Here is a 70,257-nt window from a genome sequence, read left to right as displayed (position 1 = left end):
GGATATAACGGACTTGCGAGGCATTACTAGAGTTCATAAATGGGACACAGGTGGCGTTGTGGTTGGCAGTTAGAATCTGTGCGGCCAGATGAGCTCCCGTTGCTCTTCCCAGCTTCTGGCAACCTAGCAGTTTGAAAGCACACCAGTGCAAGTAGATAAATAGGTACTGCTGTGGTGGGGAAGTAAACAGCGTTTGTGTGTGCTCTGGTTTCCGTCACGGTGCTCTGTTGCTCCAGTAGCAGCTTAGTCATGCTGGCCACATAACCTGGAAAGTGTCTCTGGACAAACGCCGTCTCCCTCAGTCTGAAAGTGAGATGAGCGCTTCAACCCCATACTCGCCTTTGACTGGACTTAACCATCCAGGGGTTCTTTACCTTTATCTACCTTTTCCTGACTACAAGGCCATTCCCACAAACCCCTCACCCCTGCCCCACAGATAGGGTTCTGGCCCACTGGCCCCCAAAGGTTCCCTGCCCCTCACAAATGAAAACTGTAAAATAAGAAGGCAATGTTGGCATTACTGTTTTGTATTAGATAAATGACACTTGGTTATGAGCCAGGTTACTATAGTTTTCCTTGTGGAAAGTAATTTAGTAATATGGGAGAAGGGAATTGGGAATTGGGACTGGTCCATATTTGAGTTGCTGCCATCAGGCCATTATTTCATTCAGTGAGGATTAGTCTGTACATTAGTTGTCACACATCAGTTTTCTGTTGGCTTCTTACTTGGTTTTAAGTATTCCGTATTATGTTGTTAGATTGTGCATCTGTTGAATATATTGTCAGGTCCTTTATCGCTGCACGCTCTCCCACTTGCTCTGTTTGTAATAGGATACAAGCAGGGCATATGTTTCTCTGCAAAGTAGCTCTGGGCATCTTGTGGCCACAAGCGGCACTTGATTTTTATTACCATGCTTCTGAATAGCATTGGAATCCAAACTTGTGTGTTGCCTCGGCATGTGTATTATATCAGTGATGCATAACTTTTTAATTGAAGCTACCCACAGTTTAGGAGTCACCAGTGCGGTGACCGCAGGCATACATGTACTCACAGAGGACTTTGCTCAGAATTCCCTGCCCTTGCTGATAAAATGAGTCTTGAAAGAAGGGTGATTTTTTAGCCAGAGAGTACGGTTGAGGGTGTGTGGTTGCCCAGAACAATTTCTCCCGTTTGCAAATTGCCCCATGCGTCCAAAAAGGTTGGCAATCTATGGTTTAGAAACAGTTCTCTAAAACAGAGAGGTCTCAAAAACATTATTACTGTTAACAGGCCAGCATCGGAATATTCAAGTCCAGGTCGACCACTGAGCTGCTTTGTGGATGAGAACACACCGCTTACGGGAATAAATGGCGCGACGTGTGGACAGGCATCAGATCCCAGGCTAGCAGAGAGAAGAGTGAGGTCTCAGAGGCACAGGAATTACATGAGCAGGACCCATCTACATACGCCTCCAGATTTACCGGAAGGATATGGTACGCATTTCTAAAACTGCACAACTGTCTGTCTGTCTGTTTTTCAAAGGCTATGTACTTCAAACGACTATTATTCTGAAGATCTAATGAGAGGGATTTCCCCCTTCACGCTTTCATGATACTGGTCCCAGTCCAGCTCTGGTGACTTAATTACTGTATGGATGTAGTATAGTGCTGGAGCTTTACTGTGTGAGAGAAAAATCATGTTTATTCCTATTCTGATCGTTGCTTCTTTTACTTGAACCACGGAGTGGTGAAATTCACTAGTCCAGATCTCAGGCTTCTAATTTAATCAGTCTCACTGCAAGACGAGGGAAGAACAGAAAACTTTTTGAATGGAATAGGTCAGTGTTTTTCAACCACTGTTCCGCGGCACACTAGTGTGCCGCGAGATGTTGCCTGGTGTGCCGTGGGAAAAATTGAAAAATTCAAAAGATTTAAAAATAAAGTATTTTATAATTTTTCATATTTCTGTTTACTTACTATTTCATAATAAAGTAATTATAAAATACTTTCTTTGTGTTTATTTGATTCCTATTCAAGAGAATTACTTTATATATAGTCAATTTTTTTAACATTTTCTAATTTTTTTAACATTTTCTAATGGTGGTGTGCCGTGTGATTTTTTTCATGAAACAAGTGTGCCTTTGCCCAAAAAAGGATGAAAAACACTGGAATAGGTGATATTACAGAGAGAGAGAGAGAGAGAACAACATTTTGTGTATGTTTCTTTCTCAAAGGCTTAAAGATGTTATTTTTTAAAAAAACAAAACAACAAATTTATGTTTATTGTCCAGAAAAGCACACTCCAGTTATATCTCGTGCCAATGTACATGTGTAGGAAAATCTGTGTTATAACTGAAATGCATTCCCAAATTAAGCACGTCTGAGGGACTGGTAATAAAGATTAAAATGTTTTATCTGAATTCAGCTTCTGGTAGCTTTGCTCACAGAACATAAAACATTCTCTGGCCGCAGTGGTTTCTGAATCGTAATTATGTAACAATAGCAACAGTTTTAAAGCTTTCCTGCGCCTAAATTATGCTTGGTGTAAAACTTGGTATTTTGGGTGAAAAGACTTGAGAACTTGGTCTGATCACAAATTCCTAGGCTCAGAAGCACCCAGTTTTTAAATTCTTAGTTTATGACTACCCAGGTGAGCCACTATTTTGCACCTGGCTCTGGTTGGTATACCTCTCCGATCCCTTGTATAGACATTGTAGAGGAAATAAAATGGGCAGGTGTTAATGAAACATCCAGGAAGACATGTTAATGAACAGAGTCTTTGCTGCAGATGGTGATAGAGGCATATGGCACAGAGTATCAATAGATGATATGAGGGAACTGGGAATGGCCTTAGAGAACAGCATTAAATGCTAACCACTTCCATGTTACGTCCTACCATTAATGCCATTGCATGAAAGGCAGTGCAGAAATACAAGAAACAAAGCTTTTCTCACTCTTTGAGAGAAAGTTTTGGTGTTGCATTTTTCATTGTATCCTTGAAGGCTAATAAACACCTTTAAAAGACCTAGCTGTCTGAGGATTCTAAGAGACATATCCTATAGTACAAAGCAATGGGTTGGAACTGACCAAAGTGTGTTACTTTGGGCCTATTGAAACTAATGGAACAAGTTAGCAATGGCTAATTCAGTCTGGATCCAGTCCAGGGTATTTTATGGTATGGCCATAAGTATGCAAATTTCTAACTTTCTGCTTAATATGATCCTCTATCGTTACACCAGTTTAGGTAAAGTTTAGGTTTTCGGGTGGCGCTGTGGTCTAAACCACTAAGCCTCTTGGGCTTGCCGATCGGAAGGTTGGTGCTTTGAATACATGTGATGGGGTGAGCTCCCATTGCTCTGTCCCAACTCCTGCCAACCTAGCAGTTCAAAAGCATACCAGTGCAAGCAGATAAATAGGTACCGCTGTGGTGGGAAGGTAAACTGCATTTCCGTGTCCTGTTGTGCCAGAAGCAGTTTAGTCTTGCTGGCCACATGACCCGGAAATCTATCTGTGGAGAAACACCGGCTCCCTCGGCCTGAAAGTGAGATGAGCGACGCACCCCATAGTCATCTTTGACTGGACTTAACTGTCCAGGGGTCCTTTATCTTTAACTTTTAACTCCATATGTGTTAAAAATTCTCAGGAAAAAATAACTCGTGCATTATTATACTACCCTTGACTTCCAAAGAAATTCTTCAGAATTTTCAGTTCATAAAATATTTCAAAATCCTTTGAGACCCACTTTAAGTTGCAGTTCACTTCTGTTGCTATGGCTCAGTGTTTCCACGTAATCTTCCTCTCTGTGTATATGTCTCCTGCCCTATGATCTAATCATAAGGCAAATACATGAAAACGTAACCTCTAAAGTGAGAGTTTCAACCCCACCCCAAGCTGCTCCAGAGGATTAGGGGAAACCCCCAGAATAGAATAGAGGGGTACAGGGGAAAGAGGGGGAAATGTCCTGCTGGTTTGGCAGAAACGCGTTTTGCTAAGGGAACAATTTTGTTGGATCCAGCCCAGAATACAATAGCCAACTGGGAAAATATATTGTTTAAAAATTAAGCTACCTCTACTCTTGCTTTGCTCTGGCTGTTAAAGCTAGACCAAGCACGAAAGTCTTTTTAACTGTTCTTCACAAAGACATTCAGGTTTTGACAAATCTCGAGGGGAAGGGAATTTATAGAGTTATTTCAAGTCTGTGAACTTGTTAACCTTTTGCATGGGATTTTCATTAGTAAACGAAGCAATCTTTTGTTTCCACATTGGCACGTCTGAATGAACAGAGCAAAGGACAACTCAGCAAGGGCAGGTGTATTTCCTACATACTCAGACTGGTGTAAGCACATGGCATGATCCACGTGTACCGAGGTAAGCGGATAACCTGTCCTTTGATGCTGTAAGTTAAATAAAGTTGCTGTACAAATCAAATTAGTAATATATACATTGGCTATAATAGCCTGTTGGCAGGAGGTATGTTATCTATGAACCTGTGCAAGCCCAGATTTTGGAAGTGGTATCAGAAAATTCAGACTCCTAAGAAGCTCTGATATAATTTATAGCAAGAGAAACAGAAAGCTTATAGCCCCAGACTCTGAAGCAATGTAGTGTTTGCAGTGCTTAGTGAATTCACAGAGATCTGAGAGGGACAGAGTAAGACCTTTCACTGATCAGATTTTTGTGCCTTCCATCCTTTCCCTTTCTGTGTCAAGTAAGTAGTTTAAAACAGACCTGTGCGGAACTTTTGCATATTTTTATCAACTTGCCTCAGAATTCTAAGGGAGGTTTTTTGGGCACAGAATATTCAAATATTTTTTAACAGTGTGCACAGCGCTGGCTGGTCGCTGAAATGTTGATTACGCATTTTTTCTTTTAATATTAATTGACACAGGCATAAAATAATTTTGGTAAATCACCTGCTGCGTACATATTTAGAGCTAACTTGTTCAGTTCCTTGCAGCGCTAGCATGATGTAGTGATCCGAGTGTTTGACTTGGACCAATGAGATCCGAGTTCAAATCCCCACTCGACCATGTATCTCATTAAGAGACCTTGGTCCAGTCCCTGTCTCTCATCCCACCCTTCTTTACAGGGTGCTAGTGAGGGCAAAGTTTTGGGGGAGAGCCATGTAGGCTATCTTGAGCTCCTTGGAAGGAAGATGGGATATGAATGATATAAACATTGCTACAGGTTAGGATGTTTAATCTCTCTAGTAGATTGGGAGCTCCTGTCCAGTGAAAGCTGTGTTATACGGAGCTTTAGTGATGGAGTGCCTGAAATCACTAGCCCCAGATCCCCCTGCCTGATTTGAGGCAATTTCTTCCCTTTCCACAGCAGCTCTGTTCAGGCTCCCTACTCCCCAGGAGAGCATTTGTGGGGGGGGGGGGGGACAGGAGGAGGGAAAGAGAGACTGAGGGCTCAGCTGCTACACAGCTGCAAATAAAATGTTTTAAGTGTGTTTTAAGTGCAACATACAATGTGACACTAGATAGCGATGGTGAGCCTTAAGGAAAATTCAATGTATTTTTTAAAATGCTTTGCTTTAAAAAAAAAAAAAAAACAACACCCCATTTTCAGAATGATTTTTATGTGTTTGTAGATTCCACCTGATTGTGTGATTGCCTTCTTTCTAGTCATGCAATAACTGGACACAACCCTACTGGGATTATGATTTTTTACGACATCTAGTGGCTAGTTTTCTTAGTTGGCGAAAATTGTCTGTGGCACGCATGCATAAATCTTCATGGAAAACACCGGTATTGACAAATGTGTCTGTCCACCTTCCACTGTTTCTAAAAAAACAGAACTATTCCGATGTCCTTTAAAAACTGGCATTAAGAACATGCAGCTCCTGTAGGAAAAAGGATTTTGTTTTCATTTTAAGTCAGTATCCCATTAATTACCAATGTAGTTATTTTCTTTTTAAAGCAAAAAACATAGGTTGCTCGATAACAGTTTTGCCAAGACCAGTGTAGCGGGATGTTTTTCTGAGAGTACGTTTTTCTTTTCCTTTGGTGGGCTTGCTCCTTGAGAGTAGACATTCCAGCTGTATAGATCAAGTTTCCGAAACAATGCATACTCCCAGGCTTCATGGAATTGTAATGTTACTTTTACACTGGTTTGGCTCAGAGGCCAAATACTGAGGGGGGTTTTTCTCTCTCTCCCATTTTTATGTTTGTTTTTGCAGGGATCTTAGCAACATCAATTGTGAAGAGCTTGGTCCTTTGCCTCCTGGATGGGAGATCCGGAATACAGCAACAGGCAGAGTTTATTTTGTTGACCATAACAACAGAACAACGCAATTCACAGATCCACGGCTATCGGCTAACTTGCACCTGGTTCTAAAGTGAGTTCATGATGTCACCAGCACATGCAGATTAATGTTTTGGAGCACGACAGTGGTTCTCTGGGAATGTGCAATAGGTTGATTCTGCCACCTTGGATAATATAACTCCTTCGTGTTGACTTAAGATCTCTTGAGACTTTGTAGTCCTGGGGAGAAGCAATCTGAAATATATATTATTGAGGGAATATGTGGAAGAATAATTATACAAGGTATTACAGAAGCTTAGTGATTTGCATTGTCTGCCTTTAATATTTTAAACCAATACAAAATAAGCGCTTTGAAATATTCTTGGCAGCAAGATTTTTTGGTTTGACTTTGAAAGAACTGATTCAGTTGCCCTTGAGGAAGAGTTTTAATCTGAAACGCATAGGGCAATAAAATGGGCTTGTCGTCACCATCTGAGCTCTTCTTTCCATTCACTTCTGCATTTAATGCCTTCCTTGCTTTACTCTGTTAGCCATGTTTCCAAAAGCAGAAGAGACTATATAAATCAAAATTGCCATTGTCTAGACAGAACGATCCATTTGTTCAGACACTCCTGGAATTTTATTTCATTGTTCTTCGCTTTAACACCTTTTAAATGCTATTTTAGGAAACACCTGCACAGCATTAAGTAAATACTCCACAAAAGCTGGGTGGTTAGAATGTGACTGGGCATAAGAATCCGCAGGGCTAGACTAGTGATGAGACTCTGGAACCACTTTTTTATAGGAAGGGAGGCTGTGGAAGGTAAAAAAGTAAAAGTTAAATTGTCTTCAGTATATCTGAAAACGCTTAGTGTACCTTATGTGCAAATATGTACATAGTTTTGGAAGCTATTTCTTACAGAATCAAATCTGTTTGGAAATTTTGGGGGGTGGGGATTTTACTCAGACCCATTAAAATTAATGACCACGACTAACTTAGGCCCACTGATTTTAATGGGTCTACTCTGAGTAAACATTAGTTAATTAAAATCTCAGGGCTGTGGTCATCTCTTGGCTAGAATGTCAAGCGAATTCAAATATAACGTGTGATATTTGAGGAGTCTGTGTTACCTACTGAAGAAGAATGTAATTTAAAAAAATATATATTACTATTCTAAGACATCTATAAAATTGTGATCCTTATAGATTTCCAAGATAGCTGTGACAACCTTCAGGTTGTCTTTCAGTAGGATAAACCTCAAGCTGTAAAATCACAGATCTTTTTTGCACTTCTCAGCCTATTGCTACAACATTTAAGCTTTTTCATTCATACATCTGTCTTTCATTATGAAAGGATTTCAGAAATCCAACCAATAGTACAATAGTGTCATCAGCAAAGTCCTCAGTCTGATAAATTTTCTCCAGTGTGTGTTACTGTCTGCTACAGTAAGGCGAGATATGTGAAGATGATTTCTCCCTTCTTTTCACTAAAGAGGAGATAATTTTTGTGGTTTCGATATATCCAAAGCTTTAGATTAGTTAAAAAAAACAAATGTATGTCTCAGTGAAATTATACATGGCTTCAGTTGCCTGTCCAACCTCAAAGTATGTAAGTTTAGCATGTAGTGATAAATTTAGGGAACTCTAAATTTAAGAATTGTGGAGTGGAAGAACAGAAACTTCAGAGCTCAGTGTAAAAAAAAAAAGCCAATTTTTAAATTATTCAGCATAAAGTGGACTGGGTGTAAATAATTTGTTGCTGACATACTGAGTGCTTTCAGGGTCTGCTGTCCAGGCAGACGGATGGATAACTGAGCAAAAGGCATGACTCGTTATCATGGCAAGTGTAAGTCAATCCCACTGTACCCCAACCCAAGAGCCTAGCTGGAAACAGATCTTCATGGTGGATGTGGACCAATTAGCCAAGCCCCAAAAACCAACATTGTCTTACCAGTTGCAGTTTATTTTGGAGCAGAACAAATTGCAATTCCCGGTTTGGACATAATGTTAAGCAAGGAGTTGTGGTTCACTTCCTACACTCACAACTAGGACAGAGTGAAGCAGGAGCAACCTGGGCATTCCCAGTAAACCGTTAACAAGAGCTTCATTTGCATGTCAGAATGAATCACAGTTAAGTGCTATGCAGAGCTCAGGTGGTACTAAGGGCTGCTGGGAAAAAGGAACACACAATGGTTGTCTCCCCCCCCCCCCCCAAAGATTTTGTTGCGCTAATATGACTTTTTCAACTTTTCTTGTAGGCAACATAGCTACTTTTACTTTTCAGTAAGGATGCCAAGGCCCGCTGTTCATAGCAAAATTTTACATCTTTTCTGAGTTTACATGCAGCCCAGACCCGTGTGTTGAAGAATTTTGCAGAACTGCAGATTAAGCTGAACCATTTAACCTGGAGATTGCCTTCCTTGCAGCCACTTCAACGCTCCTTTCCCTGCGCAGAACATACTGCGCAGCAAAATTTGGCATGACAAATCTCCAGGAACATTTCCGTAGAAAATATTTTTTATAAAGCTTCCCCCCCACTTCCCCAGTTGCAACCTGAACTTCACTTCAATACATTTTTTTTTAGAACAGCTAATAAAAAATAGCCATTTATTTGTGTCTGTTGAGGGCATGTCAATCTGTTTCCCTTTTCACCTTACCAATCTGCCTACAATCCTATGGTCCCGACTAGCCCAGGTACAATCTTTGTCAAATGTTCTGTACAAGCATTTTTGTAAGCGAATTCTTCTTTAAAATGTAAGGTTGTATCAAATTTAAATTGGCTGTGCCTCGACCTAACCCTGAACATTCACATGAACATCGATAAAACATGCAAAACAAATATGAAAGAGCTTTTGAGCAGCGGGTTGTCAATATGGTGCTGCAATCTGCTTAGCAGAAATGTTCAAAACCCCTCAAAGCTGGTTGAAAACGATCAAGACAGGCAGATGGATATGTTCTTAGTCTCCTTTAGGAAACATTAGTGGAAAAGCAGGGCACTCGCATAGAAACCATTGTTACACTTGCCTCAGAATGTTGGTTGAAAGGCATATTAATTTGTTGGGGGGGGGGGAAATAATGGGAAGTCTTGAATTACTGACAGCAGCTGCCATTCTTTTCAGTCGTCAGAACCAACTCAAGGATCAACAGCAGCAGCAGCAGCAGGTAGTCTCGCTTTGCCAGCTTCCAGATGAGGCCGAGTGCCTGACTGTGCCCAGGTATAAGCGGGACCTTGTGCAGAAACTCAAGATTCTGAGACAGGAGCTATCCCAGCAGCAGCCCCAAGCTGGACACTGCCGTATAGAAGTCTCCAGGGAAGAAATTTTTGAGGTAACTTTCGGTAGAGTTATCTTAGGTGTTAAATAATGCGGGGGAACATCCTGCCGCCAGGATGGTTCTTGCTTTTTTTGGCAATGTAAATGGACAAAGATTATGTGGAAACGTCGTCTGAACTACAGCACATTTTTTGAGATTTCATGGTGAGCAATGTGATAAAGTGAGGAGGCTGAATCTTATTCGTTGTGTATATCCGACATGTATCGTCAGGCATCATTTTACTGAATCTAAGCTTCAGTCCTATACATGCTTTCTTGGACGCACAATCTATAATTTAAAGCAGGGGTCAGCAAACTTTTTCAGCAGGGGGCCGGTCCACTGTCCCTCAGACCTTGTGGGGGGCTGGACTATTTTGGGGGTGGGTATGAATGAATTCCTATGCCCCACAAATAACCCAGAGATGCATTTTAAATAAAAGCACACATTCTACTCATGTAAAAACATGCTGATTACCAGACCATCCATGGGCCAGATTCAGAAGGCGATTGGGCCAGATCCGGCCCTCGGGCCTGAGTTTGCCTACCCATGATTTATAGCAAGCGCCTGTGTTTTACATCGGGCTGCGCAAACTTGAGAGGGTTTCGGTGTACTGATGTATGAACTGCCCCCTTTTCTTGTGGCTGTAAGGAATAAACGTCCAGCCATGATGGACCAGGATTGCTTCTTGTGCTCTCATTCAGCAGGAATTGTGAAAACCTTCTCACCACAAATGTATTATGCCAAACTACTTTTCAAGTACACCCAGAATAATCTCAAAACATTAGCAATTCATGTAAGCTGCGCAAGAAAATGGGCAAGATACCCCTGCAGGTTAAAAGGCATTTTTAAGTGCATGTAGCAATGACAAAAGATGCCCGCTTATATATTATGATGCCACCTGCTGTAAGTTTTGGATACTCCGATTTGTTCTTTCTTTAGAATCATGAGCAGAGGAACATCAGAGTAAGGACTATGATAATATTGTTAAATGTATTATCTGGTGTAATTCCAGGAGTCTTACAGACAAGTCATGAAGATGAGGCCCAAAGACCTGTGGAAGAGATTAATGATAAAATTTCGTGGGGAAGAAGGCCTTGACTATGGAGGAGTTGCCAGGTAAATAATAATGTGCTATCTAAAATGCCTTAGGACTGTCTCCTAAACCAGGATCAAGCAGCATCCAGAGTTGCTGTTGAAATAAATTCTGATACTTGGAGATTGATCTGAAGGCACTGACAACAGCAGAGCTCAGCAATATATGGCAAGTCTGGGGAAAGAGGGAAAAACAGGCATGCTGGTTCTCTCCCCACCCCCTATCCTGACTCCCCAAGTTCATTCATCTTTAGCAGTAGCCTGTATTCAAATCCCACCCCTTAGTTTGATTGCCATCTTATACTGAATGAATGCATTAGTATATATTTACTCTTAGAAAATGAGCCACAATTTTTCTTACTCTCAGAAGAACCTCTCTATGGTCGGAAGTAATTTATGGTCCTACTGACCTTGAGACTCAAGGCATGTTATCTGCCAACACTCAACATACTACAAATGGTAAAATTTGATTAATAATGGGGAAATCCATTGTTGCATGTAAGGGTTTAACGGATTATGTTAGAGCTTTGTCAACTCTGTTGAGCATATCCGTTTCAAGGTAACAGGCTGGATAGAACTGTTCTGTGAATGGTGGTCTTCTTCCACTCCCGGAATGGAATCTTGGCTCCAATATGTTGTGATTTTTCGCCATCTAGTTAGTATAGATTAGATCATTAGAGAACAGAAGGTTTGCAATTTTTAATTTTTTTTCCAAGCTTTGCAATGTTAAGAATTGCATTCTGTGTTAATAATTTCTTGCAAGAAGGAAGGTCGTGTAGGCTTCAAACAAACAAGGAAATGGGAATGACCTTTCCCTGCTTGCTGCATACCATGAAATCTTTTCTGCTGTGTGTTTGGACTAAACATTCAGTTGCCGCAATTCCAAGTAACAGAATAGGGCTGGGGAGTGCAACACTACATTTTCAGAATCAGCAATGCAAGTAGGCTCTGACCTCTGATTGTGAAACAATATAGTGTGGAGTGTTTTTAGTGTGCTGTGGCTTTTCTGTTCACAAAAGGGACTGTGCGAAAGAGCACAAGCTACAGCCTGGAACATGAGAGGGAAGGGAAACAAATCACCCAAGCACCAACCCCTCCTTTTTCTTCAGCACTGCCACCAAGTGGATGTCTTTAGTAGGAGGGAACTAGTTTTACAGTTTGAATCCATAAGCTCAAACATATGCATCCTGCTATACCTCTTCTATAATGCTTCCCTAACTAAGCCAATACTCATCAATTTGCATCCCTTAATTGAGCTTCTGTATCCCTTCATAGTTCTTTAGTCCTCTCCTGCAGTATCCAACTCTGCTCTCTTAACATTTTTCAGGGTTTTGTCCCTTTTCTCACTTGCAGCTTCTCAACTCCCGCTCTTGAAGTTTCCGACCTTTTGACCAACTAGGCTGTTTCCTAGCTTGACTTACGCACAATATTTTCACTTCTCCACCAAATATGTTAGCGAATCAGGAGGAGAGGAGTGTTTCAGTTGTGTTTCTATCCCCCCTTAATTGCCAGGATAAATCTTTGACCCTTCTGTGCAGATGTCAGCAAGATACCCCTTGGCACTTTTAACTCGCCTTGAACTTTTGATTCCCATTTGCACAAAACCCTTTAAAGCCAAAAGTAACCATTTTGCAGCCCACGTTTTCCAACCAGAAGCCCACCACAAAATGACATAAAATTCTATTCCTTCACACACTATTCCTTTTCAGTGCCCACAAAGCCCTCTTCAGCCAAGGCCTTCCCTTATCAGCCCCACACCTGATGTCTGGTTTAGGGCAGGTGGGAATGGTTTGCCCAAAACTGCCTCACAGCATGTAGGGTAACGGGGATGAAGGTTGGCAATTAATTTAAGATTTCAGGTGCATTTCTTATCACATTGTTGGAACAGAATTCTTTTTTTTTTACATCCAGATACGTTAAGATTGCCACTCAGGGGTAGCTTTTAATCTTCAATATCTGCCCTCAACTTCGCTGCTCAGAGGTCCCCAGCAGATGTTTTTATTGGGTTCCTTGTAACATCACCAGTGGGTCTTTTCTCTCTTTCCTCCCCCTAACTCCACTGGCAGACCACAGGATATGAGCCTCCCTCTCCTTAAATTCCAAAGCACCTGCGTTTACCTCCAGCTTTCTTTATGGACAACTAATAGTTGAACAAATGCTTGTAGTTCAGTTACTTATCAATTCCAAAGACCAGAAGCAGAGGAGTGTTCTCTCGGGTGATCTAAGGAGTCTGCCATCAATTCCATTTGGCATAAGCTGGCCTGTTGGCAATGAGCTTTAGTGACCCATGCCAGGAAAATAAATCTCAGAAGCACTGTGAAATTCTGTGAATTTTTTTTGCTGTTAGCTAAACCAATATTTACCAACTGGAGCAAATTTATTTAGCACTTTAAATTTTAAGCTTTTAAAGTAATAGTCCTTCAGGTAATGGGTATATTTCAGCATACTGTTAATATCTGTTCAGTACAGTGCAGTAAGCTGCATTCAGTGTGACTATCACAATCTGAAGACGTGTGCATGCACACAAAAGCTTATAGCCAGAATAAACTTAGTTGGTCTCTAAGGTGCTACTGGACAATTTTTTTATTTACACTATGCTGAAACAGTAGAAGGTCTACATTCAGTTAATTTAAAGCCTTCCAAAAGAACTGTGAATTAGAATGTCAATTAAGCTCTTAAGTTTCACATTTAACAATATATAGCTACTCCAACATTGTTTATGATTGGAACAATGATCTTAAAAACTTTCTTTACATATTTTTTTATTCTTTTTCCTTCTTGTACATTTGCGAATCTGTGTGTTTTGTTAATAAATGAAAGACGACAATGGCTCCCTTTATCTAAAAAACGATTGTCTTTTCGCCCCTGCTTGAATCATACCATAACCTTCAAGTGTCCCGATTCCCCTGGCACATTCCTGGAATTTCAGAATCTGATTTGATACTGGGATATCCCATTTTCCCCCTCCAGCACCGCCATGGAGCTGAGGGAGGAAAATGAACCGGTGCTTGCAATTGCAGTGGTCCTGCAAGGGTATCTTATACAGTGGTACCTTGGGTTACATACGCTTCAGGTTACAGACGCTTCAGGTTACAGACTCCGCTAACCCAGAAATAGTACCTTGGGTTAAGAACTTTGTTTCAGGATGAGAACAGAAATCGCGCAGCGGCGACAGCGGGAGGCCCCATTAGCTAAAGTGGTGCTTCAGGTTAAGAACAGTTTCAGGTTAAGAATGGACCTCCAGAACGAATTAAGTTCTTAACCTGAGGTACCACTGTAGTAGGAAGCAAGCTAAGGTGTGGTGTGGCACACCCGGACCTCTTCTCGCTGCCTTCTCAGGCCCGGCCCTGCTGGAGTGGATGTGCGCAACCCTCTTGTTGGCCCCTCTGCTGCCGCCACTGTCATGGCGGCCTGAGGTGCTGCGCAGGCAGAGGAAGCGAGCAGAGAGGTAAGGGAGCAAGCAACTGCCAGGTAGCGGCTGCGGCAGGGGAGGCGGCCAGCTGACTCGTGCAGCAGCATGGCACAGAAAGGCATGTGTCTTTTGGCACTGTGCTGCGGCTTGCGTGGGAACACGGCACCAAAAGACACGCATCCCGATTTTCATCTCAGGAACATCAGAGGGTTGGTCCCCCAGACGTTCGGACATTTCCGGGATTTCAAAGGTGGAATTGATGCCAGGGTGGTGGTTCCCAAAATGTGTTGCTTTGTCCTGGATCTTAGGCAAGTCAATCGGAAAATAGTGGGTATCTTGGCCTTTTTTCTTTTAATTTTTTTTTAAATAAAAGCTCAATGACTTTCGGGGTGTCCTGGTTTTTACTTTTTGAAATATGGCAATCCTATTACCACTGGTCTAGCTCTCCAGGGTTTTGGACCAGGGCTCTCCAGTCACCAGAGACACTTGGGATTGAACTAGAGAACTTTTGCATGCAAAACAGGGGCTCTAGTTACCACCATGCCAAACTTTGGGGTTTGTCTAAAAAAAAAAAAGCTCCACAACTTTGGGGTTTCCTTTAAAAAAAGCAAGCTCAACAATTCTGGGGATGTCCTGGTTTTTACTTTTTGAACTATGGCAACCCTATTGGAGGGTAAGTCACGTTCTATAAAAGTTTTTCTTTGTCACTGCTTTCTTCCCTGTGTGCTTCTTTGTTTTACATCTTCTTATTCTGGTGCAGGACGCGGGTGGCGCTGTGGGAAAAGCCTCAGCGCCTAGGGCTTGCCGATCGAAAGGTTGGCGGTTCGAATCCCCGCGGCGGGGTGCGCTCCCGTTGTTCGGTCCCAGCGCCTGCCAACCTAGCAGTTCGAAAGCACCCCTGGGTGCAAGTAGATAAATAGGGACCGCTTACTAGCGGGAAGGTAAACGGCGTTTCCGTGTGCGGCTCTGGCTCGCCAGAGCAGCGATGTCACGCTGGCCACATGACCCGGAAGTGTCTCCGGACAGCGCTGGCCCCCGGCCTCTTAAGTGAGATGGGCGCACAACCCCAGAGTCTGTCAAGACTGGCCCGTATGGGCAGGGGTACCTTTACCTTTACCTATTCTGGTGCAAGGTACGGAAACAGTTGCTTCCTTTCTTTTTGCCCCCTCAAACCCCCCCTCCCCAAATTCAAGCCCATCTTCAACACCCTGTTAATAAAGGGCACACAACCAATTACTGTGCATAGCTAGTGCACTTAGACAGCACACAGCTTTTGACATATGCAACTAAAGAGATTGGACAGGTCTGCAAGATGCATAGTTGAGAGAAACCGAAACAAGAAATTCAGAAAATGTGCTTATGAGACAGTTGTGAATAAATGCTTTTCCCATTACCACATTCTGTTGTCATTGATTAAGAAATTATTTATCACTGAAGACCAGTGCTTTTCGGCATCAGTTTAACAGTGTTTGACCCTTAAAATGTTTTCTTTTCTTCAGGGAATGGCTCTATTTGCTCTCCCATGAAATGCTGAATCCGTATTATGGCCTCTTCCAGTATTCGCGTGATGACATCTATACACTACAGATAAACCCAGATTCTGCTGTTAACCCGGTATGGAAATGTACCCCATGTTTGTGGCCAGCAGTTCCTTTTTAATAGTTTTGGTGTGCTGGCATTATGCAAATCTGAATTACTTTAGTGACGTTCAACTTCTTTTTTAGAACAGGTAGAAACTGCTTTGGGAGTTCCCTTTTTGTTTTTGCTTTGAAGTGCAGGGTATAATCATGAAAATTAATGAATGCTGCAGGTTTGTTAAACCTTAGACAAGAAATAAAGGTGTTAAGTTGTAGCAGGAAACTTTGAGGTCAAATATAAGAGGGAAGTGTTCCTAAGAATAGCTGTTCAGAGGAAGTGTTTTCAAGTTTATACAACACTAGGGGCTGCACCCTTGCTCACAAGCCAGTATTGTGATGCAACACAACAAATCCTGTAAGAGGGGCTGTACAGTCTCTCTCTCTCTCTCTCTCTCTCTCTCTCTCTCTCTCTCTCTCTCTCTCTCTCTCACACACACACACACACACACACACACACACACACACACTATCTTGATGGAAGTGAAGCAGGCACCTTAACATATTTTAAGCTTTGTATTTTATTTTTTGGACTCTTCATTGTAACTTTTAAGTAAATCTTTCTGCATACTAAAGAAAAGGTTCTTGTTGAAAAATCTGAATGCTTTATCAGTTTTGGAATCAAGCCAAGAACCCCGGCATGAGTACATTTTTTCCTTCAATTCTAGGAACACTTATCCTACTTCCATTTTGTTGGACGGATCATGGGGATGGCTGTGTTTCATGGACATTATATTGATGGGGGCTTCACATTGCCTTTTTACAAGCAGTTGCTAGGAAAGCCAATTACGTTGGATGACATGGAATTGGTTGACCCAGATCTTCACAACAGCTTAGTATGGATACTGTATGTACTGATCTATTTGAAATGATGCTTATAATTTATAATGGTTGTATTCTGCTTTAATTCATTTGCTATAAATGGGCAGGCTGTGAATATAATTTTTGCTGGGGGGGGGGGGAAACTATAGGTGAGCCATGGGAATTTAAGTCTTCTAATCCAAATCATTATTAGAAAACTGGGACAGATGTAATGTGACACATTTGGTAGCCCCATTGGGGAAGCCTGCCAACTTTAGGCAATCTGAGCCACGATGGGGTGACTTAAGGTATGTGTGTGTATTTTGCATAGGACTGGCTAGGGAACCACAATATAGGCTACAATTGGCCATAGTCTTCTATAGAATGTTCTTCTTAGTCGTGTGCTGACACATAGGGTCTGTTCTCCCTTGTTACTTCTGAGCATTCCACAAGCTTTGTAACCAGAGGGGATTTTTATCATGGAATAAAACAATTTTGGGGTACTTTCATGTTAAAGAAGACATCACACACATACACACACACCCTCCAGAGTATTGGATTCATAGAGGTAGTATAAGCAAATTATTTTTTGTTTGTTTGTTTTAACGGCAGGTTATAGGATGTACGGTTAGGTATGCCTGAGACATTTAGGATTCATATAATTTTGCTTTCTCTACTTCAGTGAGAACGATACTACCGGAGTCTTGGACCATACATTTTGTGTGGAACATAATGCATACGGTGAAATTATACAACATGAACTGAAACCTAATGGCAAAAGCATTCCTGTCACAGAGGAGAGTAAAAAGGAATACGTCAGGTATCAAAAACTATAGTCTTTGTTGTTGTTTAGTCGCTTAGTCGTGTCCGACTCTTCGTGACCCCATGGACCAGAGCACGCCAGGCATAGTCTTAAAAAACCCCAAAAGGTTTCTGTTACAGTGCTCTGTGTAGAGGGTAATATGGTATGCTTAAATTAATAGAGTGACTTTGTCATGTTAATGGCTGCTTAACTTTGGCCCTACAGATGTTGCTGAACTATAACTCCCTTTATCTCTGACTACGCTGGTTGGGGTTGATGGGAGTTTTAGTCCAACTGTTCCAACAACATTTGCACGGCCTCTAGCCTGTCTATGTAGATGCTTGGTTGAATAGTTTGTAGTAATGTTTGCAGCTTGGGATCAAGCATCTAAGTTGTTGAGTGGGAAGACACTCCTTTGCAAATAGGACTTATAATTTATTGCAGGCTTTATGTAAACTGGCGGTTTTTACGAGGGATTGAAGCTCAGTTTCTGGCTCTGCAGAAGGGATTTAATGAAGTAATCCCACAACATCTGCTGAAGACATTTGATGAGAAGGAGCTAGAGGTCAGTACATTAATGATATGCTAGGTCATCAAGTGTAACAAGAAAAAAAACATTCTTCTTAAATTTTGCAATAATGCAAAGTTGATCCCCAATGCTTCTAGGGATGGAGGATTTGCAGTAATTTTAACCATGGTTAACATACCAAATCACCAAAGGGTTGGGATTCCTTATTTCTTTACGTTTTGTAGACAGGCTTCTTAGTAATACTCTTCTCTTGCTAGTTAATGACTTTAAAATGCTATTTTTGATAGAATACATCACATACTTTGGAGGGCTATTTTTATTACCCTTAGCATTATTTTGAGTGTTTTACAATTCCTTTAAGAAACAGATTCTTAATATTGTATCATAAGCGCTGGATGATAGAAGTTGAAATAGTAAAATTTTGTAATTCTTAATGGTTGGGCAGAAAAAAACCTAAGTTGTGCGGTGTGAGTCAAAGGATATCTTGGAAACTAAAATGTACCTCTGTAGGAAAGTATTTTCTGGTAACCATAGATAAACATATTCTATTTTCTGTAGAGAACATATTGGGGAGGGTGTCTGAACCACCCTACTATTAGTCCCATTTGCTGAAGATAGCACAGAACATGCAAGACACCCATGGGAACTCTTTCATTGCGCTCTTCTTCTTCGGCGATCACTCGTAGCCGAGTAAGATTGTCTTCCATGAACACGGTCTTAACAGTGAGTCTGTAAGTGACTGTGGAGGCCAGTTATGGATCCACACGTCCTTCCACAGTGGGGACATAGGTTTCCGGGCAGGAGTTGATCACGGTGAGGATTTGCCAAGCATGCCTTCCTCTTAGCTCATTCCTCCCTTTTGTCCTGAGTTCGAGCATCTTCAAAAGTCCATGACACCTTTGATAAAGGCTGTTCTCCAGCTGGAGCGCTCGCAGGCCAGTGTTTTCCAGTTGTTGGTGTTTATACTACATTTTTAAAGATTTGTCTTGAGAGAGTCTTTAAATCTCTTTTGTTCACCACCAGCGTTACACTTTCCATTTTTAAGTTTGGAATAGAGTAGTTGCTTTGGAAGACAATAATTGGACAGGAGAGACGCACAAATCCACACCTCTCGTTTTTACTGTCCTGTGCATGTGTGCCAGCCAAGCAGGGCATGTGAGAGAGGCAAACACACGTGAGACTTTTATATGCTTTGCTCCTGGTTGGGGCAGGAGGGGAATTCACGGTGCATGAGAGATGGGGTGATAATGGCACATGGACACACCCATTTCCCCTATACAAAACCCATGAAGACCTTATTCTTGGCTAGGCTGCCTTTCTCCCTTTACTGCCCTTGCTCTCAACCACTCATCTCAACCCTTTTAAATGTTGCACGCTATAAATACCCCCCCTCCCACCCTCTTTCCGGGAAGGGATGATGGAGATGCATGGCTGTAGGGTTAGAAAGTTGTAGGGGAATAGAATGTGTGGGAGAAGGAAAAATCAGCCCAAGAAACCTGCATATAAGCCAAAAGGGGCCTGGATAGCGAGGGCTTGCTGTGGATCAGGATCTGTTCGCTGCTCACCTTCAGTGAAATCTGTTTCTTATTTCTAAGACTTCTATAATGCACAGATAAAGCTGACTATATTGTTTGCTATTCCACTTCGAAAGCTAGGGTTATGTACTTTGAAAGCTTAAACTGACTTGTCATTTTCTACTTGCCAACATTTCATATAACAAGAGGTTTTTTAAAAAGAAAAGTTTTGTCATTTAGAGGGATAACTTTCTATTTGTAGCAGATTTGCGGGGGTGGGGGTGAGGTGTATTGACTGCATGCAGTCCTCCACTGACTGATATTTGTACCGTTATGAACAGCTCATCATTTGTGGCCTTGGGAAGATAGATGTTAATGACTGGAAGGCCAACACCAGGTTAAAACACTGCACGCCAGACAGCAACATTGTGAAGTGGTTTTGGAAAGCCGTGGAGCTCTTTGATGAAGAAAGGAGAGCCCGATTACTGCAGTTTGTGACTGGGTCATCCAGAGTACCTCTGCAGGGTTTCAAAGCATTACAAGGTTAAAAAAAAAAAGCACAAAAGCAAATTTATTTTGAATCACTGTCCACAGTCCCATTCCTTTTTTCAGTTACTGCTTTTTCAATCTTGTAACATTTGTGATATATTCAGAGTACATGATAAAATGCATAGCCATGACTTTCCGTCAAAAGTCTTAAATCTGTAGGCTTGTGTGTGTTTTTGTCTGGTATGCCCGATGCACTGGTTTTCCAAATGCATCTACTAGTCCAACTACTGCAGCATTTTATCATAAATATATTGATAACTGTTGTTCCTGGCTCTGTTTTATTTTCTGGCTGTTATAAGACTTGGCAGCACATGATACTCAATTCAGAAGGCCTGTTAAGATAGCCTACTTTACAGCCCTTGTAACATGGCAAGGTAAAGGTAAAGGGACCCCTGACCATTAGGTCCAGTCGTGGCCGACTCTGGATTGCGGCGCTCATCTCGCTTTATTGGCCGAGGGAGCCGGCGTACATGTGGCCATCATGACTAAGCTGCTTCTGGCGAACCAGACCAAGCATGGAAACGCCATTTTCCTTCCCGCCAGAGCGGTACCTATTTATCTACTTGCACTTTGACGTGCTTTCGAACTGCTAGGTTGGCAGGAGCAGGGACCAAGCAACGGGAGCTCATCCCGTCGCGGGGATTTGAACCGCCGACCTTTTGATCGGCAGGTCCTAGGCTCTGTGGTTTAACCCACAGTGCCACCCTTGTAACATGGTAAGGGGCAGTCAAAAGCCCTTTGCGTGTCTGTGTATCAGAGCCATCGTTTTCACTTACTGAAAGGAATGGAAGGTTGGGGGTATATGTTTTCTAATATTCACTTTTCTAATACGTTCTAGAAAGCCTTAAATCGGCACGTATCAAATTGGAGATGTACAGGTCACACTCCATGGATGCTGCTTTCTCTGCCACCTTCCAAAGCTTGCTTCTCTGCCCAGTCTTTTGCATGTTTTGGTTGTGCTCCAAAGTACTGGATGGTAATGCCCAATTTCTGATCCATTTGCAGGTGCTGCTGGTCCAAGACTATTCACAATTCACCAGATTGATGCTAGCACAAATAACCTGCCCAAAGCTCACACTTGGTAAGCTTTATAGATGCATTACTATGCTCATTCTTTTCTACATGGAGACTATTGAATTTGCAACTAATTAGAGAAGAAATTCATTAATAACCCAGCTTCAGAAATGGGTTATTATGAGTAATCTACCTGCATATAATTAGCATATCATCAAAACCATTAGAAGAAAGAAATAAGGATTTATGATTTTTCTTTCTGCACGTCGTAGCCTAGTCATCAGTAGATTCTCTGTGCTACGTTTTTGTGGGAAACTGTTTTTTCCAGCAGTCTTTATCCATTCATTACTTACAACACCATGTGTGTTTTTAATTCTTTGTCAAAACGGATCAACATGGGCATAGTTCTATTTAGAAGACAGTGTTAGCGGTGTGGGAGGTAACTGTTCTTTTAACTGTAGCAACCTGCTTGAAGTATATTACTTATTACTGCCATTCAGCATAAATTCAGTGTGTATATATTATTGAAAGCCTATTAAAGCTTTTGTTCTCTGCATGCAGCTTCAATCGAATAGACATTCCTCCTTATGAAAGCTATGAGAAGCTCTATGAAAAGCTGCTAACCGCCATTGAAGAAACATGTGGGTTTGCTGTGGAATGAACATTTGCAGACTTACCTGGGACTGTATTTATACTCCGTCAAGCAGAAAATCCTCTCCTCAGCCATGACACAGTTAAATGCTTGAAATATAGGAAACTTCTTCCCCCCACTCCCTTTTCTACTTTAGGACGATATGAGGGAAAGGACAATTTTTGGAGTTCTTCATTCAAGAAAATGTCCTGTGGCTCCTGCCAAGGAATCAATCAGCTGCTATTAAAAACAAGTATCTTGAATATACAGAATGCTGACTTTTCCTTCCTTTCAACAGCAGTATTCTTCTCTCAAAAAGACGACTACTATTTTTGTAAAAGGTGATCTGATCTATTTGCTTACCTGATTTCTATTCTCACAGGTCCAAGATATAGCTGTTGGTACAAGTCACGTTCCAGCCTACTTAAGTAAACATGTGATACTGAACAGCATCTATACCTGCTATTTTTTTAAATAAAATATTTTGATTATTCTAATTTTTTCATATAATTGGCTAAGCAAATCATAACCCTTTTAAATTAAGGCCACTTAACGTATACAAACTGTGTTTTCTTATAGTGAATGATTTAATTCTGTTATGAGTTAAACTTCAATGTTACTTGTGTAAGGATTTTTATATTTCTCAAGCATGAATTACAGGTTTTGGCTCCTGTTTTTCTCTTGTCCAGTTTCTTTAGCAGAATCCTAGTCGGAGTTAACTTGCACTGTATTTGGTACAGTACTTTGTGGTAAACGTGGAAACCCCCCTTTTTTAAAGCATCTAGCATTTTTTAAAATGAGCGTTTTTGTAAAAAGTCAATACTTGAGGTTTTTTTTTTAATTTGCTTTCCATTTTAAATGGAATTTGCTGCATTTTGTAAACTCCTAAATGTATGTTGATGATATCAACAGCCTTCTGCCAGGTCGTCAGTTCATTTTTCAAAACTCTCTGTGGATGTCATACCAACCAAAGTTTTTCTGTTCAGATACAGTGAATCTGCATTGTATATTTGTTGTTGCAAAACAATATTATCAGGTTAAAACGTCTTTATTTTAAATGGCTTGTGACATATGGGTTTGTGCTAGCTACAACTAAGGGAAAAAATAGTGATGCAATGGACTTAAAAGCAGAGCTTCTGTACATTTTCTGATGTGCTCCAATAAATAACTGACTGGAGCACCCCAGAAATCATCCTTGCATTGAGGGTAAATATATGCAAAATAGTTAAAATAAAGGGGACACGTTTAGATGAAATATATTGCACTGTTAATCGGCAGTCATGCAAGGAATTATATATCAATAACTAAAGTGGTTGAGCTTGTAACTTGGGGATAGCTCATAAGTACACTTCTCTTTGCAATAGTGTGTTTAGTTGCTGTGAAAAGTGCAGCTTCTCTTGTTGAAATCATTGCTGGCTGTTTCTGGTATGCTGGCAAGCACAGATATTTCTTCATAGTTTTATGTACCCAACTGTGTGGAGAGGAAAGCGGAACTTGCATGTGCAAACTAGCTCTCGCTGAACAACATTGAGAACGTCTAGCGAACTGTCAGCACAGTTGTTCGGTTGCTCATCTTCTTGTGCAAAAGCAAGGAATGACAAAACAACAGCAAGGCATATGGTAGTAATTCATCACAAGTAACCATCTAAAACCACCCACGTTTTCTGTGCAAATGATCAGTCAAGAGTGCCACGTATATGGAGGCAACAGATTGAAAACTATTAGCGCAGCCCTGCTTATCTTGAAGGTTTTGTTGGAGATGGCCTTTTTCCTTGTCTAAAATTGGGATAAGAGAAAGCAAGTTAAGTCAAAGGACATTCGCTAGATGTAGATGTGTGTAGCCTGCTCTGACTTTAATCCGGCAGGTTGTACGTTAACAACCAGTCTTGTAGGCTCAAGATGTAGAAGTGGGAGAGGCGAGAATGAACGGTCATTTCCATTTGTCGCATTGGTTCCGAAACAGCCTCACTCCTACGTCGTATTGAATTATGAAGCAATTACACAAATTAGCCATAGTAAAAATAAATAAAAAATGGTGACAGGTGGTCTGTTTATGATTAGATTGTCCAGCATTTGGAATAGCTAGGTCTGACTTCGTCTTCCTTTGCTCATGGACTGCAGCAGAACTGTAAGTCTACATTGATTGCTCCGAGTAGACTTAAGGCGGATTTTGGAATGCAAGCCTAAGCCCCAGTTAGGGAATCTGCTCTGGTTCTAGGCTGGCAGATACGATCCTTTCTATCGGAGCAGATCCATCTGCTTCCACTGTTCTTTCAGGTTTCAGGAATAGGATTGCGTTGATTTCTCTCTACTGTTGTCTTAAATTAAAAGCTGGTAGAATACTGGTTTCCATATCCACAGCCATGCACGGCTACTGTTCTGCATATCTTTCAGGAGTTGTCATTCTGCCTGTGCACAGGTTGATGTAGGGCTTCTTGTTAACCGTGTTTTGTACCAGGCCTTACTTGCTGCTTGTCAGCTGTGTACTTCCTTCTCTGAAAAATTGTCTCTTGATCCAAGATGATAGCCTCGCCCTTACCTCATGGGAAGATGCCTCTGCATCAGATTGTGCTGCATCAGATTGTGCTGAATGTTGTGGCCTCCACTGATGACCTCTGCTCACCTTACAATATCTTGTGTATTATTTCATAAGGAGATGTAGCCTAATAACCACAGAACGATTAACGAGAGCCTGTGACAGACCGCATTGACAGGTCTCCGGGAAGGAGTTTGCGTTACAGGGTTTTGATAAGCCGGACTCGAGTCGGGTCTGAGATCAAAACTTGAGAGCAATTTCATTGTCGTCCTGCTTTAAACACATTGTGTCCAGAGATTCTTCCGTCATTACAGGGCTAACTTTGCAAAAGCTGATTCTCACTAATAGGCAAAACAAGAACATTTCTGCATATTGCTTTGACTGCTACGCTGAGCAGACTGATGCAAATTGAATATCGGGTCTCCTGAGTGCCTTCTTATCTGCATAACCATTAAAATGCTTTAAATCACGCAACCTGTCAGAAGCTTCTCTAGACCCATTGAGTGTAGTCCCACGGCCATGCCACTTTTCCCGTCGACAAGTGCTAAACCCAATATTATGTTAAGACCTTTGGATTTTCAACCCAGATTTAAATGTGAATATTTATTTCCAGCTTGTCCCTCTTCCTACACGGTTTTTTCATCCATCCTAAATTTGCATTAAGTGGTTAAGAGAGATGCATTAAATGGTTAAGAGAGATGTCACCTCACATTTCCATGCTTCCTTTTCAGAAATGAATGTTTTTAAAATATAGTGACTATTTTGTAGGATTCAGATATACAGTACCCAGTTGTGTTTCAGATTTAATTTTTAGATGTAAAGTTTTGTAATGGTGCTTTGTACAGTATGTATTCTATTTTTTTGCACATAGGTTCAGTTTCCCTAAACCGATCATATTTTTACCAAAATGTTGTGTTGTACTGGAGTCCAGAGCACACAGGATGCCCCCCCCCAACACTACATCTGTTAAACCTCTGGTGCATTAAAACTGGCTGCATTAATGGAAGTAAAAGCATTGCTTCTATATCATACATCATAATGTAGCATGACCCCGTTGCTTCAGACTTTAAACCGCACCATATAGATAACAGGTGCAGTTTGTACTTAACACAATCTCTTTATTAGATTTCTGACTCTGCCAAATTCTAAGAGCTTTGTCTATAGCTAAAACTAGTCTATATTTGGTATGATTTTTCCTTCTTCCACAGACTGACAGGTGGGGTTTTTTGTTTTTTTAGTTGCATTTCTATTGTATTTATTGCAGAGTGTTTTTAGCATTGATATACATTGTATTTTCACCAAGCTGTTACATGAGCTTTAACAATACATCTGTATAAAATGTTTTCGTTTTTTTTAAAAAAAGTATGTACTCATGCAGAAGTTGAGCAATAAAATTGTATGCTGTTTGCACTGTCACAGCATCAATGGTTTTAAAAAAACTGGGGTTTTTTTTTGCATTTACTTCATTTTTAAGTAAAAGCAACACTGGTGATCGTGTAATTTAGTTTGTGTGTTTTTAAAGAGGATACGTGCAGAGGCTCCCTGGATATGCTTAACAGCAGCTTTATGTGGAGGAAAAATAATCGCTTGCAACAGCTGTAACCACTGTGTTACATGAAGAAAAAAAATGAAATTTTTGAAGGTCAGTTCATTGATGTTCCTTTAATATACGGACGTAAGAAGAACCTGCTGGATCCAGCCAATGGCCAATCTAACCCAGCATCCTGTTCCCACAGTGGCCAAGCAGGTACCTATGGGGAAATCAGGATGTTCACACTTGTGATTCCTGGCAACTGGTATTCAGAAGGATACCGACACCAACAGTTGAGGGTAGAACACAGTCATTGTGCTTAGTAGCCTGGCCCTCCATGAATTTGCCTAATCCTTGTTTGAAGTTAGTGGACATCACTGTTTCTTGTGAGAGTGAATGTTTTAATTATAAGTACAGTGGTACCTCGCAAGACGAACGCCTCGCAAGACGGAAAACCCGCTAGACGAAAGGGTTTTCCGTTTTGGAGGCGCTTCGCAAAACGAATTTCCCTACGGGCTTGCTTCGCAAGACGACAGCCCATAGGGAAATCTCCTTTGACCTCCTCCGAAGCCTGGTGGCGGGGCGGGGACACCTCCTCCCGCCGCGGGCTTCGGAACGATGCCCCGATGCCGGGCGGGGGGGGGGGGAATGCCTCCTCCGCCGCCCGCCATCGGGACGATGCCCCGATCCCGGGCGGCGGGGGGGGGGGGGGACGCCTCCGCCGCCGCCCGCCATCGGGACGATGCCCCGATCCCGGGCGGCGGGGGGGGAAGCCTGGGCGCGCTGATCTCAGCGCGCGCAGGCTTCGGCATGCTGGCACCTGTCCGCAAGCAGCGGCAGCGCTGCCGTCCAGGACCTCTTCTGAAGGCTGGCGGGGGCGAAAGTCTTTGTCCCCCCTGCCTGCCTTCCCAGGGGCTTTTAAATCGCCCCGGACAGCGGAGAAGTCCTCCGCTGTCCCGGGTGATTTCAAAATGCCACCCGTCAGCATTTTAAGATCGCCCCGGACAGCGGAGACGTCCTCCGCTGTCCCGGGGTTTTTTAAAATGCTGGGGGTGGGAAGAAAAGCCCTTGTCCCCCCCCCCCAGCCTTCAGAAGAGGTCGGGGGACAGACTGTCCCTGGACCTGGTCTGAAGTCGGTTTCCCTAGGAACGCATTAATTGATTTTCAATGCATTCCTATGGGAAATCGTGCATCGCAAGACGAAAAACTCGCAAGACGAAGAGACTTGCGGAACGAATTAATTTCGTCTTGCGAGGCACCACTGTACAGTGGTACCTTGGGTTACATACGCTTCAGGTTACAGACTCTGCTAATCCAGAAATAGTACCTTGAAATAGTACCTCGGGTTAAGAACTTTGCTTCAGGATGAGAACAGAAATCGCGCAGCAGCGGCGTGGCAGCAGCAGGAGGCCCCATTACCTAAAGTGGTGCTTCAGGTTAAGAACAGTTTCAGGTTAAGAACAGACCTCCGGAATGAATTAAGTACTTAACCCGAGGTACCACTGTATGTGCTGCATGAAGTTCTTTTTTTGTTGGGTTGCCGTATTTCAAAAAGTAAAAACCACCGGGTTTTTTTGTTTGTTTGTTTGCTTGCCAAAGATCCAGGAAAAACTGCCTCCTTCCAGAAATCCCCCCCGGACGCCACTTCCACCTTTGAGCTCCCGGTAATGTTTGGGGAAATCCGGACGTATGGCAGCCCTATTTTTTGCTTTCTTTCTCTGTCCCGAATCTGCCAACATTCAGCTTCCTTAGATATCCCAGAGTTCTAGCATTAAGAGAGAGGGAGAGAAGCTTGTCTTTCCTCTCCTCATGCCGTGCATAATTTTATATAACCCTATCATGTCTCCCCTTTCTCTCAAGTCCAAAATATTGTAAACTGTCCTCATAGGAGATTTGTTCCATCACCTTTTTCTGAATCTCTTCCAGCTCATTTTGAGGTGAGGTGACCAGAAACGTACACAGTGTTCCAAGTGTGGTCGTAAAATATCGCATTTACTCTAATGTAATGCGCACCTTTTTGGGGGGCGAAATTGATATTAAATTTGCTAGAATTTATCTTTTAAACATGCCCAGTCTTGATTTAAATGCACCATCAGTTAGCTATACTTAAGCAATAAGATTAATAAGATTAATATTCAGATGCACCTGAAAGAAAGCTTCACTGGCTTAGTTTTGACGGTTGAGAAGGTAACCTTTATTGAAAAAGTCTTGTTTTTTAAAAAATCATTTTGAAAAGATCAGTTCAATATTTCCATGACACTGTAACAGTCTATGGATTCTGGGCAGCAAAACAAGCTACTAACTTCATACTTCAGGTTACGTACCGCCCAGTATCATTTTTAAATATAAAAAGCATATTTGCCAGAAATAAGAGGCATTCCAACACTTAAAGGAACTGGTAGTTTTTGCTATATTGAAAGGAAGCCACTAGGAGTCTGGTTTTTAGGCGATCAGCTTCCAGTTCTCGGAAGAATGAATCATCATCATCACGTGTGATCATGTCCTGCAGTTCTTTAATCTCCTTCTCCATCTTTGATCTCAGCTCACGTTTCACTTTGTTTAATGTCTGAAAGAGAACATTAGGATTAAGTCTAGTACGAGGTTTCCCAAACTTCGGAGTCCAGTGGTGGTGGTGGGGGGGTTTGGATTACAATTCCCATCATCCCTGACCACTGGTCCTGCTAGCTAGGGATGATGGGAGATGTAGTCCAACTGCAGCTGGACGAGTTTGGGAAACACTGGTCCAGAACAACAAGACAGAAAGTTTAGAGCAATAAGACTTACTGTTGCCTGTGCTTTCTCTCTGGTTTGGATTTCTCGACGTTCTTCAGAAACAGCTTCTGCCAGCATTGAAAACTAAGCAGAGTGCAAGAAAAACAAATTAATTAGGTGAAGAGAACGTTAGTTTATCCTTGTGTTGTAAGGAAGAAGCAAGTCTACCTGGTCCTTATAGTAGCACTCCATGGCCTCTAGCTCAGCCTGATGTTCTCTCTTCTGCTCAGCTCGTTTGTCCTTGGCATACAATCTCAGCTCATGCAGTCTCTGCTTCTGAATTTCCAAGCCTTCTTCAAACAGGTTTTTAAATATCTGCAAAACCAAACATGGCACCCACACACATAAGAACAGCTCCGTTCAAGAAAACCTCAGCCCAGGTGACAAAGTGAAGAAAGCTAGTCGCGCTCAAACCTATTATTTCCGAGGGAACGTAACCTGCTTTGCAACAGGCGCGCAAGTCGGTTTGCTTCCTTGGCCATGGATCAGTAGCTACAACGTAACGTGTCAACTAATAATTTTTTTAGCTGATTAATTAAGACTTGGTGATTACATAGTTCATTATGTGAAAGTGCATTTGCGTGTTCCTAAAAGGCACCTTTGAGATGCTCAAAGTAGTGTAGGAACTAAAGTTAACAAAGTCACAATTCATTTTACTTTCTTGACAAGTTTCCCCCTAGCTCTTAATCTCAAAGGAGATTACAAAGGAAATATCTATGTGTTATCACCATCACAAAGCTGATCTCCAGTGGGCAGGCCTCATCTCACCCTGCTAAGGAATGGGTAAGCTAGATTGTGTGGTACCTTGCAAACTGGTGTCACAACCCCAACAGCACCAGCACACCTAGTGCAAGAAAAATCAATATGATGGCAGCCTACTCGTATGATGAAGACATTCCTAAGTTACCAGAGTGGTGGGAGAGCTGCCCATGGAGAAGAAGGAGCTATGCAGCTGCGATCAGAGCATGTTGGAAAACATGGAAGCTGGCCTGAGTCTCAATACAGTCCTTAGAATCTCAGCTGGACTTTCCTGGGAGGAAGAGCAGGAGTCCCCCTTCCTGCGGCGCAGGTTCCCCTCAACTTACACGTTCCTCACGTGTCCTGGCTCTCATCATCTTTGCCCGCAGCTGAACTCTGTAATCCTGGTAGTACTTTTTGGCTCGGACAATTTGCTGTCGTCTCTCCTTCATTTTGTTCTGGGCACATTTCTGCCGATTAATGTGTTGCTTCAACTCTTGCTAAAGACAAAAACCGAGAAACACAATTCAAGTTTCCCTAAGGAGAAGAGAGAAGGTATTAACTATTTTCTAAAACAGGTGCAGCGACCAGAAAAGAAGAATTCCCTTCTTGATCTTCATCTAGAGGAACTATAGCTGGACAAGAGAGTTTAGGAGGGGAGGCCGTTTTTCAGAAGATCAGCTGTCCAGTTTTTCACTCCCATTTGCTGCAGGACTATCGAGCACAATGTCCTGCTGAGGAATTGGTAAATCCCGAAACTAGATGAGGCTGTGGCAATATGCTTCACCCAGCAGAATTAGGGGTGTCTGAGGACCTGGCTCGCCCAACTTGAAAGCATTGCTCTGAGAAAATAACTCACAACCTACAAAACCAAGTGCAGTAGTCTCCCCCCCCCCACCAAAGAAAAAAAAATTGGGGTCCCAAGCTAGTGCCCTAACCAGCCCCACCTCCTGCAAGATCTCTGAACATACCAGTCTCCTGTTATGAGCCTGCTCTTTCTTAATGAGGTCAACAAGCAGTTCATGCCTTTTCAATGTTTCTAGTGCCTAAAAGTGGGGGGAAAGTAAAGAAACCTGATTAATATTGGTTTTGCACATGTCAATCTTCTGCATACTATAATGAACTCATGTGACACTTTAAAAAAAAAGTGCCCTTCCTCCTTTTTTTACCCATCACGTTTGGATCTACAGTTTCTCTCAGAAACTCTTTCTGTATGCTCTGTCTCCCTCTGAGAGCAGGAAGGCAGTCACACTGAAAGCCGATCCGCTTCCAAGAGGAAAGGCGCACGCCGCTCTAAAGTCCCCTTCTGCTTTCCTCCAGCCACCCTCATCTCTCGCCACAGCAGGAGTTAGTTGAGCCCTGCCACAAACGTACCTAGCTGCGTGGTCCGGTTCCCTCTTTGCTTCCCATCTCTTTTATGCCCCAAACTCCTCATCTCATCAGAACTAGCTACTTGTGGAAAGAATCTACTCAGGTGGAATCCGGAAAAGCCCCCTCCCCCCCTTTTACAACCTTATCAGTCCTGCAGCGAAGAAAAACCAAGCAGAAGACTCGGGTAGTACCGATCAGCACATTTTGCAATGCCATCTTATGTACATTTACTCAAAAGCAATCCTTCTCCCCTCTGGAAGGCATGCATAGGATTGGAGCCTAATATGGCTGGTACACACAGCCCCACCTGATCTTTAAAAGACCATGATCCTCCCTGGCCTGAGCAGAGTAACTCACTTCACTCTGCAGTTTGAATTTGTTTTTACTGCCGGTTGACTTCAGATGGTCTATCTGTGCCAGCTGCTGGTGCCACATCTTGTTCATGACAGGGCGGGAAATGTGTAGGTGGGGGAAATCCTCCAAGAGCAGAGGCAAGAGGTCGTTCTCCTTGACCTTCACTGCAAGAGAGAGAAAGGCAGGTGTCAGCCACCCAGCTCTGGAAGACAAGGGCAGGGCGGTATAGCCTGAGGTCCCAGTCCTCAAGCTGTCAGCATCTTGTCTAAGGAAGATGTTGCAGGTCTATGCCCCTGGAGAATAAATATGTACGGAAGGCGTTGTTAAATTCTCACACATTTTAAAAAGGAAAAAAGAAAAATCACTGCCCCAAAGTGTGGGTAGGACCAAGCTATTATGTTCCATGCATGTAACGCCACTAGCTACTTTGCTGCAGCAAGAAACAAACTCTGCACAGAAAAATGGTGGGCACTGGAAAAATTAAGCCCGGGCTCACATTGCCATGTCTGTGCTTTGTCTCAAAGCTGTTTTTCCCTTAAAAAGAAAAAGAAAAAGCTGTCAGATTCTGTTAGACATGTGCATGTAATGTGCAATTAGTCTCTCAAATACCATATTGCTGCATGCAATACCTCAAAATAGGGAGCTGCGCACTTATTGCAGGTGTCACACTTGACCAACAAAGCTGGAGTCGCTTGGACTGTGGCTTTTCACCGCAAATGGAGAACATGCAAGGTGAAAAGTGAGCATGCAATTTATGGAGTGTGCTCTCTTCTTTGACAGCATCCTCTCCCAGCGTTCTTGTGGCGACCACCACAATTGCAGCCTTTGTTTTCCTAGTCAGCTACAGGTGTGGAGCAGAGAAAAACAGGTTTGCCCATATTGGCACAGATGCTTTCAGTATCTTTCGGAAGAACATCAAGCTGTATAAGCACGGCTGGCATATGTTGCTTGGGCGCTTAATTTTAAAGCAACAAACCCTTGCCAGTGACTACACTGAACTCAGAAGAGCTCCCGGAGCAGAGAGGAGTGTGGTGGTGGGAGCCTTGGCTTCTCTGATGGCTTTTGGGAAAGGGGTTGGGATGAGCTGTGTGCCCTTGGTTAGAAACTGGTACATGAATTTGCTTCCCTTACACAAGTCTAGACATATGGAGGTCATAAGGCAAGAAGCCAGTATTCTTGGCCTTCAGCCGACGCTTTCAAAAGGTGCCAAGCGTTCTACTAAGGAGCTCTCTGTAGTTCTTACTTGGAGCTGCTTTCTTTGGCTTTGCAAACCCTCCTCTTGAAATCCACTGGCTGAGTTTGGGATTCCGAGGACCATTTTTTCTAGAATAAATCTTTGCTGCTTGTGAGGCTCTTGGAGGTTCTTTAAATAATTTCTCCTTGTACTTTTGTTCCTAGATGCAGACAGACATGAAGAACAAGTTACTGAAAGGCAAGCATTTCCAAAAATAGCCACTGGCTACTTGTAAGGAGATTTACGCGGACTGGGCCAAATTCTTCCTGTAGGGCAAATGGATTCTGAGCAAGGAAGAGGAGCATTTCTATGCACCTTGAAAGAGAGGAAATCCACCCTCACATCCCAGGAATTCAGAGACCAGTGCAAGAGAGACACACCACCCCCAACTCCTTCATTCTCTTCTGCTCCCCCTTACAATTTCCTTGGCCTTGGCTTTCAGCTCTGCCAGTTCGAATCTCTCACGAGCCTCGTAAGCTCTTAATTCATCCTCGTAGGCTTTGGTCAAGAGCTGGAAGGCAAAAAACAAAGCCTGGTCAATGTCCACAACAAGTGTGTCGATTTTGCAAAACATTCTATGCCACTTTTCCACATTTCTACTCCCAGGGCAGCTAAACATCAATTAAACTATATAAAAACAGCAAGTCAACATACCAAAGCAGAATCCAAACATAAAAGGTATAAAAGCTTCACAGAAGAATAAAAGGTCTGGGGTTTTTCAAGGCCTGGGAAAATAGACCGGCCCAAAACACAGCTGCCAGGCGAGCCTCCCCAAGGAAAACGCAGCACAGCTAAGGCAGGGCAGCTCTTGCCAGTTGCTGCAACTCTCCTCTCAGAAGGCTGGGGCACTGAGAGGAGGCCCAAAAAAGGTTAGCTTTAATGCATAGGCAGAGGAATGCAGGGTACCCAAGTCCCAAACCACGTAGAGCTTTAAAAAAGTAAAGGTAAAGGGACCCCTGGCCATTAGGTCCAGTCGTGGCCGACTCTGGGGTTGTGGCGCTCATCTCGCTCTATAGGCCAAGGGAGCCGGCATACAGCTTCTGGGTCATGTGGCCAGCATGGCTAAGCTGCTTCTGGCGAACCAGAGCAGCGCACGGAAACGCCGTTTACCTTCTCGCCGGAGCGGTACCTATTTATCTACTCGCACTTTGATGTGCTTTTGAACTGCTAGGTTGGCAGGAGCATGGACCGAGCAACAGGAGCTCACCCCATCGCGGGGATTCGAACCGCCGACCTTCTGATCGGCAAGTCCTAGGCTCTGTGGTTTAACCCACAGCACCACCCGCGTCCCTTTAAAAGGGTATGGCCCCTGTATGACTCACACCAATTAAGCCCAATACCACCAGTGCAGAGAACAGCCACGAGGTAGAGGCTTAGGCTTGCAGGATGGTGCTTGTATCGTTACGTGTCAGCAAAAATATATCCGGCACTGCAGTTCTGTTGGCCCAATGGACTTCTGTGTGTGCATCTGAGGTTCCCCTTCCTCCCCCTGCACACCTTCAAAATCAACTCCACGGGGGTTGGGGGAACCCCCTGGAGTAGACTGTGGGGTGGTAAAGGAAGGGCAAGTCTCATAATCCCAGCAGAATTACAGGTATGGAGCACTGGGTACAACCCATAAAAACAAAGCAATTGACACAATGAAACTGAATGTGTCTCCCCACAAAGTGAGAGCTATGTTTCCTGCAGCTAATATTGGGAATGTTAATGCATATGGCGTTGCCAATTCGTATATATTAAAAAATACCAAGCTGGCACACATGAACATTTCAAAGAGCTAGTTAACAGCTAACAGCACCAGGAGGCTGCAGCCCACTGGACCTCCTGCCCCCCAAAGCATCAGATGTGGGAAGGAATTTTGCTAAGGCCTGAACCAAACAAACCTTTGCCTGTACTGGGCTGGGTCTTGCAATGCTAAAACAGCCAGTCAAACTCTGACGCAGTTTAGAAGAGGGTATTTGATAAGGGAAAGCATCAGAAGTCAGCACATCAGAGAAATAAAAGCTGAAGAATTATTTAAGCTGTTTTATTACTTGGCTGCTTAAGTACAGGCTAGAAAGCTGATTATAAGTGCCAAAGCACTTTGCTCAAGCCGCATAACAAATCCAAAACAGAACTGAATGCCTCTTGTTTTCCAGGGTGTCTGTGTCACATCACAACTCTAGCAAATTCACAGGGTGGATGTTGAAGCAGACAACAGATCTCTGGGCATGCTTCCCACCCCCCTTTTTAAAAAAGAAAACCTTACAACCTCCCCTTTGAGCAAGCAGATAAACCATCTGTATTCCTAGTGCCAGAGACTTGGGAAGGCTCTTCAGTGTTGGATATGCCTATTGAGGCTATTGGCCGTTCACCCAGAAGGCTGCATCCTGCAATCCTGCTGCCCTTACCTTTGCTCTTAACTTCCTCTGGTCTTTTTCCTTTTGCACACGGTCGCGCATTCTTCCCATTGGCCCTCGTACATCTTTCCAAAGTGCACCACCCGATTCAGGTGTTAGGTGGTGGCTTGACGGAGGGGGTGAAGCAGAAAGTGACCGCCGTCTGCTGGGTGCCCTTCCGAAACATAGCACACCTGCAAAAGAAACCAGCTCTGAGCCTTTCTAGTAGCAGCAGCAGAAACGAGAGGCGCTTGCAGACACGCTCTTATTCGGTTCGCATGTAACGTGAAGCCAAATTGGCTTAGTGCAGAGAAAAGCTAACTCCCGCTTTGCTCCTCCTTTGGTCCTGCCGCTGCAAGCTAAGCCACGGCTTCGCTTAGCCTGTTGTCTGAACCCAGGCTCATGGTTTGTCTTGCACCAGACAAACCATGAGCTGTGAAATGAGGTTTGTTCATTGGAACAAAGCAAACCATGTCCCTGGGTTTGGACAGCATGCTAAGCCAAAGCATAGTTTAGCTCAGGGGTCAGCAAACTTTTTCAGCAGGGGGCCGGTCCACTGTCCCTCAGACCTTGTGTGGGGCCGGACTATATTTTGAAAAATAAAATAATGAACAAATTCCTATGCCCCACAAATAACCCAGAGATGCATTTTAAATTAAAGCACACATTCTACTCATGTAAAAACACACTGATTCCCGGACCGTCCACGGGCCAGATTTAGAAGGCGATTGGGCTGGATCTGGCCCCTGGGCCTTAGTTTGCCTACCCATGGTTTAAAGGTAAAGGTAAAGGTACCCCTGCCCGTACGGGCCAGTCTTGACAGACTCTGGGGTTGTGCGCTCATCTCACTTAAGAGGCCAGGGGCCAGCGCTGTCCGCAGACATTTCCGGGTCACGTGGCCAGCGTGACAAAGCTGCATCTGGCGAGCCAGCGCAGCACACGGAAACTCCGTTTACCTTCCCGCCAGTAAGCGGTCCCTATTTATCTACTTGCACCTGGGGGTGCTTTCGAACTGCTAGGTTGGCAGGCACTGGGACCGAATGACGGGAGCGCACCCCGCCGCGGGGATTCGAACCGCCGACCTTTCGATCTGCAAGTCCTAGGCGCTGAGGCTTTACCCACAGCGCCACCCGCCACCCATGGTTTAGCTTGTAGCAATTCAGCACAACTGAAGGACGGTCATAGCAGCTGTACTTCCTCAGGGAGCCACTCAGTTGTGAATTTGTGTTAAGCTAGGGTTGCTGTATTTCAAAAAGTAAAATTCCTGACCCCAGCAAAGCTGTTGAGATTTTTTTTAAAAAAAGAAACCCACCCAAATTGTTAAGTTTTTTTAGGGAAGACTACTGCAAAAATTACGGGACGCGGGTGGCGCTGTTCAGCGCCTAGGGCTTGCCGATCGAAAGGTCAGCGGTTCGAATCCCCGTGGCGGGGTGCGCTCCCCGCTGCTCGGTCCCAGCGCCTGCCAACCTAGCAGTTCGAAAGCACCCCTGGGTGCAAGTAGATAAATAGGGACCGCTTTCTAGCGGGAAGGTAAACGGCGTTTCCATGTGCGGCTCTGGCTCGCCAGATGCAGCTTGTCACGCTGGCCACGTGACCCGGAAGTGTCTCCGGACAGCGCTGGCCCCCGGCCTCTTGAGTGAGATGGGCGCACAACCCCAGAGTCTGTCAAGACTGGCCCGTATGGGCAGGGGTACCTTTACCTTTACCTTACTGCAAAAATTGTGATTTTAAGCTTTCTGAGCTGTTTCTGCTGCTTTTTCTATGGCGTAGCCATACATCTGGATTTTCCCTGACATTTTGCCAATTCGGCAAAATTCCCCCCAATGTCATTTTTACACCCAAAAACCAGGGCATGTCAGGAATTTTCCTGATGTATGGCAAGCCTATGTTAAGTCAGGGTTTATATTAACAGCGTGTGCCAGCTGAGCCACAGAGGAGTGACAACTCTTAACAGTGAATGCCCTTCAGTGCCAGTGGGACTCTCTGGGACCAAATACTCTACTGCCTCATATTCCAATATAACATTCCTTCCTTTCACTTTAGGCCTTGGATCCACACTTTGCCAATCAAGGCTCAGCAGCAGGCTTGCAGTTTACTGAAGGAAGTCCAAATGCACATGCAGTAGGAACAGCTGGCTTTCACCTGGAGGGTGTTTCTTTAAGGTGTTGGGACACACAGCATTGGTGGGTTATGCTGCCCCTCTTGTGGCCATCTGCATCCTCTGTCTTTCGCCACAAGAGGGCAGCATAACCCACCACGAAGTGCGCACATCACCTGGCAAAGAAAGGGGCAGGTCACCAGGATGTCGTCAAACTTAACACTCTGAACTGTTACCCGATTCCGGTTTCCTTCGGCGGTAATCCATGATGCTATCGCTGTGCTGAGAAAGATTATCTTCATCGGCTGATGACTCTTCCTCCTCCTCCTTGCTTTGCTCGCCCAGAGCATGCTTTAACATCTGTCATTTAAAGAGATTCCCCCCATCTGTCAAGAATGCATTCCAATAGCACAACCTAGTACTGTTTAGAATAATAATAATTTATTATTTATACCCCGCCCATCTGGCTGGGTTTCCCCAGCCACTCTGGGCGGCTCCCAACAGAATGTTAAAAACACGACAAAATATCAAACATGAAAAGCTTTCCTAACTAGGGCTGCCTTCAGATGTCTTCTAAAAGTAAGATAGTTGTTTTATTTCCTTGACATCTGATGGGAAGGTGTTCAAAACATCCGTCTGAAAACTTCAGCCTCAAGTATATAGATAGTGTCATAGGTAAAGGGACCCCTGACCATTAGGTCCAGTCGTGGTTGACTCTGGGGTTGCAGCGCTCATCTCGCTTTATTGGCTGAGGGAATCGGCGTACAGCTTCCGAGTCATGTGCCCATCTGCAAGCATCTGGGTGGCCATTTCGAGAACAGGATGCTGGACTAGGGGGACCTCTGGCCTGATCCAGCAGGCTTTTATTATGTCCTTAAACTTCTCATTATTTTGGGTAGCAGTTTTAATACTGAACTGTCTCTCTTTGGAAAAAGTCAATCCCAGGAAAGAGTCACTGACCTAACATGCTACATATATTGATTTTAATAGAATATTTAGTAAAGCCCAGGGTGGTGTATTTTGGACACCAAATGGTCTCCCACCTGGTCCTTGGATAGCGGGGCTACTAAAGGATTTTAAAATCATCCCACCCCTTTAACTACCGTATTTTTCGCTCTATAGGGTGCACCGGACCATAGGGTGCACCTAGTTTTTTGGGGGGGAAATAAATAAAAAAATTTATTCCCCCCCCCAGCCCCAAAGAGCAAAGCAGCCAAGACAGCCAGCGGGATCAATCCCGCTGGCTGTCTGGGCTTCCTCTTTAGCCATGCACAACCTCTCCAGCCGGGAGAGGCTGCGTGCAGCGAGCTTCCCCCGACCCCAGCCCCCAGAACAGGTCCGGGAGCGGCGGCAAGGTTGCGTGCAACCTCGCCTTCGCTCCCAGAGCTTGCTGCTATCCGCAAGCCTTCTGAGCCCGGCGGGAACTCCCGCCGGGCTCTGAAGGCTTGCGGATAGCTGCCCAAAGCCCGGGTGCACAACGCTGCGCTTCCCGGGCTTCGGGCTGCAGGCTGCTATCCGCAAGCCTTGGGAGCCCAGCAGGAACTGGTGGGTGCGCACCGACCCCTCTCGCTCTCCAGGCTTCAGCGAAAGCCTGCATTCGCTCCATAGGACGAACACACATTTCCCCTTCATTTTTGGAGGGGAAAAAGTGTGTGCTATAGAGCGAAAAATATGGTAGGTTTTCTCACAAGTTGTTGACAACAGGAGAGCTGCACTATATTGGGAGAAGGTGCTGTCAAGAATAGATGGGGCTTACTTACTCCTTCTAGTTCATTCATCCTGCGGGACAGTTTGTCCGACATCTCCTTCAGCTCCTGTTCAGACAGCTTTTCCTTTGCCGTTTGGTGTGAAGAAGCTTCCTCTGCAAGCGAGTCTGTGATGGAGCGTTCTTTCTGGCTGAGAAACCACATGGGGTCAACAGGCTGAAAATGAATGTTGCTTTTTCTATCAAAGACCTCATTTCAGCAGCACTCGGACAGCATTCCCAGGAGTTCCTCTTGGCAGCGATACAATGAGAGTTCATACATGGACCCCAGGGTTCACACCGGCCTCCCTAAATATTTAGCTACATATGTGACATGCTATTCCCTCTGATGAGGGCGGAAAAACTTGCATTGCAAGAATCAGTGCCCAGGTTGCATGAATGGGCTTTTGAGGAAATAAATGAAGAATATGACAACTGTTATTAGCATGTATCACCTTATGCTGCTGATAACATTGCTGGTTTGGGAGGAAGTGGCAAATATTGAGGTTTTAAGACAGGAGGAAATAACCTTTTTTTTTTGGTTGAGGACTACATTCCCCTTGGAGGGAACCTACGTGGAACAGAGCCAGATCATCAGCACTTCAAATACCCTCCTTTTTTCTCTCACTACCTCATACTTAATAATCTTGGTAGTTCCCCACCTGTCTTAAACAATGCAAGAAAACTTTTAGGATCTCAGACGATCTAGGAAGTGCATACCTTTTCCCAGGAAGCAGATTCCTTTGTTTTGGTCTTGTGCTTTGCTTTGTTGCAAACTGTGGCAACCTGTCCTTCTCAAAGCAAGGAGCTGGTGTGTATGGAACATTCTCATTCCTTTCCTTTTAGATGAGAGGGAGGGGAAAAAAGCTCTCACTGAAGAAGTCAAGAATAAATTAAAGAGAATGCCTGGTGTTAAAACTGAGCAGTGAGTACCACACCATATACTGAGGGGCTGCCAAATGGAATTGCTGGTAATATTAGGGCATTAGCAGTCCTTCAAAGAATGATATTCATTTACAGTGGTACCTCGGGCAAAGAACTTAATTGGCTATCCTCTCAGTCTCCTCTTTTCCAGGCTAAACATACCCAACTCCTTCAACTGTTCCTCATAAGGCTGAGTTTCCTGACCCTTTATAATCTTTGTCGCCCTCCTCTGCACAAGTTCCAGCTTGTCAACATCTTTTTAAAATTGTGGTGCCCAGAACTGGACACAGTATTCCAGGTGTGGTCTGACCAAGGCACAATAGAGTGGTACTATTACTTCCCTTGATGTGGACACTGTGCTTCTGTTGATGCAACCTAGTATAGTGTTAGCTTTTTTTGCTGCTGCATCACACTGTTCAAATACAGTCATACCTCTTTTACGTTTGAACGGTTACGTCTTTTCAGGTTGCATCCCGTGGTGACCCGAAAGTACCAGAAAGGGTTACTTCTGGGTTTCGCCACTTGCACATGTGCAGAAGTGCGGCAAATCGCGACCTGCGCATGCGCAGGTTGCGTTCCTTTCAGGTTGCGAACGGGGCTCCGGAAGAGATCCCGTTTGCAACCAGAGGTACCACTGTACTATAATTCAAATACTATAAACATGTAAGGTAAAAGATAAAGAACTCCTGGATGGTTAAGTCCAGTCAAAGGCGACTATGATGTTGCAGTGTTCATCTCGCTTTCAGGCCGAGGGACCTGGTGTTTGTCCAAAGATAGCTTTCCGGGTCATGTGGCCAGCAAGACTAAACCGCTTCTGGCGCAACAGAACACGGTGACAGAAGCCAGAGCACACAGAAATGCCGTTTACCTTCCTGCCGCAGTGGTACCTATTTATCTACTTGCACTGGTGTGCTTTTGAACTGCTAGGTTGGCAGAAACTGGGAGAGAGCAACGGGAGCTTACCCTGTCGTGGGAATTCGAACTACCAATTTTCTGATTGGCAAGCCCAAGAGGCTCAGTGGTTTAGACCACAGCGCCACCTGTGTCCCTATATAAACATGTATCTACACCCAACAGGGTATGAATTAACAGCTACCTTTCCTGCATCATCTATGGTGTCTTCTAGCACTGGCTCATCAGCTTCTTCATTCACACCAGTTTCAGATGTAGGTTCATTATCTACAGCTGGAAGAGCCAACAGCAGAAGCCACAAGAAATTAGTTTACATAATTCATTTCTTTATAAACACAACTAGAGACAAACCCAAGTCCCAAAAAACTAAACACACTTGTCACAGCATATGCAAACAGGATAACACAGTGACTAGGTAAAGGTAAAGGTAAATCGTGTCATGCACATGTGCAGGTTACGAACGCTGCGGGTTGCGGATGTGCCTCTGTCACAGATTACGTCCACAACCCGAGGTTCCACTGTACTGGTTTACAATGCAATCCTATATAACCTGCCAAAGAAAGTACAGACACTGAGTTCAGTGGGACCAGCTTCTGGTTTGCTGAAAAGTCTCTTTGGGATAATGCAGAGCTCTTTGAGGGAAGTGAGTTTCTAACAGAATTCGCCATACCATTATAAAAACTTCACTACCCAAGGTATCCTTGGGAAGGTGAAAAATGAAACTGAACATAAGCATACAGTGATGTTCCCTGGAAAATGAGAACATTTTCAGAGTGCATTAAAAAGAAAGAAAGAAAGATCCACAAGTAGCCGCTTTTACAAGCACTTTTCAAAAGTATGTTTCTCCCTATGTCAGTAGCTTTAATTAGAGTAGTAGAAGAGATATCAAGATTACACTTTTCAATAACTCAAGGAATGTTCTTACCGGAAGTGATTGTGGATAAGGAAAGGATGTCACTTGAGAGAGTTCCAGACTCTTCCCCAAGGGGCTCTGCAGGCTGTTAAAAAAAGTGGGACATGCAAATTTTGTGCGGCGTTTGCTTGTTTGTTTGTTTTTAATGCATATACGAGCGACTCCCTGTTTGCATGAGGGTTGCATTACATGTCAACAGTCGCATGCCAATCAAACGCCTGCAAAATGGTCACTGCTTGTGCATAAAATATTATCCAAACCGTAAAAATAACCAGATGTATTAACACCACATTAAAATTTCTTTGCATTTGGTGTAGGCCTTGTCATTTCTCATCTAAATAGCTAATAGCATCAACGGTATATTATGACCGACACACACACTCCAAAAGTAAGTGAAATAATTGCCAATTCTCCTAACAGGTTATTCACCTTATTCATCCCTTCTCTTCCATCCAGATATGACACCAACTGAGTTTGCTTCAACATACAGAGAACACCCCTGATTCTCCTTGTGCAATTAGAAAGGCTTTGGCTTACTTCCATTTACTAAACATCTCATTCCTTGGCACTGCTAGTAGATTAATCATTGCCTTTTGATGTCCTGTTCAAACAATATCTTCTATATCCCCTAAATGACCTATTGCTTTAAGAGGAACTCACTATGAAGATGTGCCTCTTCCCACACCATTTGGGCAGTGTTAGAAACTGAGATATTAAAGCTAGGAGCCAAATGGCACCTTAAACCTAGGTTGTGGGCCCAGCAATGGAATGTCTAGGCGTGTTTTTTTATAACAAGAATACAAAGCTGAAAATGAATGAACTGCAGCTAAAATCTTATGTTCATTTTTCACATGGTCTAGTCTTTCCTCTGCCCACCCCCCCTAATATTCTTAAGAGGGTCTCTTCTCCAGTCTTCAGAGAGTAGCTGGAAGTCGGGAGGCAGAAAAAGGTCCTCCTTTCCTTCTACTCTGCAGTTTTAATCTGATAATCTTAGGTACAGTACTGCGCCCAGTGCTCAGAAACTGCATGTGCTAATTAAATTCCCTGTTGCAAAATGTGTCTAGAACAATGGGAGTTTCAAACACAGCATTTGGGACTCTATCATGATTCTTATATATTGGTTTTATCTTAAATCAGCAGGCGTGGTAGTGGTTAAACACGCTTAGACAGCGTACTGTAACTCAGCCAGAAATACACTCTTCCACCTTTGTTCTGAAAGCGAAACACACCATATTTTTTGCTCTATAAGACGCACCAGACCATAAGATGCACCTAGCTTTTGGAGGAGGGAGGAAAACAAGAAAAAAAATATTTTGAATCCCAGAAGCCAGAACAGCAAGAGGGATCGCTGCGCAGTGAAAGCAGCAATCCCTCTTGCTGTTCTGGCTTCTGAGATAGCCGCACCAAGCCTCTTCAGGGCAGGGGGAGCGTTCCTCCCGTTGCCCTGAAGAGGCTTCGCAAAAGCAACGCAAAGCCTCTTGAGTGAATAGGGAGGAGCGCTCCCGCTGCACTCAAGAAGCTTTGCGTGGCTATCCCTGAAGCCAGAAGAGCAAGAGGGATCGGTGTGCAGTGATCCCTCTTGCTCTTCTGGCTTCAGCGATAGTTGCGCAGCCTGCATTCGCTCCATAAGATGCACACACATTCCCCCTTACTTTTTAGGAGGGAAAAAGTGTGTCTTATAGAGCGAAAAATACGGTACATATTGAGCTTCCTGGACACAGGAAGGCCTAGCAGCGTTAACCTGGAAGCAGTTCAAATTAAGGATCCCAAGGCAATGCATTTCTACAAAGGCTGACAATACTAATAGAAACAAAGGAAGCTTCAGCACTTACATCAGAGGACGCAAGTCTGCAAGGTTTAGCCGGCGGCGAACGTCTGCCTGAACTCCCAGCGCCTCTTTCAGTTAGGTAAGAGGGCCTGGATGCGGAAGGCTGGAATGGTGGCTGCAAAGGAATAGCTGGGCGGATTGGTTCCCCAAGCTTTTTTGCATTAGAACACAGCTGCTCCTTAGACGACAAAGCAGATTTGGCTGTTCCTTAGGAAAGACAAGCAGTTTAGAGGTTCAGTCCATGTACTTTTAAAAAAGGGGGGGGCATATAATCATTATAATTAATCACTCCGCTGGGAAGTTTCCTTTAGAAATTTTGGGCCCAATGCTGGAAGCAAGTGCTTTATGGGATTTCATAGAACTGCTTAGGATATTTCCCCCACAGCTCCTATCAACTTGGCCCATCCAGACTTTTCACACACAAAAAGAATGGCTTTATTTAACTGAATAAGATGCACAGGTAAGATGAAACATGTGGGACGCGGGTGGCACTGTGGGTAAAACCTCAGCGCCCAGGGCTTGCCGATCGCATGGTTGGCGGTTCGAATCCCCACGGCGGGGTGAGCTCCCGTCTTTCGGTCCCAGCTCCTGCCCACCTAGCAGTTCAAAAGCACCCCTAAGTGCAAGTAGATAAATAGGTCCCGCTTTATAGCGGGAAGGTAAACGGCATTTCCGTGTGCAGCGCTGGTGCCAGCTCGGCTGAGCAGCTTTGTCACGCTGGCCACGTGACCCGGAAGTGTCTCCGGACAGCACTGGCCCCCGGCCTCTTAAGTGAGATGGGCGCACAACCCTAGAGTCGGACACGACTGGCCCGTACGGGCAAGGGTACCTTTACCTAAGATGCACAGGTAAGATGAAACATAGTAACAAACTTAAGCCAGTCCTCTTTCCCCCACCAGATCACCAAAGAAAGATCAAACCCAGGTGGTAAAAGAAAGGGAACCCTTACTTGATTAAAATACAATGGACACAAGAAAAGGCCAGTAATATATTTTAAATATATATTTCTGAGGTTCTTTGGTATACACTCACCTTGAGTTTCTCTGACAAGAGCTCTTCTGCCACTAGATGGCCCCCCAAAAGCCACAAGATCTTCAGGTTTTGTAATCTTCTTCGAGATGTCTCTTTCTGCAGGTAACTCTGTAAGAAATTGAAGTTTTAAGGGCAGCATTGGGAGGTGACTGTTTATGTGCAGAGGGAGCGTGCGAGTCAAACATTTGTGTTTGACTATTTCACTCCTAATTACGAAGAAGATGTATTATCCAAACAGACTACTGCTGTAACAGGGAGCAGAAAAAGAGAATAAAATATTAAGTTGGCACTTATGTGCAAGGAATCCCGCACATAGCAAATCCTGCCAATTCCACCGTGCTGCAGCCCCCAGTGCTTCATCCCATTGCATTTCATAAGGTCTTTTAACCCTCAGGAGCAGCTTGGGATATATGTGTGGATGCTGAGAGCAGGAATAGGAAGGAGGAGCCAGGTAAGCCCCATAGCATGACAGCTCCCCTGGCACTTTTGGGGTTCAACCCCGTGAGTGATCCTAAAAGTTACCATATTGTAAGTACCCTTATGGAAGGGACACGGGTGGCGCTGTGGGTTAAACCACAGAGCCTAGGACTTGCCGATCAGAAGGTCAGCAGTTCGAATACCGCGACGGGGTGAGCTCCCATTGCTCGGTCCCTGCTCCTGCCAACCTAGCAGTTCAAAAGCACGTCAAAGTGCAAGTAGATAAATAGGTACTGCTCCGGCGGGAAGTCAAACGGCGTTTCCGTGAGCTGCTCTGGTTCGCTAGAAGCAGCTTAGTCATGCTGGCCACATGACCCGGAAGCTGTACGCTGGCTCCCTCAGCCAATAAAGCGAGATGAGCGCTGCAACCCCAGAGTCGGTCACGACTGGACATAATGGTCAGGGGTCCCTTTACCTTTAAGTACCCTTATACATTTATTTAATTTAATTTCTACAGTGGTACCTCGGGTTACATACGCTTCAGGTTACAGATGCTTCAGGTTACAGACTCTGCTAACCCAGAAATAGTACCTCAGGTTAAGAATTTTACCTCAGGATGAGAACAGAAATCGCGAAATTGTGGTGCGGCGGCAGCAGCAGCAGGAGGCCCCATTAGCTAAAGTGGTGCTTCAGGGTTAAGAACTGTTTCAGGTTAAGAACGGACCTCCGGAATGAATTAAGTATTTAACCCGAGGTACCACTGTACACTGCTCTCCATCCAAAGATTACAGGGCGGTTTTCAATATAAAAACCACAAAGAAACATACCATAATAATAAACCAAAACAATATCCCCCCCCCCCAGTTTAAAAGGTCACAGACTGTTTAATTAGCCAAAGGCCTGGGAGAAGAGGAATGCTTTTGCATGGAGCCTGAATATATGTAAGGAAGGCACCAGGCGAGCCTCTCTTGGGAGAGCATTTCACAAGCGGGGAGACACCGCAGAAACATCCCATTCTCGTGTTGCTGCCCTCCAGACCTCTCGCAGAAGAGGCACACCAATAACAGCCTCAGATCATGATTGCAGGGGCCAGGTCAGTTCATCTGGGAAGAGGTGTTCCTTGTGGTATTGTGGTCCTGAGCAATATCTCGAAAATATGCATGCTAAGGTTTGGGGAACATGCAAAAGCCAGCGTAAATGTTCAAAACTGATGGGTTTAAATGCAGATCCAACAACTAAAAATCTTTAGTAAGTTAGTAATTTAATCAACCACTCAGTGTGGTATCTGACTAACACCCCAGCAAGTTACCATTTTTATCAACCAGCTCGTTCCATTTAATCACAAAATGTCCAAGAACCCAGAGAGAGAAACTGACAGAGAATTGTAGACGGTAGTGTGTAAATAAGTCCTGGATGAGTCCAAACCCAGCAATGAACTCTGGAAGTCGGGAATTTACAATAATTCCAAGTCAGCAAGTAGTAGTATTTCCATAAATGACGATTAAGATGTGATCTTCCCGCAAAAGAGGGGCCAAAAGGGACCACTGGTTTTCCCACATAACCTTGTGACTCGGCATATTGTTGCATGAATCTGACATAACATTATACCCCGTACTTCTGCTAATACCATCTGCAGCAGAGATGGGTGTTTTTATTTATAGCCTGCCAAATGTGTTGATTTCAAGTATTAGTTACTTGTGGAGTTATATAGGCTACTCAAATGAATTACATCTCTCAGCTTCATGTTTCAGGCCGTTAAGATGCTGGTTTCAATTGTATGCCAAAAAGCAGAATTGGTGGGGATCTCAAACTTTGTTCAACCTCTTACACTATTTTGATCCTTGAGTACCAACTTCCAATTGACACCAGGATCTACCAAAAAAATGCAATCTGAATTTTTCATTTGTGTTTGTAGTTAAGGGGTTACAATTTATTCCATCTGCTGGTGGGAATGACTGACCTTGTGACTCTTCTGGTTTTTTACTACTGCGCTAGAATATATTACAACAAACCATAGATTTCATAATTGTTTGTCTCATGCCTGTTCATCTCAAGTAATTTGTGAATGTGGGGAGAGAAATTGCCAATTCCCTGTAGCAAGCTGCTGCATACCAACAGTTTTTGTTTGTGGGGAAAGTGCCTGCACAGAGAAGAAACTATTTAAAGTGGTCTTCACATGGCAGCCATTCAGTTACTCGGATCTGGCTGCTCTTGTGTGTTGCTTGAACTCACCTTCATTTCTTAGAGAAAACAAATAAGCAGTGTCACCAAGCTTAATGAGCTCACTTGTAGATTCCGAACCGTCTACCTCGTATGATGGAATGTCTATCTCTGACGACCGAGAAGACCTAAACAGAATGCAAGGAAGTAAATTTGTTTACTTGACTTGGCCACAAGGTGGTGCTGCTAGCTGAGAGACGCACACTTCCAAAGCCAAGGATCACCGCTACATGTTTATCAACTATGACACCACATTAACTGGAGAAAACACATTTTCCCAGGTGACAACTACCTTTAGCCATTCTACGCAACTGGGAACGGGGACAGCATCTGGCAATCGGTTGCACCAGTGCGTTGGTTGCAGAGCCAATGTCATGTCATGGCATTGCGGTGGAGGAAGAAAGCTGCAGCAATATCCTCTCTGAGACGCCAAGCAGAAACGTTGAGTTCAGTGCATTCCATCAGCTTGCAGAGGCTCTCAGTGTTTCTCAACCTGTGGGTCCCCAGATGTTGTTGGACTACAACTCCCATCATTCCTAGCCAGCATGACCAGTGGTCAGGGATGATGGGAGTTGTAGTCCAACAACATCTGGGGACCCACAGGTTGAGAAACACTAACATATCAGAAATGCAGAAGCAGTTGTGGAGCAAGCAATGGTGGGGAGCGAGAAGAGGAGAGGTGTTAACTGTATGCTTCAAACTAAAGTGGTGCCCATGGTCATCAAAAGGCCATAGTCTAAAATTACCTAGCTGCACCACTGCCTCACCTATCGAAGAAGGGAACAGTGGTACTAACATGTTGCACACTTTGCAACCTAGTAAAGACTTGGGAAGCTAAGGGAACTATGAACCTGCCTTACCCCGAGGCAGACGGAAGTGTCAGGGAGGGAACTGGCACATCATGAACACCACCTTCTTCCTCTTCAAGACCGGTAGTATGGACTTCATCTTCAGCCCTCTGGTTAAGATCTTCTGTTCATAAACAAAACTATTATGAGCAAGGGTGACAATATCAATCCCCTCCTCAGCCCACACATCTGCAGTGGCATATCGGTCAGCGTATGACTAACGCAGCAAAATATTTATTCTGGCACAGAAGCTTATATGACGCACTGTCTGTTTATGTAAGGTGTGCTGGCACTGTTGTAAAAACCCAGTTTCGTCCAGTACCAGCCACTTTGAGCTTTAAATCTGACAGGCTTGATTGCTTTGCAACCAATATTGTTAAATAAAAACTACTTGCTAAGAAATTTAGCATTGTTTTACTCCATATTTTGTGGTTTTATATTTTGATTTTGTTCTGTGAATCACCCTGAGACCTCTGGGTACAGGGCGGTATATGAATTTAATAACTAATAATAAGCTTTTTCTTTCTTTTCTATTATTTCCTATGCTCTTATTTTTTTTGTTTCTGTAATTACAGCCTGACAGTGACTGAGAGGCACTGCAAGTCCTTTCACTTTATGCCAACATACTGATGCTAAGCAAGGTATTGAAAGTGCTCTCTCTTTTTAAGAATATCCCTCTAGGTGCAAAGTGATATTACTACATACAAATAAACAGAATACGCTATCTGCGCAGAGGAAGCACATGCCATTGATTATGCCCCTTCTCTCACCGCCATTCTGAGAAGCCGTCTCACTGATTTCTTCTGTCAGGTACTCGAGCAAGCCATCAAATATTTCCAAGAGATTTCTGATGGACTCCTTATTTCCTCTCACAATGTTCTCCCCTTGAGAAAAATCAGTGTTAATAGATTGGCAGAGAATGGGGGGGGGGGCGCGGACATGGGTAGCGTATGCCTTTCACAACCGGGAGAATGATGGGCAGGGCTGGGCTCCATGCAAATGGGTCAAAGATGTGCATCTCCACCCCCATCGTTCAGCCTGAACACTGAGATCCAGCGCTGAGGGCCTTCTGGCGGTTCCCTCATTGCGAGAAGTGAGGTTACAGGGAACCAGACAGAGGGCCTTCTCGGTAGTGGCGCCCGCCCTGTGGAACGCCCTCCCTTCAGATGTGAAGGAAATAAGCAGCTATCTTCTCTTTAAAAGACATCTGAAGGCAGCCCTGTTTAGGGAAGTTTTTAATAGTTGATGCTGTATTGTTTTTAACACTCGATTGGAAGCCACCCAGAGTGGCTGGGGAAACTCAGCCAGATGGGCGGGGTATAAATAATAAATTATTATTATTATTATTATTATTATTATTATTATTATTATTACTACTACTACTACTACTACTACTACTATTATTATTATTATTATTTTAAGCCTAATGCAACAGTCGGCATAAAGCGAGCCGTGTTGTGGATTGTTCTCTCTGCTCATTATGATTAGATGAAGTAAAGGGAAATTCACAATGAGAGAAAATCATGCAGAGGATGTTTTCCTTTCTCATTCCAAATCCCTCAGAATGCCTTTTAAAAAAATTTGGAAGCCCTTGGAAAGCATCTGAGGCTGCTCCATGGAGCATAGAGTTGGAAAGGAAACTCACAACAGGTTTCAAGTAATCTCACCTCTGACTCAGTTCTAAAATGGAAGGAAAGGGTAGCAGCAGGGAATGTCAACTCTGTAGCTTTGTTTAATGAGCTGCATTAGAACACTTGGGGCACAATCCTGCATGCCAAGAATTCTTGTAAGCTCCATCTCCCCAACAAGGTGCAATTGTTTTGCTAGGAGAGGGATAACCGTTTCTGACATAAGTATATTTGTATGCCTTGATGGGGGGTTGACCCTCCTCACAGTGCTAACCATAGAGATCCATGAACAAACCCAGTATCCAAAGCAGTGACATTTCCTCTTTAGATAACTGCTGATATAGGGAAGAGTCAGTCAGAAAGAAATGCAACTGGTATTGTGTCCCAAATGTCTTTCATGCACTAACAAAATCCTTGTGCTAACAGAGTTCCTTCATGGGATACTGCCCTCTAAATGTGTTTTAACTAATGAAAGATTTAGGTCCTAAATCTTTCAGTAAGTCGGATATACTTCCTAGATTTTAGGAATGCCCTATCAATTTGTCTTACTGGGAAAAGGTGCTTCATTGAGCAGCATGATCCCCTGTGTGCTTTTACGCAGAAGCACAGAGACACACTCCCTAGTGTGTTTAGGATTGCAGCCCAGGTCACACATTTCCAGTAAGTGAAAACATTGATTAAAAATGTGGGAGGAGGAAATTGCCAAGTTCATACAGAGACTAAATATTGCTCCCTAAGTAGACAGGGTTGTATCCTACCGAGTTATTGCAGAAGCACCCCACCCCCATCTCTCTCTTCTTCCCTTGACCACAATATGCTCTGTTGGTTCCCAAACCAAGTCACATGGAGTTCCTCAGGAACCTGGACTGCAGTTCTTTATATACCGCAGGTTCAGGAGGCAATGGGGATATATGTATCATATCAAGGTGTTACTCTTAGTATCTTATCAACATAAGCCAACTTATCTTATAAAGCCCGTATCAACTTGAGACCAGTTTACCTACGAGATCACTTTACCCCACAGGTGCCTACTTGAACCCTTTGATCAGCAGAATTGGTACTACTACAAGTGCCACGTAATACCCCTTCCGCATCTGTAAAAACTTGATCATTTAGTTTGGCAGCGCCTAAACTTCAGAACTCCCTGCTTATTGAGATCAAGCAGGTTGCCTTCACTGTACAGTGGACGCTCGGGTTGTGAACGTGATCCATGCAGGAAGCACGTTCGCAACCCATATCTGCGCATGTGCAGGTTGCGATTCAGTGCATCTGCGCATGCGTAATCTAGCACTTAGGTGTATGCGCAACTGCCGAAACCCAGAAGTAACCCGTTTCAGTACTTCCTGGTTTCAGCAGTCCGTAACCCAAAAAAACACAACCTGAAGCATCTGTAACCTGAAGTATGACTCTATTCTTTTTGGCGCCTGCTAAAAGCATTATTGTTTAGAAAAGCCTATCCAGATGCTTAGATAGTTGAGGTGATCTTAATTTGCTTTAGTACTTTAACTTTTTAAGGAAATTTTTCTCAATTTTATCTTTTTGTAAACCACTTTGAACTTTTGTTTATAATTAAGTGAATTCATAAAGGTTAATGAACTGAATGAAATAAATAAATATTGCACTGTCAGACTTACATACATCCAGCATAATTAAATTATTGCTCGCACCAACCATAAAAGTACATATAATTTTTTATTATTAATTTTTTTTCAATAGCAATCATAGAATGGTAGAGTTGGAAGGGCCTCTGAGGGTCATCTAGTCCAACTCCCTGCAATGCAGGAATCTCAACTAGATCACAAATGATAGGTACCCACCAGTTATATGCGATAAGCTGATCTGCAGGTAGTCCAAAGCCAAAGAATCTATCACTGCCTGCACATTATGGGCATCATCTTCAGGGCAAAGAGGTGTGGCTATGACATCTATAAAATAATAGGAGTGCATCATGCTATTATTTCACAGAACGGTATACGGTATAAGCTGCTTTTCATGTAATCTGAGAGCAAGTCTGCACAGACCCCATGAGTCAGTTGGCAGAAATCTATATAACAGTGGATTGTGTATAATCGTTCAGTGCTTTCTTGTGCCAATGTTGTTAAAAAGAAGTTTAAAGCAGTTTCCATTTGTGTTTAGTTACAAGTGTTTGTGTGTGTGTGTGTGTGTGTGTGTGTGTGTGTGTATTCATATATATTTCTCATTATGTTATTAAAAGCTCTTGGATATAGAACATATGATGCCTATTTAAATCCAAATCTCACAGCATTACTATTTATTTCAAATATACATAGACAACAGGGGAAAAACATTACCCTAGAAAACCAAGACATTGTAGGAGGCATGCATTCTTACCTGGCACTGTCTCTCCCAATATCGATTCATAAAGATGAATAAACACTTTAGCTCCACAGTCAGAGAGATTGCTAACGTGCAGATCTATGTTACATTTTGTCAGGAGATCATTGGCAACGTTGACCCATTCTATTAAAATAAGAGAGATGAAACATTATGGCTTTTCAGGGAGTGTGTTTGCATAAAAAAGGCTACAAAATCTTCTATCAAGGACCCAAAAAGGACTTAACAATGTTTTTTTAATCTCCATCAAAATCAAGTTTTCTGAAACAATGGGTGCAAAATTGCCATTTATCTCATAATGCATACATTAATCTCCACCAATTGAACTGGCAGGCCTATTTGTTTATTACCACTGCAGTAGCCCATGATGAACTAACATTCTCACCAATCTTGTTGGGTAGGGAAAGTGGCGTTTAGAGGTCAAGATCCAACCCCTATAGGAGTATCAAGTTTAGTAATTAAAAACATATTTTAAAAAATATATTATCACATTTTAAAAATAACTCTCTAGTCTAGACCTTATCATTCATCTTATTACAAATGTATGTAATATACTAGCTTAAAATGTAGCATGTGTTTCTTCTGTCAGCCTGGTATGATATTGCAGACAATTCAGGAATAAAATGTGGCAGTGTTGCTTCTTTTAATGATCGATTTATTATCTTCAGATTCCTTTTTTTGATGCTTAGAGGGATTACTAGAAAGAAAAAAGGTAATATGATAGTTGATTGCACAATTCTCTTCAGGCTGCATGCCATCCAAATGTAAGAATCTGGTCTTTTCACATTTGTCTTTCCTATATTTTTTAAGCTGTAAGCCCTTTGGAAACAGCAATGGAAAGCATTTTTTTCTACACATCACTAACCATGCTGGTAGGGAATCTGCAGGTCAAATTAAGCACCCAAGGCTGCCTAATTTGGCCGGTGAGGCCATTTTCATTCACACCAATCAGATGTGGGACTCGTATAGTTGTGGGTGCCAATGAAGAACCAGGAACATAAAGCTCAGTGTGTGCTCCTGATTGTTCCTTCTCACCAGGCGTTTGCATTCCTGAGTAGATTCAATTATTGCCAAAAGCAATTGCACTTGCCAACCAGGCATTAAGTGGTGTGTCAATCATTTTATAGTAATAATAATTCACTGACAAATTTAAGCAATGCCAAATGTCAGCCTTGCTGCAAAAAAGCAATCAGGAGAGCATGACTTAGAATCATAACTTCAGGTGACTGACAGGTGGGTGGCCCCACCCTCCTGACAAATGTGGCCTGACAAAAGAGGCTCCCTATCCCTGACATAGCATTTTGTTGGGTCTGTAACATGCAGTAGGAAGCCAAACTAAAATATATTTTGATGAACGATAAAGGTTGTGATGCCACTGTGACCATTTTAGTTTAGCTTTTGCATGCATTGTTTTAATGATATAGACCGCTTTGGGTATCAAAACATTGGTGAACTCCTATATTTGCATTGTGATGTACTAAATATTATTTCTGAGTATACTGTAAATAAATGGTTTAAGAAAGAAAAATATTGGTGGGCCTGCAAACCTTTAGTCAATTTCCAGTTTCTGAAACAAACTCTGTTCAAATACTACCTAATTTGGGATGCATTCTGTTCTCAAATATATGGAAATCTGATAAACCTTGCCAGATAATATAAGTATATAATATAAGTATATATAAGCTCTATATTAGAGCCCTGTGAACCAGTTCTGGGATATCATGTTGCAATTGCATACTTGTTTTTGTATAGCCACTGTCAAAACCTGTCGGAAGGAGCTGCAAGCAACAGATCTCTCAGAGCAATGCCAAATATACTCTCTTAGATTAGTGCCAAGTGAGGAAGCCAAGACAAAAACCAGGACAGCACTATGTGCTCAGTTTTCTAAGAACATGAGCTTCTCCCCTCCCAGTGTAATCCTATACAGATATACTCAAAATTAAGTGCAAATGACTTCAGTGGGGCTCATTCACAGGCAAGTGTTATTCATACGCATAAGATACCTTGTAAAGGCACAAATTAAAGAGAAAACATATGCAACCAATGAAAGCTTGCTTATATTGCTATACTGCTAACATACATGTTATTACAAATATAATGAAAAAATGCTTGTTTCCGATGTGCTAAAAGCAGCAGCATTTTATCAGATGTTTAGTTACCTGAAGGCAAGGAATCAATCTTGTATTTATTGTAAGCACTCACAATTGGAATAGCCATAGGAATTGATTCCCTTTTAACTGTGCATTGTTAAGAGAACAAAATTCCTCTAAGGGTAGCTTTCTCATCTGTGTCATCAGACAAGTTAAAAGAATTATTTACCAGCACTTCACAGGCAAGAGTGATAAAGACATGCAATAGATTGGTCACATATATGTGATTCTTGGGCACCTTGTGTTTTCCTAGATGAGGGCCCTCCTCACCATATCTGATGAAGTTGGCTCAAATCCACAGACACGTATAACATACCAGATAGACTTAACATATAGCTCTCTTGACTTTGCCAGTGTGGAGTCAGATTGTATGCCTAGAGATGAATTACAGGGATGTGTGGTGCAGAATTCCCCTCCAATAAATTCATTATTAGCAACCATTCATGGATACCGATTGCAAATACAATACTGGAAGTTCGGCTTCTGCCTACCTAGCAGTTCGAAAGCAGTTTGAAAGTAGATAAATAAGTACCACTGCGGTGGAAAGGTAAACGGCGTTTCTGTGCGCTCTGGCACAATGTCCCATTGCGCCAGAAGCGGTTTAGTCATACTGAACCGTCCAGGGGTCCTTTACCAATTTACCTTTACTGGGTCGTTTCAAAGTTGGTTAGGTCTCTTTTTTTTTTTTAAAAAAAAGGAGAAATAACCATGTTAAATTAGATCACACTGTAGTACAGCATCAGAAGATTTCCAGATAGGAACCGGGGTGGGAGGGTGAGGATCTGATGCTTTTAAGAGAAAACTCACATCACAGACGACCGAGCTGTGTTTCTACAGAGATAGGGGCGGAGGTGGCCCCGCTGTTTTACATAGGTAAAAAGGTAAAGGACCCCTGGGTGGTGAAGTCCAGCTGCCAGAAGCTGGGACGGAGCAATGTTTGGAGTTCACCCCGTCGCGCGGATTCGAACCGCCAACCTTCCGAACAGCAAGCCCAAGAGACTCGGCGGTTTTGCTCGCTCCCGTGCGAGGGGAGAGCCATATGGAGGGCATTATTACCACAGGGAACGGGAACCTGTGGACCCCCACCCCGGAGCTGCTGAACCTATCAGCTGAGGGGCAACAGGTGTTAGGAGAACGTGGGAATGGGGTGAGGGGGGGAATGGGTGTCGCCCTCCCGCCTCCGAAATTAGGGTCCCTCGCCTTCGGGGGGGGTTCCTTCCTGCGCCACCCCCTGCCCGGAACTCGTCGGAGCGGGCCCGCCCACCTCTTTCAGCGGCGCCCATCTTGGGACGCTGAGGCGACAATCTCCCGCAGCCGGGCCCAAACGAGCGGCCCCCTCACCTCCCGCTTCCTTCGCCCTTAAGCGATGCCCAGGGATATTTAAACGATTGGCCCGCTCTACGGCCTTTTGCTCTGCGATTGGCCAGCCGGGAGCGGAAGAGGCAGGACTTCCTCTTGTCTCTGTCGGCTCGCGCCTTCCCCGCCCCCCTCCCGCCCGCCTTGTTGCCGCGGCTGTTTATTTTCCAGGCCGCTCCAGTTGCCGTGGCAACGGCGGCGGGGGAATTGATGGCGGGATGGAGCGGGAACGATCCTCCCGTTTTGCCTTGTTCGATTTGCGTCCTGTTTTTTTTTGCCCTGCCTTTCCTTCGGGGGCCCTCAGGGCGTCCTCCCCTCTCCCACGCGCTCTTTATCCGCACAACAGCCCTGTGAGGTGGGCTAGGGAGACAGACAGCGAGCGGCCTAAGGTCACACACAGAGACACAAAAACACCATGCGGCCCAGCTAGGGTTGCCGTGCGTCCTCTTTTTCCAGGACGCACCCTCCTTTTTCAAGGTAAAGGGACCCCTGACCATTAGGTCCAGTCGTGGCCGACTCTGGGGTTGCGGCGCTCATCTCGCTCTATAGGCCAAAGGAGCCAGCATAAAGCTTCCGGGTCATGTGGCCAGCATGACAAAGCCGCCTCTGGCGAACCAGAGCAGTGCACGGAAACACCGTTTACCTTCCCGCCGGAGCGATACCTATTTATCTACTTGCACTTTGATGTGCTTTCAAACTGCTAGGTTGGCAGGAGCAGGGACTGAGCAACAGGAGCTCACCCCGTTGCGGGGATTCGAACCGCCAACCTTCTGATCGGCAAGTCCTAGGCTCTGTGGTTTAACCCACAGCACCACCCGCATCCCCTTTTTACGGGTATGTAAAAGGAGAGTCGTCATAGTTAAAAGTAGAAGTCAGCAAAGGCGTCCTCTTTTTTTGCAGACCTAGGCCACTGACCAGCGGTGCCTGGGTCCACCGCCAGGTTTCCAGACGGGGCAGAAGAACCCTCTTCCGATGGCGGCACTCATGTCGATTTTGAAAGATGTAAACCAGCGGAACAGGCCCCTTGGCAGACCTCATTTTGGATGATCAAGGACAATGTGCCAGCCTTGAGCGCCTGCTCCTGCTGCCAACTAGCCACGGAGCACATGGTTATAGGTTGGAAGGTAATGGAAGGTGGGCAGGAGAATAAAGGCTTGCGTGGCACATTGGGCACATGTGACTTACGGGGAGCCAAGTCGAGCCTAGCAAGGTCAAAACTGCAGGAGTCTTGGAAGGCAATTCCTCTGAGAAAGAGAACAGTTTTCAGCATTTCATCAGTGGGATCTGAGGAGTTTGCAAAATTGGAATTCTGCTATATCCCATCCCAGGCCTTTGCCGTTTGTTCCTAATGTTCCATTGGAGTCTATAAAACTAACCTTAACCATTTCTATTCTCTAGCTTGTTGTAGAACGATTTTGCTCAAATGCCTATTCCAAAGAAATAAATTTGAGAAGCGTGATAGTTTCCCCCCAAAATCTTCATTTGTGACTTCATGGAATTCACTATTTTATCCATTCACGTTTCACATTGTCCAGAAACGTAACACTTTATTTTAGCTTTATAACCTTTGTACGCAATTGAGTTTTGATAATAATGGTTTTGGATTTAGCATCCATATTGTAGTTGAGTTCAGTCACAAGAGAGATAAAGCTAAAGACTGAAAACACTTGATTAAAATGAATCTAATGTCTCAAAACATTGTTGTATTTCCTTTAGTCCAGGAAATGCCAGCAACACATACTTGCTGAACTACACAATTGTGTGTAGTTTTGCCGTATCCCAAAGTAACATTCATTGTCTTGGGCCTTGCCCAAGTACTGATCCTACATCTTGACTTATGGTAGGTTGTACTTGGAGTAGACCCATTATTATCAATGAATATGACTAATTTGGGTCTATTCATTTCAGCATTGGCTACAACCTTGTGTAACCCAGGTATGTACTTCATGGGTATTTGTGGATACAGCACTGTCACTTGAGGCTTTGGTGGTGAGAAGTGTCTCTTTCCAGTTTCAAGTAGTTCACCAGTTACAACTGTTCCTGGACAGGGATAGTCTGACCAGTGGTCCATGCCTTGGTAGCTTTCTCTTTTGATTATTGCAATAAATTATCCTTGAAGCCAGAGAGTCAATTAGTGCTGAATGCAATTACCAGATGTTTAATAGGTATGGAAAGCGTGGTTCATATTTCACTGATCCTTAAAACAACTGCATTGGCTGCATATTCAATTACAAGCCCAATCTAAGGTGCTGATGTTACCTTTAAAGCCATAGCTATATTGCAACTAAAAACATGAAGTGGTACCTCTCCCTGTAGTTGTCTGCTGCTGCTTTAAGATCCAGGGGTGTGGTGGATTTCTCTGTTATAATTTATGCCTGTACTGATAGGACTAATAAAGTCCAGGTTACAAACTTTTGAAGAAATAAGGCCTTGTGCTTGGGGAATTTATCTGGGACCTGTTGCATATTGGAGCTAGCACTGAGTTTTTGCTTTCATTTTCCATGTGTGGCTATTGCTTTGATGATGCAATCCCTTAGTCTGTTGTAAGCCTTTAGCTGACACTTCAACTAATGTACACACACACACACACACACACACACACACACACACACACACAGTGTCTATGATCATTTGAAATTCCCAAGGTAGGTATAGTGTGGGGGTACAGGGGTATGTGGGTGCTATATCACCAGTATTAGAACTGCTGATTTTATACACCTGACCTCAGCTCTCCTTTTCCAAAAATGGATTCTGCACTTAAATGGTGTTGTTTGTAGCTGCTGTTGAGAGTCCCACTGGTATCTTTATCCAGAGGCATTAAGGTCTTCTGGGAAATCTGATAATTGCTGTACTGTTACTCTGCTTTTTGGCTTTGTTTGTTGCTTTGTTTGTTGTATGTGTATTATTTGCTTGGTTCTGTGCACTTTCAATGTCTATTCCAATCATCATATTTCCTTTATAATACTAATAGTCCTGGCACTTGAGTTCTGCAGCCTTACTCAAACTGAATTGATTCCTGGATAATACCAAAATAGGTTTTGAATGAGTAAATAAAAATAATAAAATGTGGGAGGAGGAGTTATTCTTGCTTTTATTATTTCTTTTGTCTTTTTTATCTTGTATATGTTGTGAACTGCTCTGAGATCTACAGATAAAGGGAAGTATACAAATTTAATTATCAGGAATAATAATAATAATAATAATAATAATTTTGTGCTGCCATCTTGTTTCCAATGGGTAGTCTTTAGATAGGTTCTCACCAAACGTTTAAAGCACAACTGATACACATCATTCCTCCAAAAAAACTCTGAGACCATAGCTATAATTCCCAGCACCTTTAAAAAACCCTACAGTTATCAGGATTCTTTGGGGAAGTCATGTGTTTTTAAAGTGTGTTAGATGTGCTTTAAATATAGGGTGTGGATCAGTCTCAAGTTTCCTGTGAGTTGTGTGAGAGCAGAATGCTATGGTTTATTGCCATGTGTCTTTTTTATTTTTAAATACCTGTTTTGGCTCACCCTCCATCAGATGACCCCAGGGCAGTTAAAAACACAAATGTGTGCACTCTCTTTCCTTTCTAAGCTCATATGCACTTGTGGTAGTGACCTCTGCAATGACTCTCTTCAGTGCTGCAAGTTGGCCTGTTACATTCCAGTATCGTGATGGTTGCTGTCATCATCCAGAGGGGTGTGTCCTTCCACTCTCCTATCATGTGTCCTCTCTGCTGCTGTGCTGCTTTTGTACCACTGATGCCATTCTCATGTCCTGAACTACATTCAAGACAAAATAAATCGCCATTATTGCTACTCGTTTTGGCAAGCGAAAAGGGAAGAGAGTGGGGTGCTTGGGAATGGAGGAATGAGCCTGTTGCCTTGGGGCAACACTATTCCCACAGAAAGATCACTCTGCAGTTGAAATTTAGAAGCAACTTCGCTGAAGAGGAGCACAGTGCACAAAATTAATAGGATTGGGTTCTCATCAGGTCAGGGACGCGAGACTTTTATATTACTGCTGTTAAGTGCAGTGCATTCAGCGGTTCTTGCCCTGACAATAGAATTGGACTTTCCAAAGTGGGTACCATGGAGAGGAGGCCTTTTGTTAGAGGGCAGAACCTGAGTTTGCTAGAAGGCTGATTAACGAAGAATTGATGCTTTTGAATTATGGTGCTGGAGGAGACTCTTGAGAGTCCCATGAACTGCAAGATCAAACCTCTCAATTCTTAAGGAAATCAGCCCCGAGTGCTCACTGGAAGGACAGATCCTGAAGCTGAGGCTCCAATACTTTGGCCACCTCATGAGAAGAGAAGACTCCCTGGAAAAGACCCTGATGTTGGGAAAGATGGAGGGCACAAGGAGAAGGGGACGACAGAGGATGGACAGTGTTCTCGAAGCTACCAGCATGAGTAGGACCAAACTGCGGGAGGCAGTGGAAGACAGGAGTGCCTGTTGTGCTCTGGTCCATGGGGTCACGAAGAGTCGGACACGACTAAACAACAAATGTTGATTTTTATAGATTGTGGGGGTAGCTGCCCCTCCCTTGGCTACGCCCATAGCGGGTGCTGTACTCTTCCTGGAAACCTATGCGCTATGAAGGGCTTCCTTCATTACCATCGCTTTGAAAGGCTCCCTAAGCCGGGAGGAGTTCACCATTACCGTTAATCGCACGGTATTTCTCTTCCCGGGGGCGCAGGCAGCTCGCTCCCTAAGCTGTGCGGGGGCGACCCTCCTTTCGCTTTTAAATGGGGGGGTAGTCGCGTAAAGTGGAGGGGTTGGAAGCCCTACAGGTCGTTTGAGGCCGAGACTCTTCCTGGGCCGGCGTTGATGGCAGGCCGGACAAGGAGAGCCGCTTCCGTTTGGCCTACCACACGGCACGCCGGCCGGCCGGCTTCGAGGACGAGAACGTGCGCAAGCGCGCGCCCCCCCCCTTTCCCTGCCCCGCCTTTCGAGGAACAGCAGAGGAGAATCTTGCGGGGGCGGGGGAAGAGGGCGAGAACGAGCTCGTCGCTGACGTCACGAGCCGGCTTCCCGGCATTCGCGGCGGCGCCGGGTATATAACCGGCATCCGCCCGGCCGGACCCTCCCCATTCAGTCGCCCTCGTCATCGGCGTTTCGCTTGTGGACCGTCCGTGCCGTTTCATCCTCGACGTCTTGATCGCCGCCGTCGCCGTCGCCGTCAGCATGCCTGGGTATTCCAGTGAGAGGGACCGCGGGTGAGCCTGAGGGGCTCGGTTCACTTAACACGCGGCCGGCTCCCCGAGGCTCCCGCCTTAAAATACCGTCTGGGGCTGGGATGGCGGGGGTCGTTAAAATGGCGGCGGCGAGAAGCAGCCGTTTCCCGGCGACCGCTCGAGGCGCGCGGAATGAGGGGAGGGGGCGGAGGAAGAAGGATGACCGACCGCCTCAGGGACGTCGTTGCTGGCCGAGGCCCGATAGTTAAGGTGGCGGGGGGGGGGCGAGAAGCGGGAGGTTAATTTGACGGTGGTGTTCCGCTGAGGGGGGGGGGGGAGAGAAAAAAAGGCGATTTAGGCGGGGGGCGGGGAAGAGAAGCGCAGCGGGCAGGAGGCAGAAAAGGACGTGCGGACTGGGATTTATCTTCTCGCCGAAACCGGTTTCCCCTCCCCCCCCCTTTTTTTTTTGTCTCTGGACTCGGGCGGATGTCAATGGCTGGCCCCGCCATGCGGCGACCGAGGGGGAAATCAAAATGCCGGCGGCTGCCTTTGTTCCTCCTCCGTCTGCTGCTCTCTATCCCCGCCCCGGCGTCAAAATGGACGCGCCGACTAGAAAATGTGGCGTAGACGGAAAAGACAAAAGCGGGAGGGAGGGAGAGAGAGATGGAGGGAGGGGGGAGACGCCTCTCGGCCTCCTTTGTGTGCGGCTTGGCGCGTTTGGGCGGGCGGCCTCCCCCGGCGCCACCTCTCTCCCCTGCCACGCGCCCCGGACAAAAAAGCCCAGTCTAGAAATGGGATTAATTTAGGGGACGAAGGCTAGGCGGGGGGTAGGCTAAGCGGGATTTAGAAGCCCTTTTGGGTGCGCGCAGGCGCCTTAAGCGCCGTGCTTCGAATTTCTCCCCCGGCTCTGAATGAAGCGTTAATATATGTGTCTAAAAAGAGAAGTAGCCTAATCCCGCCGCTTGAAAAAGCTAGCTTCTTACCGGAACCGTGTAGGTTTCATAACCATCCCCGCCCACTTAGGAGCCTGACGCAAAGAGGGAGTGCCCGGCAATTACCGACGGCGACGTTTGTTTTTGTAGCGTTAACCCAGCTTCAGTTCTCTTTTCTAGTATCCTACCAGTTCTGAACCTTACTGTGTTTTTAACTTTTGGGTTGGAAGCTATGGGGTACACAGATACCAGCGATCGTTTTTTAATATGTCCCTTAACCATGGCTACTTACGACACTGAATTAAAATTTGCTTTGGCAGGTTTGGTGGCCCTCGTTTTGGAGGAAGTCGAGGGGGATCTTTAGGTGGGAAGAAGTTTGGGAACCCTGGAGAAAAGCTTACAAAGAAAAAATGGAATCTAGATGAGCTTCCTAAATTTGAGAAGAACTTCTACCAGGAACATCCTGATGTTGCCAGACGTCCTATGGTATGAAAACTACTAACTTTGTAGACAATGTTGCTTGAATTGTGCTGTAAGTAAAGCGTGCTTAAATCACTGCTTTAGTGACTATTATGCCTGATGAGTCGTGGTTTTTTTTATTTGCAGCAAGAGATTGAACAATACAGAGCAGGAAAAGAGATCACAGTTAAAGGCCACAATTGTCCAAAACCAGTTATGAATTTCTATGAAGCTAACTTTCCAGGTAAGTAGTAAATTTATTGGTAGTAAATACATATTTGTATACACCTCTTTAATAAAGTTGTTGGACTTAACTAGCATACTTCATTGTATTTCAGCAAACGTTATGGAAGTTATTCAGAGACAGAACTTTACGGAACCAACTGCTATTCAGGCACAAGGTTGGCCTGTTGCCTTGAGTGGACTGGATATGGTTGGCGTAGCACAAACTGGATCGGGGAAAACACTGTCTGTAAGTACTTCTGTTTAGCTGTTCAGATGATTTAAACGAATGATATTTTTTTCCTTGAACTAAGATCCTTCCTTTTTCCCCAACAGTATTTGTTGCCTGCCATAGTACACATAAACCATCAGCCATTCCTAGAACGAGGAGATGGGCCCATTGTAAGTATTGAGCAACATAAAATTTGTTGTGTGGCAGGGGTAACGAGAACTTAAACTTGGATGTCATGACTGTAGAAACTTGTATTTGTGATAGGATCAATCAAGCTGAAAGTTTGGATTTTTGATCTTTGGGCTCATGTTGGGTGCAGCTTGAACAGGACTAAAACAGGGGCAGGGATCTCTGTTAAAGTTCTGCGAATAAATAATGGGAGCATGTCTATTTCATTATCTTTTTAAGCTGCTGAGTCTTCTCAGCAGCTTCCATTTTCCCCCTAGAGTGCCACAGAACAGTACTGCCACTGCAGTATTGATGAGTTTTGCTTTGCTCCCTATGATCTTCCAGTGGCCAAAATCCCTGTTACAGTAGTATAAATACAGTTCATTACATCTTCTATAGCAGTTGTTGAAGCCATATGATTTATTTGTCCATCACAAACTTGCTGACAGATGGCAAAACGCTAACCAAAAGGCATAAAGTCGTAATGAGCTTTACTGCCAGAAGTGAATCTGCACCAGTGTGTTTACTTTGAAGAATGAAGTAAAAAAGTAAATTGAGTAAAAAATAGAATGTCCTATCATTTTCAGTGCAATCTGTACCAGTAATTACCCAGAGTACAGTATGACTATATTTGTACTTCTGTTCACAGTGTTTGGTGCTGGCACCAACTCGAGAGCTGGCTCAGCAGGTGCAGCAAGTGGCTGCAGAATATGGCAGAGCCTGCCGTTTGAAGTCTACTTGTATTTATGGAGGTGCTCCTAAGGGACCACAAATACGTGACCTGGAAAGAGGTATGAAAATGACAGCTGAGCAACGTTCTAGTATGTTAAGCCTCACCATGATAGCTTATAAGCTACAAAGAGTGTAAAATCATTTTGAGAAATGGCTACTAAGTAACTTACATTTTGCTTTCAGGTGTGGAGATTTGCATTGCAACACCTGGTAGGCTCATAGACTTCTTGGAAGCTGGAAAAACCAATCTCCGGCGATGCACTTACCTTGTTCTTGATGAAGCTGACAGAATGCTTGATATGGGATTTGAGCCTCAGATTCGAAAAATTGTAGACCAGATTAGAGTAAGTTCACACTTTTATTGGACACAGTCAGGAAGTTGTGCCCAGGAACTTGCTAGTTCTAGGAGCTGGGCAACTGACAGAATGTTAAAAAATATCCATTTACTTCCAGCCTGACAGGCAGACTCTGATGTGGAGTGCAACATGGCCCAAAGAAGTTAGGCAGCTTGCAGAAGATTTCTTAAAAGAACATGTACACATCAACATTGGCGCATTGGAACTAAGTGCAAACCACAATATTCTGCAGATAGTGGATGTATGTCATGATGTAGAGAAAGATGATAAGTAAGTAAAATTGGAAATGCTTTTGGTTGAAAGAATAGTTGAAGCATTCTGCGGATCTTTAAATGTCTTATACTCTGAAGGCATTTGCATTAATCCCATACTTCTGAAAGTTTTTGATACTACTGTTTCCTTACAACAGGCTTATTCGGTTGATGGAAGAAATAATGAGCGAGAAAGAAAACAAAACTATTGTCTTTGTGGAGACCAAAAGAAGATGTGATGATCTTACTAGAAAAATGAGGAGAGATGGGTAAATATTTCCAGTGAACCAAATTAGCATAGGCACTTGAAGGAATAATTCAGCTACTTAAATATGAAAAAAATTGTATACCTGAAATGTGGGGAGGGGTAGCCTATTCCGTGGTACCCATGCTGGTGCTGCAGAACCCAAAGCAGTTATGTCTCCCTACCATAATTCCAGAACTGTCAGGTCAAGATTAATGTAATTCTATATTTCAAGAGCAATGTTTTCCAATAGATTTTTATTAAGTGTGAATTTTGTAGCAGGATAAAGACTATAGAAGTGTCTTCCTGATAAAAGTGGAAGAACTTGCTGGGGTTGGGGTGCCATGTGCATTTACTGGCTGTGCAAGGACAAAATGAAAGGTCACTGCTAATGTATTGGTTAATTTAGTGACTTTGATAAAAGATACTTATGTGACGGTAAATATTACTGCAGGTGGCCAGCAATGGGTATCCATGGTGACAAAAGTCAACAGGAGCGCGACTGGGTTCTAAATGGTGAGTAATTCAGAACGGCTTCTAAATTATGAATTCAAAGGGTTATTCTACTAGAATACCAAATGTTTTTTAAAAATGAATTAATACGGTTTTCTTTGTTTCAGAATTCAAACACGGAAAGGCTCCTATCCTGATTGCTACAGATGTTGCCTCCAGAGGTCTAGGTTAGTACAACTAATTTGGGTGACAGACAACTTTAAAGAAAGTTCGTTGCTTTCTTTAACCTCTGCATTTTTCTAAGTTTTTTCACATAAAGGTGCAGTCTTTGTGGCAAGGCCTAGGCATGACAATCGGAGGACTCGAGGGGGATGGAGGACTAGTGGAAGTGATCGTCTGGACGCTTCCAGTCCAATAGAGAGGTGAAAGTTGAACATTGTGTGCCAGTAATCTTCAAAAGGCAAAGACAAAAACTACGAGCCCATAAACTGTTCTCTCAAACGGTAGCATCATTCACGGTTCACTTTTGCCCGGTTATTTCTACTGTTCCATGCTTTGCATGACTGCCATGGTGCACTGCTGTTTAGTCTGTGTGCATACTGTTTGCTGTGGTCCGTGAGTCTTTGGATTTCAGTGAGTTTGCTGAAATGTCGAAGAATAATTAAACTACAGTGATCTCTGGTTTTTTTTCCAACCTTTGAAATGGAGAGAGAGCAGCTTTAAAATGTACTGAGCCTTGTACAAATTGGTGAGTACTGGCACATGAAATTTGAAAGTCCACCTCTCAATTTTACAAGTTGGGGTGGGAAAAGCAGTGGCTTTTCAAACCTGGAGTTCCTCCGTCACCTATACCCTAACCGTCATGTCGAGACCTGCCAGAGAGAGACACACACTCAAGTGAACGCTGGCTTCTTGGAAGCGCTTGCCTAGACGAGACACAGTGCATGAAAACAACTTGATGACCTTTCGGGGACAGGTATGTTTTTCTTGCAGCTGCGGTTGAAAGGTCTTGGCAAGACAAGCAGTGTGGCCCTCTATTAGAGCTTCTGGTGTGTGGCAAGACCTCATTTTTTTATACCGAGGTCCTTGGGAGCACACGGAAGAGGCTACTGTGAACTTATTTGGTCTTACTGCAAGAAGCATTCAGATGTCACTTGACTTGTTAGGGGCACTCTGGTAAGGATTTAGATCACGGGGTGAATTGCAAAGAGGTTCAGAGGAGGGAGAGCATCCATGATCTCAGGTGTTGTGGTTTTTATTTTTATTTTTTCCAGGAATAGATAATTAACATTCTTTACAGCAGTTACCATCTTAAAATCTATTACTGTCTAACTTGCTTTTTCATCTGGCTGTTGTGGTGTGCAAAATTTTGTACATTGCTTTTTGCCGCACTGCAACACTTTACAGATGTGGAAGATGTGAAATTTGTCATCAATTATGACTACCCTAACTCCTCTGAGGACTATATCCACCGAATTGGACGAACTGCCCGCAGTACCAAAACAGGCACAGCATACACATTCTTTACACCTAACAATATAAAGCAAGTAAGCGACCTCATCTCTGTACTTCGTGAAGCAAATCAGGCAATCAACCCAAAATTGCTCCAGTTGGTTGAAGACAGAGGTTCAGGTAAGTCTTAACTTGTCTTAGTATGATATTTCCAGCATTTGATTCTTCCATTGCATGTGTTATTTAATGGACATCAGAATTCCTTTTTGCCCTAAAATGGCTCTTCCTTGTACTATCACAGTAGAAAATAATTCTTTAACAGTAGTTTTCAGTGCTTAAATATGTAACCAGTAAAGTTGTGTTCAGTCCTATTCCTTTGTGGTTGTATCGTTTTTAAGCTTTTTCAAAATACAACTTTTGCCTTGCTCCTGTTAGGAGTTGGAGGTCCCAAATTGCAACGAGTAGTTTTCTTAACTTGCCTTCTAATTTTTCTGCAGGTCGTTCCAGAGGTGACCGCCGTGACAGATACTCTGCGGGCAAAAGAGGTGGATTTGGTTTTAGAGAGAGGGAAAACTTTGAAAGAACCTATGGTGCAGTGGGCAAGAGAGACTTCGGTGCAAAAGCTCAGAATGGTGGCTATGGTGCTCAAGGTTTTGGTAATGGAACTGCCTTTGGAAACAACTTTGGAGGAGCTGGCATGCAGGGTGGATTTAGGGCTGGCACACCAGCTTATCAGAATGGTTATGATCAGCAGTATGGGAATAACATGGCAAACATGCACGGTGCAATGAACCAGCAGCAGTATGCATACCCTGCAACTGGCACCACGCCAATGATAGGTTATCCAATGCCAGCAAACTATACCCAATAACTTAGAAGTATATTTAAGTGTCTTGTTTTTCATAATTGCTCTTTATATTGTGTGTTGAGACAGGATAGTTATTTAAAATCTTATGGAACATGCAGACGTGTCTGCAGTGCAGCTGTTAACTATGGTGCACTTTTCCGCTATTTAAGTTGAATATTCTCTACATTCCTGAACAATTTTTAGTTTTTTGTACTAGAAAATGCAGCCAGTGTTTTCACAAAGTAAATGTACAGTGATTTGAAATACAACAACTGGGGGCAATGCATGGCCTTCCAATAAAGATATTTGAAAACACAATTGGTGTTCTATATGATTCTGAGCACAAATAAAGCAAGCTGACGATCAGTGGTGAAGCTTTCTATCTAATGGGAGGAGGGGAGGGGACTCATACTTTGAAGGACAAGAAAGGCTTCATGAAGTGGCTTAACCCTGCCGTTTAACTCCTTTGAGCTCTTCATTTTGCTCTAGTTGCTATCCAACTAAATGGTTGAAAATGATGGGTTGGTGTGGACTGGCAGTAGCTCCCACAATGTTAATGTTTTGATCAGTCCATCATGTCTTAACTGCCCCCCCCCCCAATCCCCACATTTTTCTTGGCAGTTTTAGGAGACAAAATATCATTTCTCAAACTTTCCTTTGCAGCACAGGGAAACCTGATTGGCTAATAAAGTAACAGTAACCAAATTTCCGGTGTCAAAAGCTCCCCTGCCCAGCCTGTGGTGGAAGGCAGGATGATGAACCTTAGCTTTGTGTTGGATTTCCTTTGCTAAAAATATTTCATAACCTCAGGATTTTGACATGGTGATCTCAGACATGCTTTGTCTTGCATTTCCAGTTTACTGGTTCACCCATAATAGGATTACTCGGATTCACTGTAACTTAACAATGCCTGATTTCCCTCCATCCTTGATAACAAGCTCAGCAGGTTTAATGCTGCTCCATAAGCTCCACCTAATGGAAGTAGGTTATAACCATGATTTAACAAATCTTGTATGATGGAAATTTCCACTGGCCTGATGAGTCAGAGTGCCAAACGAGAATAATTAATGCTGGCAAAGCAGCCTTCCGTACTTCAGCCAGTGGAGTATACTTTTAAATCTGGTTTACTGATTAGTAACTCAACAAGAGGCAGTCAACCACAACAAGATTTTGTTTGCTTTATACCTAAATCTCCAGTGCAGGGCCCTAGGGGGTCTGGCGTTTCAGCATTAGACCCACAAGTTTCAGCCAAATGACTTCAGAGACATATAACACTTTGCTGTGCAAAGTTTACACATAATGTTCTGAATTGGAAGTGCGTATCTGACTAATCTGTTCACAGATGCCAAGATGGTGAAAGAACGAAGGAACATGTTGCTTATGCAGGAGAGTTTCACACTCCTGTTACCAGCTCCTATTAGCTGTCCCAGCTACCTATCTGATCTGGCTCCCTTGCTGTCGGACACGCCTCCTCTCAAGATGTATCAGCTGTTATCACTTAAGCATCTGTTAATGCTGCAGTCTTCTATTTGTGCTCTTTACCTACTAATGGCCTTGCTTTGATCAGCTTGCTAGCTGTACCCCTCTAACCCAGATCTCTCCCTTGCCACACCCCCCCAACTTCAGTCCAGCAGCAGTGTCAGCAAATCTGCACACTTATCAGTGCAGGTCATCTTGAGCTTAGAGCAGCATACTTCTTCAGTACTTGCTTGAAGACCTGGCAGGGAGATCTCGCTCATCCCTCAAGGTAAGCCCCACTTAGTTTAATGGGGCTTGCTTCCCAGTGACTGCATAGGTACAGATGCAATATTGGAGGAAGCACTAAAAGTGCTCTCTGCTCCCTAGACAACACACATTTGTCTACATCAGCAACACATGAACTGAGCTATAGTGATGAAGAAATCGGAGGAACAACTAAAAAAAGAGAGACAAAGGTACACCTTTGGTTGCAGCAAACACCAAGCTAATTTAATTGCTACTTCAAATCTGGCTCCAAGTACCGTTAAGTATTGAGCTGAATGCAGATGTGCCTTCTCCACTTGCAGACACGGTTGTGTTGATACTACTCCAGTACCATCAATACAGCAGGAACATGATATGAGTGATAAGTAGCAGTTTTTTCAAAAAATAGACCAGAGGCAATTGTACTTCATCCAGCAGAGCTTTACTGCTACTGAAGGCAAATGAGCATAATGCTCACAAATCCAATACATTCAGGATTGCCACAGTCCATAAAATCCAGTTGCAGCACTTACAATAAAACTTTAAAAAAACTTATAAGACTAAAGCTTAACACGATAGCATGCAGAAACAACACTAGAACAAAGTGAGTGAAAACCCAGGCTCCTTCTGGCCTGACTATTCTAGTCAGTACAACCTTGACAGAAAGATAAAACAACCAGTTTAAACCAGCTGTACTCAGCTTCCCGGAAGGAAAAAATCCAAACAAGAAACTTCTGCCTGTTTCTTTCACTTAGAAAGAAACCACCTAGAATCCTCTTGATTTAATCAGAATAGGAAAAATCTCTACACATCAGATCATTGCTTTCTGTACTAAGAAATGAAAACTGACATTCCCCCCCATTTATTAGGTGCAGGAAGTATTTATATATAAAACACCTATAGAAAAACATTGCATGCACACCTTTCTTCCACAGGAATAAAACCTAGCCTTTTGTTGCTAGACCTGCAATTCAGCAGCAGAAAAAAAGTCTTAACCAGGTGCTTCTGTTACTCTAACCTTCCTGCCTCGTATGTTCCTAAAGCCTTAGCGATCATGGAGATCAATAGGATCTGACACAAAACTTTCTTTTCCTGTCTTTACTAGCAATCACAGCACACCACAGTCCTCATTCTACTTTTAATTTGAAAGCTGCCATAGCTGAGTGTCTTGTCTCCATCAATGCCTATCACATTCTACCTAACTCTGGCTATGGTTTCATTTACTCTTGTCTTGGATGCTCCCCAATGGCATGCAAAATGTTTTTACTGAACCATTTTTTTACCTAAATGAGTCACCCCTTGGTTCGAATTGAGAACATATTTTAAAATACATTGGGGTCCAAATAAATCAATAGAGAAACTCAAGATTTCAGCACAGCTGTGATTGGACAGCATTAGCAAAAAGCGGAACTCATGATCTTCCTAACTCAGGTCTTTTGTAATCCATTACCGTATCTCCATAATGCAAGTTGGAGGAGACTAGCTGAGAAAGTGGTTTATGACAGCCCTATAATGTATAATTTGAGGTCAGGTTGTGGGCAGGAGACTGCTTTTCAACATTGCAATGTACTCTGCTTCTATTACCATGTTGGAAATGAGTATGAGAGAAGCTTATAACATCCCTGCAGTGTTGTCCATTGTTACTCCCACATTTCAAGTTGAGGATCCCGAGAGAGAAGCTTATGATACTGTAAAAACTAGAGGTCAAATGGGTTGAGATTTGTATGGCTTTCCACTCAAAATTCATCCATATAATCCCCTCCCATCGAGTTGCAGCAAATTCGGTCTACATTCATTCATTGATATATTAATAGTCCACTCTTTCATTGTATGTCAAGGCAGTGTACAGTATATAAAGGTAAAGGTACCCCTGCCCGTACAGGCCGGTCTTGCCAGACTCTGGGGTTGTGCGCCCATCTCACTCAAGAGGCCGGGGGCCAGCGCTGTCCGGAGACACTTCCGGGTCACGTGGCCAGCGTGACATTGCTGCTCTGGCGAGCCAGAGCCGCACACGGAAACGCCGTTTACCTTCCCGCTAGAAAGCGGTCCCTATTTATCTACTTGCACCCGGGGGTGCTTTCGAACTGCTAGGTTGGCAGGCGCTGGGACCGAGCAACGGGAGCGCACCCCGCCGCGGGGATTCGAACTGCCGACCTTTCGATC

General features: G+C 43.8%; 3 protein-coding genes and 1 long non-coding RNA gene across 8 annotated transcripts in view; 3 read left to right on the top strand and 1 right to left on the bottom strand.

The window, feature by feature from the left end:
• The window catches only part of SMURF2 (SMAD specific E3 ubiquitin protein ligase 2), a 71,101-nt gene extending 46,103 nt beyond the window's left edge, over positions 1-24,998 (top strand). The window contains exons 6-17 of the mRNA XM_077920121.1: positions 1,271-1,473; positions 4,263-4,347; positions 6,164-6,322; positions 9,348-9,555; positions 10,553-10,656; positions 15,544-15,658; positions 16,347-16,525; positions 17,162-17,299; positions 17,726-17,846; positions 19,666-19,867; positions 20,879-20,954; positions 21,449-24,998. Coding sequence (XP_077776247.1) covers positions 1,271-1,473; positions 4,263-4,347; positions 6,164-6,322; positions 9,348-9,555; positions 10,553-10,656; positions 15,544-15,658; positions 16,347-16,525; positions 17,162-17,299; positions 17,726-17,846; positions 19,666-19,867; positions 20,879-20,954; positions 21,449-21,548 — 1,690 coding nt within the window. The 3' untranslated portion in view covers positions 21,549-24,998. The remainder of the gene's footprint in view (positions 1-1,270; positions 1,474-4,262; positions 4,348-6,163; positions 6,323-9,347; positions 9,556-10,552; positions 10,657-15,543; positions 15,659-16,346; positions 16,526-17,161; positions 17,300-17,725; positions 17,847-19,665; positions 19,868-20,878; positions 20,955-21,448) is intronic.
• A 2,757-nt stretch (positions 24,999-27,755) lies between these two features.
• On the bottom strand, positions 27,756-54,905 carry CEP95 (centrosomal protein 95). Of its 2 annotated transcripts, none has more exons than XM_028712852.2 (22): positions 54,766-54,905; positions 51,349-51,477; positions 50,814-50,921; positions 48,139-48,252; positions 47,381-47,492; positions 46,533-46,648; positions 43,884-43,991; positions 42,856-43,058; positions 41,036-41,108; positions 40,295-40,383; positions 38,995-39,113; positions 38,291-38,426; positions 36,767-36,890; positions 34,445-34,626; positions 32,473-32,565; positions 32,064-32,214; positions 30,824-30,984; positions 30,067-30,141; positions 29,443-29,595; positions 28,526-28,672; positions 28,370-28,441; positions 27,756-28,151 (listed from the first exon to the last, which is right to left on the bottom strand). In XM_028712852.2, exons 1-22 carry the CDS (start codon positions 54,782-54,784, stop codon positions 27,972-27,974), a joined length of 2,664 nt encoding a protein of 887 aa, XP_028568685.2. In that variant the 5' UTR covers positions 54,785-54,905; the 3' UTR covers positions 27,756-27,971. The 2 variants fall into 2 exon arrangements, with proteins under 2 accessions (XP_028568685.2, XP_077780147.1); XM_077924021.1 differs by having other exon boundaries at positions 47,381-47,489.
• A 45-nt stretch (positions 54,906-54,950) lies between these two features.
• Positions 54,951-57,926, top strand: LOC114587958 (uncharacterized). The gene is made up of 2 exons (XR_003704360.2): positions 54,951-55,334; positions 55,758-57,926. It is a non-coding gene; the product is annotated as an uncharacterized LOC114587958 (long non-coding RNA).
• Positions 57,927-59,897: 1,971 nt separating this feature from the next.
• DDX5 (DEAD-box helicase 5) lies at positions 59,898-66,690 on the top strand. Of its 4 annotated transcripts, none has more exons than XM_028712817.2 (13): positions 59,898-60,042; positions 61,277-61,442; positions 61,563-61,659; positions 61,754-61,887; positions 61,974-62,039; positions 62,687-62,828; positions 62,953-63,113; positions 63,223-63,395; positions 63,535-63,645; positions 64,075-64,136; positions 64,241-64,300; positions 65,481-65,705; positions 66,023-66,690. In XM_028712817.2, the coding sequence occupies exons 1-13, from the start codon at positions 60,035-60,037 to the stop codon at positions 66,394-66,396; spliced, it is 1,779 nt and encodes a 592-aa protein (XP_028568650.1). In that variant the 5' UTR covers positions 59,898-60,034; the 3' UTR covers positions 66,397-66,690. The 4 variants fall into 4 exon arrangements, with proteins under 4 accessions (XP_028568650.1, XP_028568641.1, XP_028568657.1 ...); XM_028712808.2 differs by having other exon boundaries at positions 64,072-64,136; XM_028712824.2 differs by having other exon boundaries at positions 59,912-60,066; positions 64,072-64,136.
• Positions 66,691-70,257: the final 3,567 nt, after the last annotated feature.

This window comes from Podarcis muralis, chromosome 2, assembly GCF_964188315.1.
Source record: "Podarcis muralis chromosome 2, rPodMur119.hap1.1, whole genome shotgun sequence".
Lineage (NCBI taxonomy): Eukaryota > Metazoa > Chordata > Lepidosauria > Squamata > Lacertidae > Podarcis > Podarcis muralis.
The sequence above is the reverse complement of the archived record's forward strand: the minus strand, read 5'-3'. Positions and strand labels throughout refer to the sequence as shown.

What these genes read in the sequence shown, in the direction of transcription:
- CEP95 (XM_028712852.2), bottom strand. An exon ending in ATTGGGAGAGACAGTGCCAG is followed by an intron (nt 50,922 to 51,348) that starts GTAAGAATGCAT and finishes ATTATTTTATAG; the next exon opens with ATGTCATAGCCACACCTCTT. An exon ending in AATCTGCTTCCTGGGAAAAG is followed by an intron (nt 38,427 to 38,994) that starts GTATGCACTTCC and finishes GTGGTTTCTCAG; the next exon opens with CCAGAAAGAACGCTCCATCA.
- DDX5 (XM_028712824.2), top strand. Translation starts at nt 60,035, where the DNA reads ATGCCTGGGTATTCCAGTGAGAGGGACCGCGG. An exon ending in AAATTGTAGACCAGATTAGA is followed by an intron (nt 63,114 to 63,222) that starts GTAAGTTCACAC and finishes ATTTACTTCCAG; the next exon opens with CCTGACAGGCAGACTCTGAT. An exon ending in GCGCGACTGGGTTCTAAATG is followed by an intron (nt 64,137 to 64,240) that starts GTGAGTAATTCA and finishes TCTTTGTTTCAG; the next exon opens with AATTCAAACACGGAAAGGCT.